The sequence below is a fragment of the Melospiza melodia genome, chromosome W (genome assembly GCF_035770615.1).
Source record: "Melospiza melodia melodia isolate bMelMel2 chromosome W, bMelMel2.pri, whole genome shotgun sequence".
In the NCBI taxonomy this organism is placed as follows: Eukaryota; Metazoa; Chordata; class Aves; order Passeriformes; family Passerellidae; genus Melospiza; species Melospiza melodia.
The window spans coordinates 3,930,885-4,002,820 of record NC_086225.1 but is presented as its reverse complement, the minus strand read 5'-3'; the positions used below and the strand labels follow the sequence as shown (position 1 = coordinate 4,002,820).

Sequence of the window (71,936 nt, the reverse complement as noted above, 5' to 3'; positions counted from 1 at the left end):
ATAGTCCTTCAATAATTGTTGTAATTGTTTTTTCCATACTCCCTCCCACAAGATGAATTCAGTGGGGAAGAGTAGGATGTGCATAAAATGCTTCAAGCCATGGGGCACCATGACATGAGCCACAAACACAGGATTTAATAGGTTGTTAAAATAGGGCGAGTTCCTCCCATGATCTTTTTCCACCTTGCAAAGGTCCTTCATTTCCCCGTGGGAGATGGATTCCCAACGTGGGTCAGCTCCCCTGCAATACTGCACTGGCGCCACTTGGACTTTTGTACTAGTTCCCAATCCCCCTTCTTGACCGCTGCTTTCCGCATCTTCTGCCATGAGTCTTCAGGCTCATCCTCAAACTCAGATGAGGCCTCACTTTCCTCCTCAGAAGAAGAAGCTTGTCTCTTGGCAGGAGAGAGGGTTTTTCAGTTGACCAGCATGGCCCATTGTTTTGGGCCTTCGGTAGCCAAGACGGCTACCTTCCGGTCAATGTCACGCGCAGTTCTGGTTCCAGTGGCATGAAAACTGGAAGGGGTGGAATCAAAGGAGATGGGGGACACCCCAGAAGGGCCTTGTATCAAAATGGCAGACTACCGGCATGGGGTTCCATATTTGTGGCCCAGGATGGAAGCGAACTCCCTGATGGAATGGGAGGGTCCTGACACGGGGGTGTTTAACATGGGGGTGGATCCCAACACAGGGAGAGGACCCAATGAGAGAATGGGGAGCAGGAGCAAACTCAACATGATGGTCCTCCTCATGGGGTGGATGCCATTTTCTGAGCAGTACGAAGGGGGAGGGGGTGTAAGGATTGAGGGACAATGGAACATGGGTCAGGGTAGGATCCAGAGTGGTATGGACAATGCAGGGATGGAAAGGGAATAGAAAAGGAGGGAACATAGCAGACAGCAAGTGGCTTGCCTCTGCCTCGTAGCAAGTTCCATCTCCCGTCCTGTTCTCAGGATCATTTGGGTTAGGGACGCAAGGGGTGGAGCACAAGAACTGGGGAGAAACATCAGAACTTTTAACATTGGAAACAGCCTCCTAAATCAAATGAAAGGTAGGATAAAACTTGTCAACTTTTAACATCCCTTGGGTTTGCAAAAAATAAAGTCTTTCCCCAACTGCATCCCAAAATGTCAAGTGGCAAACAGAATCGACAGAAACGCACGGAAATTTTTTAAACAGCCAATGAACAAAAGACTTTAAACTTCCCTTAAAAAAATTTTTTCCCTCTAAAACCAGAACTTCATAACTCAAACATATACCTCCCTCTCAGCCTTGGAGAACACACTCCCCATGGCTGCCCCTGATGAAAAGGGACCGCCCACCCACAGGACTAAATCACCACCAACCAGCCTGAACCCTGGGCGGGTGCCCACCAACTCACTCTCCTGCAGGTCCGGGTGCAGGTCTCGTAACATGTCCTGCCCGTGTCATTAGTTCAGACGGTCCTCAAGCTGCTCAGAGGGTGCTGGCTCTCCCTTCAGCAAGTCCTGATAAAACTCAGGCCTTGCTTTCAGGGCTGTGGCTGACCTGAAGGTGTCTTCTTTTCTGATGACGATGGACCAGCCGATTCATTGCCGGAGTTACTCTTCAGAAACTCTGAAAAGGGGTCCCTGTTCGGGCACCACTTGAAGTGGGAATTATATATGGGGAGAAAGGGGTGGATCTGAGGGTCAAGGGCCAATGGGAACAGGGAAAAGTGGTGCGGGGGAGGGGCAGCAAACCTGGGGAACCAATGAGATAACAGGGACGCAGCATTGGGGCAAACTGGGGCCAATGGGGATCAGGGGAGGAAAGAACATTATAGGGGGAATACAAATATGGAGAAAGGGGACGGAACAGTGGTGACATCACCTAGGTGAACCAATAAAAGTTGAAACATTAGCATATGCCTGCAGAGGTTTATGGGAGGGAAGCTCTTCTCACCCTAACCTTAGAGGGGCATTTCTTTCTGCCCTTCCAGGGCTTAAGTATTATAGTCCCAGTGGTAGGCCTCCAAGCCTCCACATCAACATAGTCCCACCCCTGGTGGGCTCACTCACCTGCTGTGACAAAAAGTTGTCCTCCATACACTCTAAAAACTTCCTGGACTGCCACTTTTCTGCTTTATTAAGTTCCCAGCAGATGTCCAGCAGGTTAAAGTCACCTACAAGAACAAGGACTGGTGATCCTCAAACATTCTCCAGCTGCTTGTAGAATAAGTTGTTCACCTCTTCTTCCTGGTTCAATGGATGATAAAAGACTCCCAGTAGGATGTCAGCCTTGTTGGCCTTCCCCTTAATTCTTACCCATAATCCTTCAACTTCATCATCAGAAGTTTCAATACCCATGGCCTCTAAAGCTTCCCTAGTATAAAGGGCCACCCCTCCACCTCTTTTCCCTCTCCTGTCTCTTCTGAATAGCTAATGGCGACTACATCATAGCTTTGCTGTTGTACCATGCCTTCCAGCTCTTGTTTGTTTATTGAATTTGCAAGAAACTGCCCCAACGAAGGCAGGAATGATGAATCAGACTCCATGTTCTCAGAAGGCTAATTTATTACTTTATAATACTATATTATATTAAAGACCACTATACTAAACTAGACTAAAGAATACAGAAAGGATACTTACTAAATGCTAAAACTATAATGATGAAAACTCATGACTCTTTCCAGAGTCTAGACAAAACTTGGCCCTTGTCTCTCTCCCTCTGGGGAGCCTCTCAGTAGCCCTCGGCCAGTCTCGAGTCGGCAGACACCAGGGGGGGCAGCCTCGACACGGCCAGCTGCAGGGAGACACTGTCCTGTGCCCCGAGGGTACTGAGGGCACCTAGGCTAGTCGCCTTTGCAGCAGAGGACACACCAGAGACATTGGTAGAAGACAAAGGGCCGACTCTTAGCAAGGGTTAGTCCAAGGTTTTATTCCAGGAGTCCCAAAGGAGCTCCTCACCCTCAGGGGGCATCCTGCCGAGAGCTCCGGGAGATGAGCCAAGGTTACATTTAAAGGGAGGTGGAAACCAAAAGTAGATAACATTTTACCAACCAATAAGTGACCTTAAGAGAAATATACTGGGGGATAGACATATAGGACAGCGTATGGGGCAAGGCTTGGGGGGCTGACCCCTAGCCTCTGTCTAATCACTGGATGACCTGGACCAAAACTTCTAGATGGAGGGATGGGATGCTGAGTGATTGACAGAGAGCCAGGGTGGGGATTTGGGGATGATCTCATCCCAGGAGAGGGATAACACAGATAAAGGAAGTGGGGTACAGTTTGGGATAAACCATTTGGGAAAAATATGGGGATACGAAACAAAACTACTTCAAAGTATTACAACGTATAAAAACGCACTTCAACAGGCCCTGATTGGCTAATGAGTCAAAACAACTCACACCAGAATCCAATGAAACAATCACCTGTGGGTAAACAATCTCCAAACACATTCCACAGGAGAAGCAAATGAGATACGAATTGTTTTCCTTTTCTCTGAGGCTTCTCAACTTCCCAGGAGAAAAATCCTGGGTGAAGGAATTTTTTCAGACAATGTGAATGCCACAGTTTGTTACCCATGTTGCGTGCATTAGTATACATGCACATCAACTGGGCTACTGATTTCACCCCTAACTCAGGCTGACCACCCTTGGGCCTGCTTCCAGAGAGCCCAGCTTCATCCCCTTCCCCCTTCAAACCTAGTTTAAAGCCCTCTCAATGAGTTCCACCAGTTCATGAGCTAAAAGCCTTCTGCCCTTTACAGAGAGATGGAGCCCATCCAGTCCCAGCAGGTCAGGTGCCGTAAAAGTTGCCCCATGATCAAAAAATCCAAAATTCTGCTGATGATGTGAACCCTTGAGCCACTTGTTGATAACGTGGGCTCTTCTATCCCTTTCATTGTTTTTCTCTGACATCAAAGGGACTGAGCAGAACACTACCTGTGCTCCTGCCCTATCAACCACTTGACTCAGTGCCCTAAAGTCCCTTTTAATTGCCCTGATGCTCCTCTTTTCAATCTCATCACTGTCAGCTTGGAGTATCAGCAGTGGGTAATAATCAGAGGGCTGAATCAGCCCAGGGAATCTCTCGGTAATATCCCATACCCAGGCCCCAGGGAGGCAGCAGACCTCCCTGTGGGATGGGTCTGGTCAACATATGGGGCCCTCTGTTCCCTTCGGAAGGGAGTCACCTACTACGATTATCCTTCTTTACTTTTGAACATTAGAGGTGGCTATCTGTCCGAGAGATGAAGCATAATTGGAAGGCTCACTGGGCAGATAATTTTCTTCTACGTCATCTGGCTGACCCTCTGGATCCAGGGCCTCATACCTATTCTGAAGTGGCACCTGGGTAGGTGATGGGGGTCAGGAGGAATTTTTATTACCTCCTTGAGTAGGGAAGAGAGTGAAGAGGACAGAGTAGCAGGCACATGTGCTGAAATGACTGCATCCTCCATTCCCTGTCCTCCTGCTCGAGGGGGAGAGAGTAGAAGAGTCTGAATTAAAGTTGAGCCCAGGTAGGAGATAAGGTTGGGAAAAATATGTTTAAAAACTATATTTTTATTTCTTGTTATCCTAATTCTCTTTTTGATTGGCAATAAATTCAATTAATTTCCCCAAGTCCAGTCTGTTTTCCCTGTGACAGTAATTGGTGAGTGATGTCTCCCTGCCCTTATCTCCACCCATGGGCCTTCTGTTATATTTTCTCTTCCTTGCCCAGTTGGGGAGGGGGAGTGATAGAGCAGCCTAGTGGGCACCTAGCATCCAGCCAAGGTCAACCCACTATAGACTTCCTGCTGAAGCCCACTGCAACCCGGGCTAGCTCTGTACACTCCAGTAGCCACTACAGGAGTGGGGAACAACTGGAGACTGGAGTTTGCCCACAGCTGAGCCTGAAGAGCTGCAAGCTCTACAGTGCACGCTGTTACAGCCATGGCAGGGACCAGGCGAAGGGGGAGGCTCTTTGTCTTGAGGTTCCACAGGGAAATTTTATTCCAGGTGAAGGGGGTAAGGCAGAAGAGAGCCCAAGGCACCTCAGTGCAAGGGGTTAAATATAGCTACAAACCAGGGAGTGAATACAGAAAATCCACCAATAGGGGAATTTCAAGGGTGGAGCAAGGGGATTACATCAACACTGTGGGACCAATCAGGATAGGGGGAAGAGAGGGGAAAGGTCACATGGGCTAATGGGGTGTCATGGATTAGGGGATTTCCAAATAGGTGTTTCAATCAAGGGTGGGCCCAGGGGGTGAGTGGAAGGGAACATTCAGGGAAAAGGGACAGGGTCGCCTTGACAGGCAGGGAAAGAGGGGCAGGGTTGCCTTGATAGGCAGGGAAGGGACTAGAACAAAGGGAGGGGAATAGCTTAAGGGACAGCTCTAAGGGAAGATAAAACAGGAAAAAAACAACTTGAGGAAAGCATGGGGGGATAATAGAATAAACCATTTAACAATAACTTAATGAAATAAACACAAACTGCAACAACTTCCCTTCTAAACTCCATACTTTCTGTGATAAACACAGTTTTTTACAGATCTAATCAGGTAACATCTGGTATCTGAATGTACAATGTTTAAAATCTCTTAATGCAACTTTTGCTCAGAAGGAATATATTCAGTTATCCTATTTTGAAAAACACTCTTCTGAAGCACCTAATAGCAATGAAAGCAAAAATTATTTACTTTAGTTCCTTAAAATGTATCAGTAATTACAGAATCACAAAATATATTGAGTTGGAAGAGACCCACAAGGATCATCGAGTCCAGCTCCCTGCCCTGCACAGCACTAGCCCCAGGAGTCACACCATATGCTATGCCCAAGAGTATTGTCCAAATGCTTCTTGAACTCTGTCAGGCTTGGTGCTGCGACCACTTCCCTGCAGAGCCTGTTCCAATGCCCAACCATCCTCTGGGTGAAAAACCTTTTCCCAATATCTAACCTAAACCTCCTCTGGCACCTTTCCTAGAAAGATTTCTAAAGTACTTACTGACAACTTACAACTGAGTATAGATGTTGCATAGTTAAAGCTGTGGACTACTTTGTGGAAAGTTGTACTGTAAATCTTCACATACCTCTACAGAAGAGTAATTACTAAAAGCTTTTATTGCCTTATTGTAGATACTTTACAGGAATTTCATTACTCCAATTTCTATTAAATCATTTAAGGAAATTAAATATTTAAACAAAGATTTCTTCAGACTACCAGTGAGTGTCTTAGTCATTGCCTCCCCTGTAACAACAAAAAGGTTCTAACAAAAGATACAGAAGAGACATGAAAGGATTACCTTTATCCAAAAAATATGAAAACAGGGCAAGGACACAAGAAGAAATTGAAGGCACATGTAGTGACTATCTGACTTCAGCAGTACTTACTAGGAATTTGTTTTAAATTTTTAAGTGGAAGATCTATTGATAATTTCTGGAAGTAATTCTGGAAGTAAATCCATGGATATTATTGTATGCGGCTGCCCTTTAATGATTTGGTTGAGTGTGAGAAATATTTTTAAAATGTGAAAACAAAACATTATCTTACAACAAGTATGAACTTTAATGTTGTGAGCACTGAATGAAAAATAACTACACAGTTAGGGTAGTCCTTCAGCTTATGCTTTGTAATCATAAAGCTTGAGGAAACCTAGGAAATACAGGTGGGAGGAAGAAAACAGATAATTGTCATTTCAGACCAGCTCATATTTCTGATGTCTCAGAGACAACAGACTGTAACTAAACTCAGCAATTGGAAAAGACATAAAACCAAACCAAACAAAACAAAAAAGCGCTCTTGCAAGGAGGCCATATTTCACATGCACACCTTGGGCGCAACAAGTAACAGCAAATAGACAAAATGTGGGCACTTTTAAAGGTGAATACTAATATGGATTTCAGATAGTTAAACTATACTGAAGTAAGAACATTTATTTTACTGAGACTGCAAAGGCCAGTTTAGACATTCAGAAAAATGAATGTTTATTCAATGATTTCCCAGAAATGACACATGCAAATTTTACTCAGGTGTATTGGTTTTGCATGACCTGGTTTTTGGTAGCAGGAGGCCACAGAGGTGGCTTATGTGAGAAGCTGCTAGAAGCTTCCAGCATGTCCCTGATGGCTCTGAAGATGGACATGTGGCTGGCAAAGGCTGGGCCAATTAGAAATGATGGCAACACCTCTGTGATAACATATTTAAGAAGAAAATCAAAACAAAGTGTTGTAGTGCACTAGATAGTTTATTTGGTTGGTGTTTTGGCCCTGGGTGGTGGGAAAAGTTTTACTGGGTGTGTAAAGGTCATGTGGACTGTTGGTTCCCCCTTTCTTAATCACATGGTTTGTCCCCATACCCCCCTTTTTCTTGGTGGTCTGTCCCACAGGTGGCCCCTCCCCTTGCCCTTGCCCAAGGCCATCCCATTGGCCATGGTCTTCTTTCCCCGTCCCCTTTCCCTGGAGTATAAAACTGCACTGCAAGGGGGCCACGCCCTCTTTGCTTCCTGGGTGGTCTTGGCCACAGAAGTGTCCTGTCTCAAACTGGATACTCATTTCCACGTGGCAAAGAGCGCTCTCGGTCTTTTATCCTACGTCTAGGCAGTTCCATGTGGGCTTGAGTCCTGAGCAAGCCGGATTTGGACTTATATAAAGCCCAGAGACCCACGGTTCTGCAACAAAGGTTGTGATGCAATTGTAATTTTGCAGCCAGAAAAGAGCGGTGTGAGAATATGTGAGAGAACAACATGCAGACACTAAGGTCAGTGAAGAAGGAGGGGGAAGAGGTGCTCCAGATGCCAGAGCTGAGATTCTTCACCATGGTGAAGCAAGCTGTCCCCCTGCAGCCCATGGAGGACCACAGGGGATGCAGAGATCCACCCGCAGCCCGTGGAGGAGGAGCCCACACTGGAACAAGTGGATGCCTGGAGGTGGCTGTGATCCTGTGGGGGACCCATGGAGAGAGGGGCCCTGCTCCCAGGCTGGAGCAGCCTTTCCTTGAAGGACTTCACCCTGTAGAAGACTGACCCACTCTGCAGCAGTCTGAGGAGGACTTGTGACTATAGGACTCACGTTGCAGCAGGTCACAGGGAGCTGCTGCTCATGAGATGGACTCAGGCTGGAGAAGTTCACAGAGAACTGTCTCCAGTGGGAGGGACCCCATGGTCTCACAGCAGAGGGACAACTCTCCCTGAGCAGTGGAAGAAAACCCCTATTCCCTGCCTCCATTTGCCACTGGGGTAGGCAGTAGGGCTGGGAAGGAGGGAGGGATGAGGGGAAGGTGTTTTTAAGGGCTTATTTTACTTCTCATTATCCTGCTCTGATTTTGTTAGTAATAAATTCACCTTATATCTCCAAGTGGAGACTGTTTTACCCTTGATGGTATTTAATGAGTGATCTCTCTCCCAATCCTTACCTCAACCCATGAACTGTTTGTTAAAATTTTCTATCTTGTGTCCAGCTGCAGAGGGGTGAGTGAGAGGCTTTCGTGGGTGCCTGGCGTCCAGCCAGCGTCAAACCATCACATCAGGCTAATAAGACAGAACGGTACATGTATATTACAATACATACTTTGGCTGCAATACATGTTTTCAAATAAGTTATATCTCTTAACAGTTAAAAGGACAAAAAATGTGCACAGATTCACACTGATGTATAATTAGCTTAAAGGTAAAGTACTGTGCTGACTTGGGCTGGACTAGAGTTGATTTTCTTCATAGTAGTTGGTATGGGGATATGTTTTGGATTTGTGATGGAAACAGTCTTGATAACACAAGGATGTTTTAGTTATTAGTGAGCAGTGCTTTCTACAGCATCAAGGCCTTTCCTGTTTCTCACACTACACTTTGAAATTGCCCAATCCTGAACTCTTTAAAGATGGCTCTTAAAAATTGGCCAACACTGATGAACCCCAATACCTTCAAAAGCAGATTCCCAGGAGACCTTACTAACTGGCTCCTTTAGCAGCCTGAAATCTGAAATCTGCTCTCCCCACATCCAGGGTCAAAGTTTCACTGGCAGTTTTTCTTCTGTCATTGTCAACAATTTGAAACTCAACTACTTTGTGGTCATTGTGACCAAGACAGCCATCAATCACCACTTTGCCCGAGTCCCTCTCTGTTTACAAACAGATCTAGGAGGGCATCTGTCACGATCCATCCTTACGGACGAGTTTCGTGATGGTTCATGGATTGATCTCAGGGTGCAAAAAAGAACCGACACAGTACAAGGGGGTTTGCAGTAATAATCAAAAAAAATGCACCTTTATTGAGTGACCACAGCAAAATGTGATAGAGGGATTAAGGGAGAGAAAAAGATAGGGAGAGAAAAGAGAGAGGGGGGGGATATAGCTACCAAACATAGAGACGAAGTCCTTTGGTCCAGTCCAGCCGAGGATCCGCCTGTTATGTCGGGGAGATCTCAAAATCTCTAGCTAACTCAGAGATTTTTATTATGATAACTCCATTGGAAATTGTGAGGGGGGGAAACAGATACAATAAAGAATAGATGTAACAGGTAGTCCATGTTCTCAGCAGTAAGCAAGAGTCATTGTCTTCTTGGTCTAGTGGTCACAGCTGCAGGCAAACATCTCGATTTGGTCAGCTTGCCTTCCCCACATACCGCCCCCAGGTTAGGGGTTTCAGTCCCAGTACTTGGAAAGAGGAGAGGGGCCTTTTCACATGGGGGTTTCATGTCTTGGTCTTTGATGGAGAGGCTTCTTACATTTCAGTCTCTCTGTCACGGCGGTTGTAAAACAGGTGAGGGTCTTCTGTGGGAGACCACCCGAAACTCAGGAGAAGTCCAGCCAGGCCGAGAGGTGGGACAGCTTCCAAGGCTATTGTTGCAAAAAGGGCACAGTGCCCCCTTCTTCTCATTGGGCTCAGTGTACCATACAGCAAACAACACCTGTGAACAATAGCTTAGCACTGTGCTCAGGTCTTGAGGCCCGTGGCATGTGTAACTTTCTCCTACAGAGAAGATGGGGGGGGGGGGGGTCTTCTCTTCAGTGGTCCTCAAATGACGATCATGAGGCAGATGAGGGAAAATTCAGACAGACTCTCACAGCATCTTAGTCAGTTCCCTTAGTATCTGCACCAAGAAGCTATCTTCAACGTGCTTCAGAAATTTCCTGGACCTGTTTGTGTCTGCTGTATGATGTTCCCAGTTGATGTCTGGGAAGTTAAAATCATCTATTCTTTGAATTTTATTTTTACTGCTCCTTGTTTATGTAGTTGCTTGCTTTCCCTTAAAGGTGGATTGTCACAATAATGTCCTAGTAGAGTTTTTGCAACTGTAAGGTACTTATCCTAAAAGTCTTATACACCTAAATGTATCAGCCCAAAATGGGTAGGAGTTTTCCTCCCTGGTTCAGAAAGCCAGGTCTCAAATGAAAAAATGTCACTGACCTAGGTCTGCATCTGTAGGCACAAATAATGATACAGACAAGGGGAGCTGAGCTGCTCCCCAACCTTGTGCAAGGAGTGTATTTTGCACTGGACAATGATGAGGCCTGCCGTCCATCTGAACCCTTCATCCTGGTACTTGTTTATTGACATGATGGGATGTAATTTGCAAAACCTTCTTCTCCTGTTAGGCTAGTTTTGGCTTTAGCTCTAGTTTGTCTTGAAGGCAGACAGTAATAGAGTCAGGATCAAGGAATTAGGCTCTCTTATTTGGCACAGCAAAACCAAGAGGCAAAAAAGGGACTCTTCACTCTTTTTGTACTCATGCTGCCTTCATTTTGAAAGCTGTGAAATAAATGTGGTTCCAGAAATTAACTGAATCCTAGCATAAGCCACCACTGCACGTGTAGCATCCCCTGTAGCATCTTCTGTGTTTATGGGAGACCTAGTAATTTCACAGGTATCTAGATGTAAGACCCCTTCAAGATTTCAATTTCAAAATGTTCCATAGAAGTACTTCTTGATAAGCATTCTTGCCTACTCTCCATTTATAGGCTTAAAAATTTGCTTTCTGTTTTCTATCTGCCTATTCAAACCAGAGAACAGATCATCACCTCCAAAACCCATCTGCCTTATTGAGTGAATTGTTTTTGCATTATATGAGGCTTTTACCTTCTGAAGGAATGCAAACTGCCTTTCTGGAGTGAATTTATTCCTGTCCAGCTTTATTAAATGATTCTGCAAGACAAGCCAGAAAAAATAGTACAGCCCTAAAGACTTGAAAAAACACTGAACACTGAGCAACTTGATTCTCAACCTGTTTCTCTGCTTTAGTTCAACAGGTTATGAAGTCTCTTTTTTTAGGGCTATTTCAAAATATCAAGGATTAATGTTTGGCTCTTCTGCAGATATCAACTCTTGGCTTGAAGATTTGGACTGCTTTTTAGCCTTGTAACCAGTGAAAGGGGTTGCTTGTAACTTCACCTCAGTTCAACTATTTGCTGATTTTAGTTAAGCTTTTTAATATGCTTCCTCTTCTTTCATTCTTGCTCATAGAAGTATGTGTTCTCCTTTTAAACATATTTTATGCAATTTTAGAAGTCATGCATGAAAAACTTTGTGAATAAAACCAGTTTTGACCATCTAAACGTTCACAGTGAGTGATGCTGTGCCAAGTGTCCTACTTGATCACATAACTGAAGAATTTGTTTAGATATTGAGGTATATCACCATGGAAGATAGATGCTTTTACAATTAATAGGACCAAAATGTGCACTGTGTGTGATTGCTTTCAAGATCTTCAATTAATATTACCATGTCAGCTTTTGGCTTTGTCTGATTTTAAAAGTTAATAATAAATTAAGACTGTGATGATAGTTTAATTCTCATCAGATTTCTTTCCACATGCTTCTGCCTTCCTGTTGTAGTCCTGAAACAATTTGGCTCAGCGTGTCCTAAGTAGACATTTCTCTGGTATAAGGAGTCAAAGTACAGAATACCCAGCTGCTAAATATCTTCCTGCAGTGGCTGAAAAGCAGACATCAGCAGTGTGGGAAGAGAAGCCAGAGCCTACTGCATTCCAGCCTTCTAAGTGTGGTCCTTTGGATGTCCTAGTGCAGCTGTTATAACACCAATTACAGATTTGAAATAGTTTAAAAATTGGGCAATGTTAAGTGACTTCCTGGCACTCCTGCACTTAATCAAAACTACAATGAGAGATGGGACAAGTGATAAGATCTTCCCGACAGTACATATGGATGCCTCATGAGGAGTTCACATGTGTTTCCCTAAGCATTTAGCCACTGTGTCCACTAGAGATGACACAGGTGTCTTAGTTTGGAAAGACATGTGTCTGCTAAGGAAGGCAGGAGCCTCCCCTGAAATGGAAAAATGTAAACCCCCTCCCTCCAAATTGTTATAAATTTGAAATTAAGGGGCTCTCAAGCAAAAATATAGGAGCAGGAATAACAGTTCTTTATTAGGGAAGAAAATATAAAGATAAAATAAACAGTGCAGTAGACCAAAGCAACACTGACAGAGTCAGAACACAACATGACACCCTGTTGGTCAGGATGTTGGTGGCAGTCCAATTGGAAATGTGGCTGCAGTCCTGGAGTGTCAGGTGTGATTCTGTTGGAGCAGTGTTCTTGTAGAAGGGGGTAGTTTTCTTCTGAAGATTTAGTGGAAGAGGCAGATGTTCCTCTGGGAAATCCAGTGGAGAAGCTGTGCTGGTGTTCCAGAATCTCAAGATTATATCTGGGTAGGAATGCTTGGCTCTTCCCTCTGGGCGGAGCATCTCACAATGGGATGCTATAGTTCTTATCAGTCATGTAGTGACATTCAATAGCCTGTTATCAGCAGATGTCTCCCTGGAGGGAAGAGTGGTTGTGGAAGAGATAAGGAAAACTGCCCACTTAACAGAAGACAACTGCCATACAGATGGCAAATAGAATAAAATTTGCTTGGCAATCTAGGACAACAGGTAAGTTACTAGATGTCTTCCTAGTATTGTGTCTCTACCATATTTAGTTTTTCTATTTGAAAAGCATTCCATACACAAATGAAATTAATACTGCATGAAGTATGTGGTCTGTGATCCTGACCAAAGGTACTGGAAGGCTGGTAACAATCCAGATGACTTCTTTGGTTCAGAGTCAGAGAAATAATGAATTCAAAATGCTAACTATGTTATTTCAAAGTCACTGAATATACAATAGGGGAAAAAAATCTAAACCTACATGGATTAGACCTCTGTGGCCAAATTTCTCTCTGACTTTGTACTGAAACATCTGTGGTGTATAAAAGGTGTAAATCAGGTAAGAATTAACCTGTGAAAGGTGGTTTATGTGAGGGCCAGGCAGCAGATACATTTCCTTCTGGAATATGAAGTCTTAAATGGAAATAATCTTAAGGAAGTATGAGAAATTATGCTCACTTTTTAAATTTCAAAGGTTTATTAAACCTTAACAAAATACAACAAAGGACTGAATAAGGAAAAATTGCAGTGCTGGGAGCATGGAACTAAACCACCATGTGCTCAGCTCCAAAATGGCTGCTCCATCTTTTTATATACCTGGTGTTGCATCAGGTAACCTTAACCCCTCCTAAAGTCCATCAGTCAACTCTTCTTTGCCATCCATTGGTGGAGGCTACTTCTTTGCAATTTGATTGGAGGTCAGGTGTTGCCATGTCACACCTTCTAGTAACAAGCCTGCCCTCCCCCCAAATGCCCTGACTACCAAGGCCGTCCAGTGACAACAATACAACGGGGAGAGGAAAGGGGATTATGGGGAGAACAAATCACAATAACATAACTATACATTAATAAAACTTCTCTTAACATACACCTAATAATAATCTCTCAATTGCAAGAGCCAACCATTGCATTACCTATCTATAACAGAAGGCATGTTAAAGGGGGAAAAAAAAGTAACTGATCTTGCAGTTGTTGGTGAAATCCACACTACATTTAAGCGCCTTTTATTTGTCTCTTAGGCTTTGATACTCTACTCATTTTGTATTAATTGATTTTTGGTGAGCAGGGAAGAAACCAGTCACGAAAGTTATTTTTCTAAGAGAAGCTGCTAGCAGTTTGCTCCGTGCCTGACAAAACCAATCAGTGACTAGTTTTGAATACTGACACCTTGTTAAACCACTAGAAAGCTGAACCCGCCTCTATGAACACACATGTTAGAAATGAATGAACCCCGGTGTGGTGGTTTGACCAGGAAGAAGTGGGAATTCTGAAATGCTGTAGTCAAACCAATGGGTGCTCAGATTTTGATATTGGCACCTGGTGTGGCCAGTGGGGTTTGGACACACCTCGGAGAACACACAGGAGTTAAAAACCAGAGCTTCAGCCCTGAGAAGCTCTCTTGAGACTTCAAAAGAAAGAGGTCAGATCTCCCTTCCCCCCCGTCCAGCTGCTGCTGCTGGGCGGGGGAGGGGCAGCCATGTGGTAGGCCTGGGCCTAGACAGAGATGGGGGGTGAGGAGGCCCTTAAAGATAGAAGGGTGGAGGAGCCCCAGGAGGCATCGGGCAGCCATCTCCTCCCCCCCCCAGGAGAGAGAGAGAGGGAGAGCCGGCGACGACAGAATGTGATAGCAGCCGGCCAAGAAGAGAAGGGGGGGAATGCAAGAATGCAGCGAAGAGGTGAATGCAGCGAAGAGGTGCCCGGCCGGAGCAGCAGCGAATGTGGGAGTGCCAGAGCTCTGAGACAGACAGAGACTGAAATGTTTAACCCTTTTTCTTACATGATTGAGACCTTGCAAAAATACTGATCCTCCTCAGAGCTGAATAAGAAGAAAAATAAGAAATGAGATAACCAAGAACTAAGCCTGAAAGACGTAAAGAAGACTGGCTGAGTAAAGAGAGAGATGATTAGAGTGGCTTTTTAGCTAGACTTTTCTTGTGTAGCCATAAACTCACCCAGTTTTATTCCTGTAACACAAAGACTGCATTTAAGGGGAGGCAGTGCCTCAGAACCAAGAGGGTTCATTGTGGGGACCCCTCGGCCCCAGGGGGTGGAAAAAAAATGGGAGAGACAGATGTCCCAAAGCAGAGACTGTACCTTTTTAGAGTGAGACAAAGCATCCTTAAAAAACAACCCTAAAAGCAGCTCTAGTCCATGCACAGTAGTGAGAGCACTGAGCATAGAAAGATGTCACAAATAGCAAAAAGACTTTCCAAGCGGTGCTGAGTGACATTGAAGCACACGAAGTTTCAGCGTGTTTCCAAAAAAAGCCTATAGTGCAAAAAAGACTCCTCTCCTCTTCATAGACTAAAGTTTGAGTATTCTAAAGAGTAGTGCCAGACTGAGCAGTTAGTGATTTGGGGGAATGTATCGGATTAAAAAATTTTAGTGGTGGGGAGGAGGAAAATGCTTTTTTTAAAGTTTTTAATTTTTTCCCTTATAGTTTTTTCCTTCTTCTCTTGTAGTTTAAGTAATAAAGTTTTCTTTATTTCTAAGCTAAAGCCTGCTTTACTTATTCCTAGTCACATCTCACAGCAGACACCAGAGAAAGAGTATTCTCATAGAAGCACTGGCTCTGTGCCAAGCCCAAACCATGACACCCAGGAAACGCTCTCTTACTTCTGGTGTCTGAAAAGAGAAGTTCTTCCTCCCCCCTGGCCCAGTGGCTGGGTGGAGGAGGGGAAGCTGCTGGGCCCTCAGCCAAGGTAGGGCCGGGCCACAGCTGATAATATCTTACAACATTAAGTGCTGCCCTGCTGCCAGCCTGGGCCAAGCCAGGGTCCGCCGGGCTCCAGGAGTGGCTACGGGCTGGGCCAGGCCCCCTCGGCCTCAGCCTGGTGGGGAGGGCCAGGCTGGGCCCCAGCGGCTTCCAAGCAGGAGGAGGGGAAGCTATCAACTCGCAGCTGAAATTTAACAAAGCAGGGGCCAGAGCCCAGCCATGCAGCCAGAGCGGCCACTGCTGTCCCGGCCAGGCCCCTGAAATCCTGACACAGCCCCCCCCCCCGCCATGCATCCTGAAGATCCATCATCACGACTGCTTTGGTCACAGTCCAGCTGGGGTCACGTGACCATCTGCAGGCCCTGGGCGAGATCATAACTCTTTCAGTGCACAGATGAAACTTACAAACATCAATTCTCTCTCTCGAGTGAAAGAAAAGAGTGAAGATACAGAGAGAACAACATGAGACATGAAGGTCAGTAAAAAGAAGTCAAGTCCCAGATGGGAGGTATTGAGGAGATGCATTAGTCCTAGGCTGAAATCCTCTTGTAAGGCTGTGGGGAAGACATAATTGATACATCAGACTCTTTTCCCCTGTAACTCATTGAAAAGTATGAGGGATGGAGTGTTCAAATTGTAGATACAAGCAATGGCATCTATGTTAAAGCAAGCAAATTTTGAAGTAGCTGTGATCCCATAAGAAGTTTGAACAGAGAGAGAGAAGAGTGATGATGATCCTTTGCCCCAGGGAAAGAAGAAGACCTCTGTTCCCAGAGATGAAGATGATCGCAAAGATAGACAAAGAGAACCTTTGCTCTTGAGCAGCTCATACTTAAAATAGTACCCCATAAATTGACATGGCCCACGAATGCAATGTGGGAAGGCTGCAAGAGATGGGAGGAACTTGACAATTGCAGATTCCTGGGCATCTGCTATCTGTAAAAATTAAAAGCCATGAGAGAACTGTTTTCTTGTGGAGAAGTCTCCATAGCATGACAAGAGAGACTCCTCTCCCTAAGTGAACTGAAGAAAGACTATTCTAGAGGTGATAAACTGACTGAATTTTTCTGTATGTTGTTAGTGGGAAAGAAAAGGTTGTAGGGGGAGAAGTGTTCTGAAGGTTTTATTTGGATTCTTATTATTCTTTCATTTAGTTTCTATTAATAAAGTTTTCTTTATACCCTTTTAAAGTTTTGAGCCTGCTTTGCCTTCCTCCTAATCCTATCTCACAGCAGTAAATGAGTAAATAATTCTAGAGGGTACATGGACATTTGGCCGGCACTGAACCCACCACATTAATTGGTGCATTGGCCAGGAAATCTCAAATTGGCAAAACAAAACCACTACAGTCACTTCCTGGTTTTATGTCAAGTTTACTCCAGTTTTATTGCCTCATATTTCTAGGTATGATTGAATCAGATGAAAGAAACAGTAAGTGTGACATGTCTTGAAATCAGAGAGGGAAATTGTTTAATAATCAAAATCAAGGGAAGAAAACCAGCTGTCTTAGTGTAAGTAATTTTAAAATAAAATAATATAAAATGGTAATTCCTAAAAAGTTGCCTATTGGAAATAATGAAATATATAGGTCTTAGGAAAAATAAATATTCAACTTACAGGTTTGTTACAAATATAAAATGCAAACTGTGTTTTCTTGAAAATATACAACCTGAGGAATTTCTGATTAATTTTTAAAACATCCTATGAAAAACCATGCTATATTAGCATGAACAAGGAAAAAAATTTCCTTCTTCTGTATTAGTTGTCACAGGAAAGTACTTATCCTAAAAGATGAACATTCACTATTTGCTTGATATTGTCTAGAACTTCAGTCACTGTTGAGTTTCATAGATAAGAAACAGTCCATTAGTTTCCTATATATAACCTGAAAAATGCATTTTCAGATTATATGGAAAAATGGAAAAAGAAAAGGACATAGATTAAGACAGCAAGATGTACGGTTTCTTCTGTTGTTATCCTATAGAATATTAAGCAATTGTCAGATAGTCACCACCATGCATGGTTGTATTGCACTAAATAGGAATTTAGTTACACTGGGTGTTGGGGAAAACGTTATTGGGTCACGTGAATGGCATGTTCCCCCTTTCACATGGGTTCCCCTCACATAACCCCCTGGTTCTGTATGCCTTGTGGTCTGTCCCATGGATGGTCCCTCCCCTCACCCCTCCTGGATGGGGTCCTCTTTCCCCGCCCCCACCACCTGGGGCATAAAACCCCACCGCAGGTGAGGCACGCCCTCTTTGCTGCCTGGGTGGTCGCCAACACCAGAGGTGATCTGTCCCACACGAATAAACTGGACACTTTGACCCACGTGGCAGGGAGCGCTTCTCGTCTCTTATCTCGTTCATGCGGTTCTGTGTGGGCTTGGGTCCTGAGTGAGCCGGGTTTGGACTCATATAAGCTCAGAGATCCACAGATACTGCAGGTGGCGCCCACGTGTTCGCCGCCCACGACGGCCACGAAGTAGCTGGTAATTTCATGCGTGGATTACAGTAGCTTTTTGACCTCCACCTTCCCCTGTCTTCTTCGTTGCGTTTTTGCGGGCAAAGAACGTGTGGGGGCAGAGTCGGGACCCCGCTGCACCCACAGCGGGCCGATACCAGGACGGGGACTTAGTTTCAGCTGTTCCAGCCAGTCACGTCCCCGCGCGGGGTGAGTATTACCCACGCGGCTTAGTGGGACTCCCGGTGCAGGGAAAAAATCCGGCCCTGCGTTTTTCCGCGCGGCAGCCTGGGCGGGGCGGCTCTGGCCCTCCGCCGGTCCCTGTGCGCTGTTTGGGGAGTTGTGTGTTTCCGGCGGCGTGCTCCCATGCCGCGGGGCTCGCGGGAGCCGCGGTACCATTGCGGGCGGCGCGATTTAGCAGCGCGGGCGGTTTTCGCGGTGAACCCGGGGCTGCGCGCGGTTTCCGACGCTGCGGCAGCGCGAGCGGCGGCAGAGTGTCTGCGGCTGGCTTTTTTGCCGGGAGCGGACACGCCGGGGCAGCCGCGGACCCCGCCGATCGGCGCGGACCCGCTCCAGCCCCCCACGCGGCGGCCACGTGGTGGTGGGGGTGCCGGCAGCTGTTGTTCGCCATTTTAAAACCCACGCGGTCTCTTACGCAAGCAGTTTCGTCTCTCCCCGGAGAGGGGGGGAGAGGAGGCTGCCCGGTTTTTCCCGGATTAGCTGTGGACTCAGTGCTTTCAGTTTTGTTTGTACTGGCTGTAAAGGAAGGTAGATTTGAGTGCTGCAGAGAGCAAACATGGGTGCTAAGTTTTCTGCGGCACAGAGAAGCATTTATAGCCTAATTTTAGAAACCCTAAGTAGTGGAAACGTTACGGTCTCCAAAGCAGTCTTAAAACGGTTTGTTCACTGGATATCTTCTCACTTCCCTCAGTTTACCCAGCACAATGTTTACTCTGTCTCTGCCTGGAATAAAATAGGGGCCTTACTAACAGCTAAAGCTGAGCAGGGAGATGGGACAGTTTCTCAGTTTTTCCCTGTGTTCCTGGTAATTCAGAAAGAAGTCCCGAAGACGGATTTGAAAGGACAGCCAGATGAATTCTCCTCTCCTGTAGCTTCCCCTACCTCTCCTCCCAAACCCTCTGCCCCTGAACCGAGAGAGTCGAGCAAGATCTCTTGGCAGTCCCAGGGTACCTGGAACTGCCAATGCTCTCCTGAGCCTCCGCCTCTCTCCCAGTATCCTGGCCCCGGCAGCTGTGCACCGGCTTACAGAGCATCTTCCCTGCACCCCTCTAACCTAATCCCTGCTACCCCTTTTCCGAGTTCTAACCCCCCCATGCCCAAAATGGCGGCAGCCACGTGTTCCAGCCTTCCACTTACCCTTCTTCTCCCCACAATCCTTTTCGCACACATCCCCTCCCCCAACCCTTTCCGGTCCCACAATCCCTTCCTTCCCTTGGACGCTCCTCCCCCTCCCTTCGTGTCCCCGCCCCCATTGTGTCATCCTGTGACCCCGCCCCTGTTTCCCACGGTTGCCCTGCCCCCCTGCCTTCTCTCCACGCCCCCTTGCCTGGGACCCATGAGGGTGGGGCCAAGGCCTGGGGGGGGTGGGGCCAAGGCCTGGGGGGGTGGGCCCCTGCCCGATTATGGGGGTGGGGCAGGAGGAGGGCACATCCCTCCTCCCAGGTTCCAAGCCACCGGGGTGGGAGGGGCAGAGGGAGGGGGTGGTCCCCTTCCCAGTTCTCAAGGCAGTGCGGCTGGGGGAGGGGGTGGTCCTCCTGCCGGGTCCCACGGGGGTGGAGCTGAAGGGAGAAAGTCTAGGATCAAAATCAGGGAGGAAGAAGTCATCCCCATGGTGGCCCCTGTTCAGTACACGGGTGGTAGTACTGGTCCTAGAACTTACCAGCCCTTCTCATATCACTCAAAGCATGGGTTATATAAAAGTCAGTTGGAATTTGGGAGAAATAGTGAAATTTTTAGAAGCATGATGAAAGCTACATTAACATCCCTTGAATTTGTTCCTGCTGATATCGTAGATCTTTTCCAGTGCCTGCTTACCCAGTCAGAGTTTGAGCTATGGGAAAGCTCCTGGAAGAGATCTCTCAGGGATCTTGTGGAAGAACTTAAACAAACCCCTCAAGGTGCCAAAGATTTAGAAAATAATAACATTACTTACGAACATCTGTGCGGCGAAGGGGAGTGGGCTAAGCCTGAGGACCAAGCTCGGGTGTTATCAAAATTCATGCTAGATAAGATTTCAAATGCTGCAGATAAAGCTTTTAACCAGCTACCAGCTGCTGAAGCTAGTGGTAGTTTCCTTGACATTAAACAGTCTCCTTCAGAAAGTTTCTTGCAGTTTGTCGACTGGCTCCGTGCACAGGTTGAGAGACAAGTATGGGACCCCAAGACACAGATGGAGATAGTGAAAGAGATGGCGCAGAGGAATGCCAATGAAGTCTGCAGAAGGGTGCTCCTGGGACTGCCTCTCAACCCCCCGCCTACACTGGCATAGATGATGGAAGCCTGTGCTAGGAAGGCGGAACTGTTTGCTGCACAGGAGGCGTGGTCAAGGCCGACAGACCCAGAGACAGTGGCAGCTGCCAGGAGTGAGGAGGCCACAGATGTCACCAGAACAACTTCAATATGTCATTTGCTTCATATGCAAAAAAACAGGACACTTTGCACAGGACTGCCCCCAAAACCCACAACTAAAGACACCCTTCACACTAAAAAACCCCGATGCCAGCGCCCACCTGCCCAGCACCACGACATAAATGCAGCAGGCTTCCCTGAAGGGGAAACCTCCCTCAAAACAGAAAAGGCGGAGGAAGGGAAGCAGGGTGCGGGAACACAAAATAACCATTTACAGGATAAAATCTGGTGGTCTCACAAGCGTTTCAAGCTTGTGACCGCCAAAGCTTTTGCTTTCAGGTCTACCCAGTGGACAGTCATTGGAGTGGACCTGTCAGAGGACTTGCAGAACTTGACAAAAGATTGCACAAGATTGGACAGTGAGTACTTTGTTATTGGGGACGCTACACACACACCCATGGAGATTGAGGTGGCTCCCATGACCATCAAAGGGGACATACCTAACCTCATTCTCCTGGTGCGCTGTCCACAGCCACCCTTCTATTTGGCCAAAGGGCAAATCATCGCCCAAGCCATTCCTGTTCCAGCGGAAATTTCAGTAGATGACAAGGCACCAGGTGTATACTGAGCAGAAGTGGTTGGCGAGGACAAACCCATTATGGGATGCAACCTAATGCGTGGAACAGAACACCTCCACATGGAAGGGTTGCTTGACACAGGGGCAGATGTGACAATCATACCTGAAAGGTTGTGGCCATCACATTGGGATTTGCAACCCGTGGCTGGTCAAATCCAAGGTGTAGGAGGATTCACATTGGCAAAGATATCAAAGAGCATTGTGCAAATTGAGGGACCAGATGGAAAATTGGCCAGTGTCTGTCCATTTGTTACTAATTACAAAGCTCCCTTGTGGGGTAGAGACACCATGTCCCAGTGGGGGGTCAAATTGGTCATCCCTAAAACACCCCAGGCTTTTTAATAGTGGCCACTGTAGAGCACCCCGCCCACAAGTTAACATGGCTGAAAGATGACTCAGTCTGGGTAAAACAGTGGCCCCTCAGTAATGAAAAGATAGCGGCGCTGGAGGAGTTTGTAGCAGAACAATTGGCTTAAGGACACATTGAAGAGACATCTAGCTGCTGGAATTCCCCGGTCTTTGTAATAAAAAAGCCAGGAAAGGATAAGTGGCGGCTCCTTCATGATTTAAGAGAAATAAACAAGATAATTGTGGACATGGGGTCTCTCCAACCAGGGATGCCCTCCCCAACAATGCTCCCCCAAAATTGGCAATTGGCTGTCCTAAACATCAAGGACTGTTTCTTCCATATCCCCCTACACCCAGAGGATGCACCACGGTTTGCCTTCTCGGTTCCCACCATCAATCGAAAAGCCCCAATGAAGCGCTACCACTGGAAAGTATTGCCTCAAGGGTGAAATGCAGTCCATCCATCTGCCAGGGGTACGTGGCTTCATTGCTGTCCCCAGTGCACGCGCAGAAAAAGGAGGCAATCATCCTACACTACATGGATGATGTGCTTGTGTGTGCCCCCGATGACATAATACTCCAAGACACACTTGACCTAGCGGTTAAAGTTTTAACCTCTGCTGGATTCCAACTGCAGGCAGACAAGGTTCAGAGAATGCCACCTTGGAATTACCTGGGCTTGCAAATCACTGCGCAGACCATTGTTCCGCAAAAATTGGAAATTAAGACTGATCCCAAAACCCTGGCAGATCTCCATTCCTTGTGTGGGTCTTTGAACTGGGTCAGGCCTTGGCTAGGTCTCACTAACAGGGACCTAGCTCCCCTTCTCAATTTACTGAAGGGAGAGAGAGAGCTAGCCTCTCCCAGGGAGCTGACCCCAGAGGCAAAAACCGCCCTCCAAAAAGTGCAGGAGGCTTTGGCTGAGAGGTAGGCTCATCGTTATAAGCCCCAGCTGTCTTTTGAGTACATTGTTTTGGGCAAGCTACCACACATACACGGGCTGATATTCCAGTGGTTTGAAATACAAAAAGATCCACTTCTAATCATAAGAGTGGGTTTTCCTCTCCTATCAGCGATCCAAAACCATCACATAGCCACAGGAGCTATAGGCTCAGCTTGTCTGGAAGGCCAGGCTGAGATTGTGTGAGCTGGCCGGTTGTGACTTTGAGTGTATTCACCTTCCAGTACACCTTTCTAAGGAGGGAAAGAGGTCTCCAAAGAGGTTAATCATAAAGAGGTTCGAGGACCTGCTCCAGAGCAATGCCAGTCTCCAGCTATCCCTGGACAGCTACACTGGACGGGTATCAGTCCAAGCCCCGTCACACAAGCTGTTCAACGAGGAATTCCACCTCATTGCTCCTGAGAAAAGAAGTTGTAGGTCAATCAAGGCGCTTACAGTGTACACTGATGCGTCTGGAGCATCCCACAAGTTGGTGATGACTTGGAGAAATCCCCAGACCCAGCATTGGGAAGCTGATGTTGAGTTTGTGGAGGGGTCGCCCCAGATTGCCGAGCTAGCTGCAGTCGTAAGGGCCTTTGAGAAGTTTGCGGAGCCAATAAATTTGGTTACCGATTCAGCCTATGTGGCAGGGGTGGTGTCCAGGGCGGAGCAGGCAGTCCTCAAAGAGATCGAGGATGGGCATCTCCACAGGTTGCTCTCAAGACTAATTCATTTGGTTTCACAGCAGGAGCACCCTTTCTATGTGATGCACGTGAGGTCACACACCGATTTGCCAGGCGAGATCGCAGAAAGTAATCGCAAAGCAGATTCTCTTGCCGCTCCAGCAGAAATGGCGCGCCTTCCAGACATCTTTCAACAGGCAAAGCTAAGTCACCAGCAATACCATCAAAATATTCCAGGTCTAATCCATCAGTTTCAGTTAACACGCAGTCAGGCTCGAGCCATTATGGCCACCTGTCCCAATTGCAAGCTTCAGGCAGTGCCGTCCCTGGGTGTCGGGGTTAACCCCCGAGGCCTTGGGAGCTGTGAAGTGTGGCAGAGAGACATCATACACGTTTCCAGTTTTGGTCGCATGAAATACGTACACGTCAGCGTAGACACGTACTCAGGTGCGGTTTATGCCTCTGCCCATGCAGGGGAAAGGGCTGCGCATGCCAAACAACACTTGCTGCAAGCCTTTTCAGTATTGGGGGTCCCTAGGGAAATTAAAACTGACAATGGCCCAGCGTATGCCTCCAAGGAGTTCCTAGAGTTTGTCCAGCAGTGGAGCATAAGACAGGCATTCCCCACTCCCCCACAGGTCAAGCTGTGATTGAGCGTGCCCACCACACACTTAAAAGAGGTCCTGGGTAGGCAGAGCAATTCTGCAGCGTGGATGACTCCACAACCAAAGGTCTGCAAAGCCCTATTTATCATTAATTTTCTGAATTGTTCATTTGAAAACATGAGTCCTCCAGTAATACGTCATTTCAATAACAACAACTGGTTTAATTTGTCACAGTGTCCACAAGTTCTCATTAAGGACCCAGAAACTTGGGAAACCAAGGGTCCTTATGAGCTTGTCACCTGGGGGCGTGGTTACGCGTGTGTATCCACCCCCTCAGGCCCTCAATGGATACCCCAAAAGTGGGTAAAACCTTTCGTCCCCAAAAATCCAGCTCCAGCAGACGGGGATAAGAAACAAGAAGCTGTCACTTCCAAGAGAAGATGCCGCCGGAAAAAGAAGAATCTTCCGAAGAGAGTTAGCTACATTCCGGCAGACCCATGAACTTGTATGTGTTTGGGTTTTTTTTAGAAAAATGTTTGTTTTCCTTTGTAGAACAGAAAATCTACCTCCTACCTAACCTCACGATGAGCCCTGTCCGAGTTGTCATCCTGTTCACGCTGAGCAGTCTCACAGCTGCATGGATCGTTCCTCAGCCACGCCAGAACGTCTGGGTGACCCTGGCACAGACGCTCCAACAGGAAAATATATGCCTGTCCACAGCAGCAGCAAAAGACCCCATGTCTACCTGCCTGGTAGGGATTCCATTGCAAGCTAGAGAGTTCACAGACAATGTAAATACACCTATACCTCACCCAAGTCCCAGACCAAATCACACACAACCACACAAAATCCATCACTAACGAGCTGTAACAATGAAAAATCCCATAGAGGAGTGGCTGCCAAAGCTACCCAGAGCAGCTCAGGAGCCTCAAAAGTTAGAGCTGTTGGGCTCCTCCCCTGCACCATACTGCATACACTTCTTCTTTATCCCACGTTCCAACACCAAACCTTTTAACAACATTAAACAGTACCGAAAGGAATTCACTGCCAATAGGTGGTGTAAGGTTTTAAGCCATGGGTCAGCAGACAATCCAGACCATTCACACCGCAAGAGCCTTCCCAAAGGTTTGTTTTTAATCCGTGGAGATCGGGCATGGGCAGGAATCCCTTCTCGGCTTTTAGGAGGGCCATGTACCATTGGGTGGTTGTCCCTGTTGGCACCCAACCAAACCATGATTGGCGAGTGGACTCATAAGAACAATTTGGTCAGCAAAATTCATAAGAGAAGCATAGACAATTTGGACCCAAATTGTGATGCAGAAATCTTCCATTGGGCCAAGTCAAAAAGAGTTGCTGTATCCCTGTTCCTTCCATGGGTTGCAGCAGCCAAGGCACTAGGTGAATTGCGCCACCTAGAGTGCTGGGTAGTCAAACAGGCAAACTTGACATCCACGGCCCTCAGCTCCCTCCTACAAGACGAGGAAATTACCAGGCAGGCCACACTCCCAAAATCGTGCACCCATAGATTTCCTCCTGCTGCTGCATGGACACAAGTGCCAGGAATTTGAAGGACTATGCTGCCTGAACCTAGCATCAAAAGCACCTAATGTCCACGCAGCTCTCTGAGAAGTTAAAAGCCTGATCGGACGAGTCAAGCAGGAATCCGAAGACTGGTTCAGCGGATTGTTCAAGGACTGGGGACTCTCGGGGTGGTGGACCTCTATAATGAGGACAATTTTGTTGTTTTTTGTTGTTCTTTTCCTAATCATGTTAGCATTCGGAATTCTACGTCGCATGCTCTTTAAGGCTATCAATGGTTTGGTCTCCAACACAGCAGAGGTTAACTGCTCAGAGTTTTGGAGCTAAAGCAAATTGAAAAGCCTGCAAACCATGAGTGGTGGAGAAATTCATAATCAGCAGCAGAAATAGTCCGACACATTTCCTTTAATTTCAGTTAACAGAAAAGGTGGCTTGGTACCTGGGAGGAGGGATGTGCCCTCCTCCTGCCCCACCCCCATAATCGGGCAGGGGCCCACCCCCCCAGGCCTCGGCCCCACCCTCATGGGTCCAAGGCAAGGGGGCGTGGAGAGAAGGCAGGGGGGCAGGGCAACCGTGGGAAACAGGGGCGGGGTCACAGGATGACACAATGGGGGCGGGGACACGAAGGGAGGGGGAGGAGCGTCCAAGAGAAGGAAGGGGTTGTGGGATCGGAAAGGGTTGGGGGAGGGGATGTGTGCGAAAAGGATTGTGGGGAGAAGAAGGGTAAGTGGAAGGCTGGAACACGTGGCTGCCGCTATTTTGGGCATGGGGGGGTTAGAACTCGGAAAAGGGGTAGCAGGGATTAGGTTAGAGGGGTGCAGGGAAGATGCTCTGTAAGCCGGTGCACAGCTGCCGGGGCCAGGATACTGGGAGAGAGGCGGAGGCTCAGGAGAGCATTGGCAGTTCCAGGTACCCTGGGACTGCCAAGAGATCTTGCTCGACTCTCTCGGTTCAGGGGCAGAGGGTTTGGGAGGAGAGGTAGGGGAAGCTACAGGAGAGGAGAATTCATCTGGCTGTCCTTTCAAATCCGTCTTCGGGACTTCTTTCTGAATTACCAGGAACACAGGGAAAAACTGAGAAACTGTCCCATCTCCCTGCTCAGCTTTAGCTGTTAGTAAGGCCCCTATTTTATTCCAGGCAGAGACAGAGTAAACATTGTGCTGGGTAAACTGAGGGAAGTGAGAAGATATCCAGTGAACAAACCGTTTTAAGACTGCTTTGGAGACCGTAACGTTTCCACTACTTAGGGTTTCTAAAATTAGGCTATAAATGCTTCTCTGTGCCGCAGAAAACTTAGCACCCATGTTTGCTCTCTGCAGCACTCAAATCTACCTTCCTTTACAGCCAGTACAAACAAAACTGAAAGCACTGAGTCCACAGCTAATCCGGGAAAAACCGGGCAGCCTCCTCTCCCCCCCTCTCCGGGGAGAGACGAAACTGCTTGCGTAAGAGACCGCGTGGGTTTTAAAATGGCGAACAACAGCTGCCGGCACCCCCACCACCACGTGGCCGCCGCGTGGGGGGCTGGAGCGGGTCCGCGCCGATCGGCGGGGTCCGCGGCTGCCCCGGCGTGTCCGCTCCCGGCAAAAAAGCCAGCCGCAGACACTCTGCCGCCGCTCGCGCTGCCGCAGCGTCGGAAACCGCGCGCAGCCCCGGGTTCACCGCGAAAACCGCCCGCGCTGCTAAATCGCGCCGCCCGCAATGGTACCGCGGCTCCCGCGAGCCCCGCGGCATGGGAGCACGCCGCCGGAAACACACAACTCCCCAAACAGCGCACAGGGACCGGCGGAGGGCCAGAGCCGCCCCGCCCAGGCTGCCGCGCGGAAAAACGCAGGGCCGGATTTTTTCCCTGCACCGGGAGTCCCACTAAGCCGCGTGGGTAATACTCACCCCGCGCGGGGACGTGACTGGCTGGAACAGCTGAAACTAAGTCCCCGTCCTGGTATCGGCCCGCTGTGGGTGCAGCGGGGTCCCGACTCTGCCCCCACACGTTCTTTGCCCGCAAAAACGCAACGAAGAAGACAGGGGAAGGTGGAGGTCAAAAAGCTACTGTAATCCACGCATGAAATTACCAGCTACTTCGTGGCCGTCGTGGGCGGCGAACACGTGGGCGCCACCTGCAGTATCTGTGGATCTCTGAGCTTATATGAGTCCAAACCCGGCTCACTCAGGACCCAAGCCCACACAGAACCGCATGAACGAGATAAGAGACGAGAAGCGCTCCCTGCCACGTGGGTCAAAGTGTCCAGTTTATTCGTGTGGGACAGATCACCTCTGGTGTTGGCGACCACCCAGGCAGCAAAGAGGGCGTGCCTCACCTGCGGTGGGGTTTTATGCCCCAGGTGGTGGGGGCGGGGAAAGAGGACCCCATCCAGGAGGGGTGAGGGGAGGGACCATCCATGGGACAGACCACAAGGCATACAGAACCAGGGGGTTATGTGAGGGGAACCCATGTGAAAGGGGGAACATGCCATTCACGTGACCCAATAACGTTTTTCCCCAACACCCAATGTAACTAAATTCCTATTTAGTGCAATACAACAGGATGTGGTCCTCCATGGGCTGCAGATGCATCTCTGTTGCCCCATGGACCTCAGTGGACTGCAGGGGGGTGAGCCTGCCTTACCCTGGGCTGCAGGGGAATCTCTGCTCCTGTGCCTGGAGCACCTTCTACTCCTCCTTCTTCCCTGACCTTGCTGTCTGCAGTTGTTTCTCTCACATATTCTCACTCTTCGCTCCTGGCTGGTGTTACCCAGCTTCTTCCCCCCTACTAAAATTTGTTGTCCCAGAGGTGCTACCACCATCACTGATTGGCTCAGCCTTGGCCAGCACCAGGTCTGTTTTGGAGCTGGCTGGCACTGACTCTGTCAGACATAAGGGAAGCTTCTGGTGTCTTCTCACAGAAGCCACTCCTTCAGCCCCCTTAACCTTGCCACGTAAACCCCATACAATCATAAAGTAGTTGTAGAATACAGGTCTCTTTCTTAAATTCAGTACATTACAAAGTGTCTTAGGAACACAGTGCATGTGCTCTGACCCACAAACACTAGGAATTCACCAATGAAGTCTTAAATGCTCCATTATGCACTATAATTTTTTTTTAGAAGCCAGTTTTCTAATAGAGCAGAATGGAAGATGCTCTGAAAAAAAAAAGCAAGACTTTTATGATTGCTTAATAATTATGGTCAATTTATTTTTCTTGCTTTTCTGACAAAAAGCCACACCAGAAAGTTCATTTTATATTCTTTATTGTATGGCAAAGTTCATTAAAGATGGGGTAGCTTGTATACAAGATGCTCAAAACTTGTGTCTAGGTAGAGATTGATTAGCAATCTGACTTATTTCAAAGCATAGGCTTGTTAAACTAGGCCACAAAAACAATACTGTGTACAAGCAACAACTGAATAAGAACTGCAGGTTCAGGAGTTTCCAGATATTACACATCTTGAGATCTCATCAGGAAATAAAAATAAAATCAAATAAAAGCAGTCACAATATAAAATAACAGCTCCATGTAGCTTTTTCAAGTTTTAATTTTATTCACAAAGTGTCACTTAGTTCAGTTTGCCTCATTCTTTGAAGCTTCATCAAAGTTTTCAACAAGATCTAGAAAAAGAAAAATGTTGAAATTCAAGTCTGAGCTACTTCAGCTTTGCCAATTCCTTCGCATTCCCCCCCCCCCAAAAAAAAAAAAAAAAAAAGTTCCAGGTCATATTAAGTGGTTACAAGGTAAACAAAATAAAATCAGCTTATAAAGTACAAACTAAACAACATTTATGGGTTTCATGGTTCATTCTTCTTGTTCAAACAACTAAGTTTGAAATACTTTATTATAAAGCACAATTTTAGGAGCATTTAACTTCACCATATCCACAACAAAGCAGTGATATTGAAAAGGCAGTTTCTTAGCAGTCTTCTTATTGACTGTTAAATAATTATCTTAGCCATAGCTATTATTCCTATGTGGGAAAAAATACTAGCTCAAACCAATGATCCATCTAAGTCTCATATGGTATCTGAAAACAATGCTCACAGAAATTCTATAAAAGAATCACAGAATGGCCTGAGTTGAGAGGGACCTTAAAGATCATCTCATTCCAACCCAGACATGGGCAGGGACACCTTTTACTAGACCAAGCCCCTTCCAACCTGGATTTGAACACTTCCAGGGATGGGGCAGCTACAGCTCCTCTGGGTAAGCTGTGCCAGTGCCTCACCACCCTCACAGTAAAGAATTTCTTCCTAATCACAGAATTACAGAATCATTCAAGTTGATAAAGACTTCCAAGATCATTGGGTCCAGCCTTTGACTGAACACTACCTTGTCAACTAGACCAGAGCACTAAGTGCCACATGCAGTCATTTCTTGAACACTTCTAGGGATGGGGACTCCACCAGTTCCCTGGGCAGTCTGTTTCAATGCTTAACCACTCTTTCTGTGAAGAAATTCTTCCTGATGTTCAACCTGAACCTCCCTTGGCACAGCTCAATGCCGTTTCCTCTCATCCTGTCACTCGCTACCTGGGAGAAAATGCCAACTCCCACCTTGCTAGAACCTCCTTTCAGATAGTTGTAGAGTGATAAGGTCTCCCCTGAGCCTCCTTTTCACCAGGCTGAACCCCCTCAGCTCCCTCCTCATAGGACTTGTGTTTTAGACCCTCCCCCAGCTCTATTGCCTTTCTCTGGATACACTCCAGCACCTTAAAGTCTTTCTTGGAGGGGTTGAAAACCAGACACAGTATTCAAGGTGCAGCCTCACCAATACCAAGTACGGAGGGACAATATCTAAATAGTATCTAATTAATATCTAATGCATATCTACCCTCTTTCAGTTTAAAGCTGTTCCCCCTTATCCTGTCACTCCATGCCCTTGTAAAAAGTCCCTCTCCAGCTCTCTTGCAGCCCCTCTTCAGGTACTGAAAGGAATGACCAGTCAATACTCTTACTGTCCTTGGCCCAATCTTATACTACATATATTATGTCTCAGCAAAATTCACTTCATTTCCTCCACTGCATGCATGTTCTTACCTGGAACTTCATCATCATCATCATCATCACCACCAGTAGCAAGTGGTGCTTTTCCATCGATAGCTGCAAGAGCAAGCAGTTCAAAAGCATCAGTCAAGCTCACCATAAGCATCTTGATTACAAAGGTGTGTTGCTTTTTGAAAATATTATCAAAGAGTCTGAACTAAATTTCAATTCTCTATCCAGTTCCCCTGCTAAATAAAAATCTACAACTAATTGTATGTTACTAATAATGCTCAAACAAACCAGCTGAAAAATGAGAAGATTCATGTCAAACAAGTTTACTACTCACCATCTTGGTTCTAGATATATAGAGTGCTTTGTGTGGTAATAATTTTCAGCTAAAAGCAAAGAGACTGATTTTACCAATTTCTCTTAAAAGCAGCTTGGTTTATTGATTACTCAGTGGTTCTTGAGGCTTATATATTTTACAGCATTAGCAAGTTATAAGGAAATCTTAGGATCTTATGATCCTAGGCCTTCAAGAAAACTAAGATGCAATTGTGAAGCTGCAAGTAGACACATGACTAGAGACAATTAAAGATATTGTTCCCTGGCAAAGCCAGAGGAATATGGAACTAGATACACAATTTTATACTTCAGTGATTAAGGTAACCACATGTCCTGGTCCACATCTCTACTGACTCAGTAATTTCTTAACTATTCCCATTACATTTGCCAGTGCTAGTGAGACTTAACCCTGTCCATTGTAGTAGACCAATGAGCATCTGTGAAACTGAAGCAGTATAAGGCTAAAAATAGATATCTCAAGTCCTGAGGTGTTTGTGCCACTACTTTTACTGCTATTCTTAACTGTACTACCTTAAGAATATGAGACAGCTTAGCCCATGACCGCTATTAAATCCTAATTAATCCTTCTCCATTTTCAAGAAAAGCATGAGCAAAGAGATAGGCTTATACTAGACTTCTGAAATTGCTGCATCCCGATATCTAGAAAACGAAAATAGATGAACGCATAAACTTTGTTCTGAAAGGGTTTAAGGGCAAGGTCACCACTGTCAGTGACCCATGGAGGTCCATGGTGGAACACAGATACACCTGCACCCTGTGGAGGGCCCCACACCAAAGCAGGTAAATGCCCGAAGGAGGCTGTGACCTCGTGGGAAGCCCGCACTGGAGCAGGCTCCTGGCAGGATCTGCAAAGAGAGGATCCCATGCTGGAGCAGGTTTGCTGGCAGGACCTGTGACCCCATGGGGGAACCATGCTGGAAAAGCCTGTTCCTGAAGGACTATACCCCATGGCAGGGGAAGAGTGAGGAGAAAGGAGCGGTAGAGACACAGCATTAGGAACTTAGCACAACCCCCATTCCCCCTTCCCCTATGTCACTCAGGGGTAGAAGAGTTGGAAGTGAAGTTAAGCCCAGGAAGAAGGGAAGGGGGGGGGAGGGGTTTTAAGATTTGTTCCTATTTCTTATTATCCTACTCAATTTGATTGGTAATACATTCAATTAATTTACCCAAGCTGAGTCTGTTTTGCCCATAATGGCAATTGGTGAGTGATCTTCCCCTGTCCTTATCTCAGCCCACCAGTCTTTTATTGTATCTTCTCCCCATCTTGCTGATGGATGGGATTGAGAGTACATCTTGGTGGGTACCTGGCAGCCAGTCAGCCAAAGTCAACCCACCACAGCAATCTGCAGGCAAGCTTAATGTGGCAGCATTTAGCCAGGCTTTTAGCACAGTTGAAAAATGTGCAAGCTATGGCTAAACCCTATAAATTCCTGCAACTGCATTTGTTGCCATTAAGATACACCTAGCTTATCTTAAGCATTATAACCTAAAGAGCTCTGTCCTAGGGTGATGTTATGATGCTTGTGTGGAGAAATAGCTACGTGACAAGAACCCAGCTAATCTGAGTTTCTGCACCTGCAAAAAACAGTGTCCTTGAGCATGGCTGTAGTATGATAACAAGTAGTGAGAGAGACATGAGAAAAAGAAATGTAAGTTTTAAAGAATGAAGAAGAGCTGATATTGTAGTATAACCAATAGACTGCTTAGCTTACAGAATATGCATGAGCTTATTACTTGTTGTAAATAAACGTAAGGTGCTCTCAACAATAAACGGAGCTTGCTGATTTTCATATTGAGGGTCCCGAGCCTCCCTGCGCTGCGACATGCTTGTGTCCCAAATCATCTGTTCTGTTTATGCTGGATATTATATTCTGTGCCTTCAAGATTGGCTCTGACAGTGAAGGTGGGAAGAGGAAGAAGCACGGAGTTTCGTTATCAGCTGCACTCTCCCCCACAGTCTGCTGGAACACAGAACTCCACTGTTGTTGTCTGGGCATGGACGGGGCAGAACACAGTGCTCCTTTTGCTTTTTAGTTAGCTTAGCTAGATGAGGCAGTCCGAATTTTCCCTGGACTGTTTTTCTTTCCCTTTTCTTGGAACCGTTCAAACCTGCTCTGGACTGGGATCCGGGGAAACAGTGAGAGCTCGCACTTTGTAGCCCACCAGGGCCTACTCTGGGCAGCAGCCTTTCCCAGTGCCGGAGGGACTGATAACAGAGCGACCACCCCCAGGAGAGACTTTCTGAATCTGTTATCTCTTCAGAGAGGTGAATGAGTTTTGTCATCTGGTATTGTTCATTTTTTGTGCTGGGGAGTGCTTTGCCTGCTAAATAAACAGGTTTTCTTCCACTTCTACCCGAGGAAATTCTTCCTGAACTGGTTGAGGGGAGGGGCCATGTGGGCTTGCTTTCTGGGGAGCCTTTTGGAGGTTTTCTTCCAAATTTGCCCTAAACCAGGACAGGCTCAAAGAACAGTTGCTTCCAAAAATGTACCACAAAAGCAGCATGCCGAGCTAGTCTGCATATGTGGTATGATGTCTATCGTTAACAGGCATCATAACATTCCCACTGTATCCAAAAAGGCTTTTGTTTAAAAGGGTTATGTTTCTTTGCTTACATAAAATGACAAGGTTTCAGGTAGATGTGCATCCTCCTAGAAAATATACTAGTGCATTTTTGTGCATTAATACATATATTTTGAAGCCACAAGTCCCCCTTGGAATTTAACTTACAGTCTGCTAACATAGTTTATCAAATATACTCTATTTCTTAATGAGAATGGAAAGCTACAGAAGTGAGACATAACTGAAAAAGAAAAGGTAAAAGCCATTCCATATTTTGAAACAAATCAATTAACAAGGTACAAATAATTTCAATGCTTTATATGTGGAGCAAATATAATGGGAGTAGAGGATCTGTCTATTCTACAAATGTGAGCAGGCTGACACACTAAAGCAGAATGATAATCCATCTAGTCTACAGTTCCTGACAGAGGTCTGCCTAGACACCAGTGTAGATGTGCACAAGGTCACATCTAAGGAAGTCTGAATTTTGTATGCTGGTGGAAGAAGAGAACCCAGTGAATCCTGGAACCTGTAGGCTACTCCAGTGTAGTAAACCCCTCAGGTTTAGCCAGGGCCCCTTGGAGAATCTGAATGCTGACAGAGCAGCAAAGAAGTTTCCTGACTCCAGGGACATCCGCCTTATACCCTATCCCTATAGCCATGTAAGGCAATATTTTGTTAACCCTACTATTGGTCACTTATGGTCACTCTAACACCTTTGCCATTGGTCAGGATTGGATCCGGGCCAAGGGTATAAAAGTAGCATACTGTACCCCTACTAACTCGGAAGAAGAAGAGCTGAGACCCTTCACAGAACCCCTACAATAAAGCCATACACGTGGAACAGCCGGTGTCTTCTTCTTCTCCTCTCTCGACCGTCGGCTGGAGCCTTAAGCCAAGGGAAAAAGCTACCTAGCAAGCAAAGCTGAAATCACAAGAGCTGCCTAATCACTAAGAGCTGAATATTCCCTGCTTGCTAGGGGGCTGACCCACAGCCTTGGTCTGAGAGCGAGCTGGCTTCTGGCACCCAGTCCCCTTGGGGGCTGAGCTCTGGAGCTGTGATAGCTTGCCCCAGGATAAGACCAAGTAAGGCTCATTTACTCCAGCTTCTACCAACAGTAAAAACCCACATAAAACATCTTTAAGGCTATCACTCTTGGGTAGGAATTACTGGAGCATGAAATGCTGCAGATGTGCATGGGGATTGTTTATCCGAATGCCACCCCCAACATATACTAATGGCAAACCCTGACTGCATGAGCTAGCTATAATGGTTTTACTCTACTCAGAAACTTCCCTAAACCAGAAAGAACTGTACCATCTCCTGATGCTTAACATTAAAAGGTGTAAGTCAGCCAGAAGGGGAATAAATTAATTTTCATGGGGCTCAAGTAACCAAGCAGGGCAAGAGTGTCCTGAGTAATAAGCCAGCTGGACTTATAAACAGAGCTTTAAACTAGATTTACTGGAGGAAGGACATGGTTTTCTAGGCACTTGAGAAGAGCCAGGGCTGCCAAGACATGAGGAATAAACAGAAAACACCTGTGAATTGCCTCAAGGGAATTAGGGTGAGCTTCTCTAAAAAGGGGATGTGGCTGACAGCCCAGCTGAAGTGCTTCTATACCTGTGTATGCAGCATGGGAAACAAACAGGAGGAGCTGGAAACAGCTGCCCAGATGGAAAACCATGACCTGATTGCTATCACAGAAATTTGGTGGGATGAATTGCATGATTAGAGTGCTATGATTGATGGCTACAAACTATTCAGAAGGGACAGACAAGGAAGGAGAGGTGAGGGAGTTGCTGTCTATGCCACAACCAGGATTGATTGCATGAAGTGATCTTTGAAGAACAGCAATATGCAGGTCGAAAGCTTATGGGTGAAAATTAGAGACTAAGTCAAGAAAATAAACTTAGTGGTTCAGCTGCAGCCTTCAAATAAAGATCTCCTTTTATATTACCTCCTTACTAAAAATATCTCGAGTTTCATTTCCAGGTTGAGAAAAAGGCAACAGCAGGAAGCATCATGCTCGCATGCCCTGATCCTGATAGGGATCTTTAACCACCCAGATATCTGCTGGAAAAATGTCACAGTGAATTGCAAGCAGTCCAAGAAATTAGTGGAGTGCTGAAGTGAGTTGACTGTGGCCAGACACCAAGTGCCCACCAAGCTGCTCTATCACTCCCCTCTTCAGCAGGACCTGAGAGAGGAAAAAATAAGATGGAACAAAACTCATGGGTCAAGATAAAGGCAGGTTAATAAAGCAAAAGCAAAGGTCACATGCAAAAGCAAAGGAAGATAAAGATTTATTCTCTACTTCCCATCAACATACGTCTGACCACTTCCTGGGACAAGGGATTCAGTATGTGTAGTAGTTGCTCCAGGAGACAAATATCTTAATGAATGCCCCCTCCTTCCTCCTCCTTTCTCTTAACTTTTATTGCTGAGCAGATGTTAATATCCTTTTGGTCAGTTGGGATCAGCTATCCTGGCTATGTCCCTTCCAAAGATATTTGCCCACCACCAGCCTACTGTTCTTGGAGGGTGAAGAGGGGGTATTGTTGGAGAGACAGCCTCAATGACAAAGCACTGGTATGTGATCAACACCTTTCTAGCTACCAATACACAGAACTGTGAGAGCTGCTACAGGGAAAGTTAACTCCTTGTCAGCCAGACCCAATACAAGTGCTTTGAGGACAACTTTCTAGTACAGGTGATGAAGAGCCCAACCAGAGGAGAGGCACTGCTGGACCTGTTGCTCACTAATGCGGAAGAACTTGTGGCCTTAACCTGAGACATGAGATTCAGATCAGATATTACAAAAAAAAAAAATAAATTACTGTTAGGGTGGTCAGGCATTGGAATAGGTTGCCCAGCAAGGTGGTAGAGTCACCATCCCTGGAGGTGTTTAAGAGGCATCTGGATATGGTGCTGGGTGATACGGTTTAGGGGTTACAGTAGTAGTGTTGGGTTAACAGTTGGACTTGATCTTAAAAGGTCTCTTCCAACCTTGATGATTCTATGATTCTAAAGTTTCTCTAACTTATTGGAGAGGTCAAGATTGGAGGCAGCCTGGGCTGCAGCCATAATGCCTGGATAGAATTCTCAATTTTGAGGGGTACTGGATGGGTAAAACAGTAGTCAGGACCCTAAACCTCATAGGGGCAAACTTTCAGCCATTTAGAGCACTATTGCGTGGGATTCCTTGGGAAACTGCCCTCAGAGATAAAAGAGCTGGGAGCTATTTATGTCATGTTTATATCAGATTTCTGCCTTAATTCAAACCACAGGAGTTGTATGACTTGAACAAGTTTCTCCATTCTTTCCCAGCAGCAATGACTTACACCATGACAAACATGCTTGTCAAGTCAAACACAGCCCCACCCTTTCCCAGACAAAAGTACAACTTTATCATAACTATAGCAAAGTTATTATTGGGAACAGTATTATTCCACATATAAAAATGTGATGAAGTGAAAAAAAAAAAAACAATTGTAGCATAAGAGTGGCAGGCACATTGATTTGAGGCATCTGTTACAAGCATTTGTCCCTGGGACAGGTGGCATCCAAAACAACAGGGAGGAATTAACATGAATCATAGAAACACAGAATAGTTTAGGTTGGAATGGATCTTAAAGACCACCATGTTCCACCCCCCCTGACATGAACAGGGATACCTTCCACTAGACCAGGTTGCTCCAAGCCCTGTCCAACCTCACCTTGAACACTTCCAGGGACAGGGCAGCCACAGCTTCTCTGGGCAACCCATGCCAGTGCATCACCTCCATCTGAATAAAGAATTTCTTCCTAATATCTAATCTCAACTTGCCCTCTGTTAGTTTAAAACTGTTACCCCTTGTCCTATTATACATTCCCTGATAAATAGCCCCTCCCTTAAATAAATAGTTGTCTCACCTTTTTATAAGAAGAGAGATCTTAACAGGTTCATTTTAAATCCTTCAAGTTTTCTTTCTTTCAAGCCCCACTTCTACCAGAAGGAAACCACACAGCTGACACTAGGAAGGAGGGACCTGAGTTTCATTGGGAAAGCAGTTTACCTCACCTCCTGAACATTACTTCTAGCAGAATTTTTTTCGGTGGGAAGTTGAGAGAAGAGAAGCATCATCAGCTTTTTGGCAGCAAAGCACAGAAAGAAAAACCATAACAATCAAGTTCATAACTGCCACAAAAAGCAGAAAGTAAGTAGGAAAACCCTACATGCAGGAAATGAAACATGGTCCTGATGCCTTGCAGTGGCTACCTAGAACAGAGGCTAGACAGAGTTAAAAGAATAAAGTGGGTATTTACTAAAGGCCTTCAATAGATACACCTTGGGCAGTGCAAAAGCCTTGCAGAGACTACCCCCCAGATGGGTGACAGTCATGAGTTTTTCAGACAGATATAAGTTTGGTCTATTTGCATATCAGAGGTTAATTCTCCAATTACAGCTTTAGGTAATGAAATCATATTGCTCCGGTTTGCTTCCCCCCCCCCCCCTCCCCCATTCACTTTATTTTATACTTTTCGGGGCCTGAGGCAGAGGGTGTCCTTTGTTCTCAGGCCTGGAAGGATTGTTTTGTCTGACCAAAATGTGAAGAGAGCTTACTAACACTCTATATGGAGTTCAGAGTTATACACTATTGCAGTACAGGATCTGAAAAATATAAATGCTAAAAACTTAAGGCATCACTCCCAATATCAACAAGCCTGTCTTCTGCTCCCAAATCTTACCCTGTAGCAGCAGCAGCAGCACCTTTTCCAAACACCAGATACTTAGGTCCCTCCTCTACTTTTCAAACATAGTTTTAGGGAGAAAAAGCGTTCAGGTTCTTTTACTAATCTAAGGATAGAATATGAAATTGGTGTATCTAGCTTACTGATCATGCCAGTCCTGTTTGCTACACTGTTCTACACACACAGAAATTATAATATATTTCCTTACAAATGCTGTATAAATGCCTCTTAGCTATCAAAAAGCCCATGCAAGAAATAATACCTTCACCACACCTGTGAGGGAACAAAGCAGTAGCAAGATGTCTGTCCTCAAGTCCCTCTCCCTATTGTTTATGTTTCCATTAAAAGTGTCAAAACAGACATACCTTCTTTTAAAACCTAACTTTCTCAGAGTAACTCTATCTAGCTTTAATGAACTAGGTATGCCAAAGTATGGTAGCCACAGAAAGTAGTAAACTACCAAGAAATCAAGTCTGGCTACAACTTTCTAGTCCTGGACCAGCTGCAAGATATGCTGAGAAACAGGGGCCTCTGCTTTATTCTGTTATATTAATTGTTGAATTTGAGCTATAAATAAGATTTAAATGTCTCATTTCTTCAGCATTTTATAATATGCTTGCAGACAGTAAGAGTGCACTGAATTTCACTGCAGCTATACAAATAAGCCCCATAGCTGCCAGCAGGAAATGCATTCAAGTTTTAACTTACATTGCTTGGGTAGGGCTTCTGCCAATCTTCTCAGGCTAGTCAAACTGTCAGCTCCAAGCTGATTTAAGATGCTAGGAAGCATTTCTGTCAGCTGCTTTGTCTCAGCATGGCCAGTGATAGTGAAAGTGTTAGCAGCCAGGGATGCCTGAACTTTAGGGTTATTGAAATGAATGACTGTTCCTTGGTTGGTGAACATATTAACCTGCAAGGGGAGAAAACAAAACAACACCAGTATTTCAAGCAGTTTAGCAAGATTTTTCAATTTAACAGGAAACTAGTTGAAGTTCCTAAAGCTCATTTAAGCACCTATAGATAATTTACAGGCAAGTTTAACATGTTACTTTCAAGGAAATTATGTTTTATACATTTTATACTTCTATAGAGAAAAGCATTTTCCCCTTTTAAACAATTACCTCTTCAATTCCAGAAATATTGTTGACACCCAGTTTCTTCAAAGAAAACTGAAGTTTCTTGTCATCTGCTGTAGCTGTTCTATGAACAACCTTCTTCTTTCTGCGGGCAGTACCCTTTGTAAAAAAAAAAAAAAAAGGTTATGAATTAGTATTTAATTAGCTGCTTGCAAACTCTAATTCTTGTGGCCATATAACTACTCTTCAGCCATCTACAAATCAACTTTATATGCAAGGTTCTATTTCTGTGTTACAGCACACACAATCCCACTCCAACTGTACTGCAACAGTCTTTTCCTTGCTAAAGCAAGCTGTGCTGGTTTTGCATTAATTGATTTGTAGTGTTATAGATACATATTATAATACTGAATTTTCACAAATATTAAAATGGATTTATATGTGTAGTGTTAAAGTAACTTTGATATAGTTTTTATTTCTGTTATTAATTAAGCTTAGACATAGTAGTGAAATAGCTATGCTTGTGTTAAAATGCCTGCTTGGATGGGATAACATCCAATGAACATAGGATAAGGACACCTGCTACAGATATGCCAACTATCAGCACTCACTGTCTGAAGTAAGTATGAAACAAGGCCCAAACTGGAAGTGATAAAGAGGAGGCAAAACCACAGCCAAAACCCATGCATGTTCTAAAAAGGCAGATCCAAGGAGGGGCCATGTAAAATAGTTCCTGGAAAATGTAAACTAGTTTGGGGAAAAAAGTTTACTATGCATAAGGGTCTATGAATATGTAACAGGCTGATGCAATGGAAAAGGTATTTAAGGGGTAGCCTGAAGATGTGTGGCCTTGGCTGAATGCCAAGATGCACCCAGCCATAATAACCTTTGCTCTATGGTCCTTGTCTCCTATTGTCCTTTATTAAACTTTAAAATTTTCACAGGAGAGTGAACGTGTTTTTCACAGTAGTAAAGAGGGAAAAACGTCAGCTACAGAAGTTATTCTCTATGAGGAGCTACTAAGAACTTCCTCTGCGCCTGACAAAACTAGTGACTAGTTTTGAATATTAGCAACCTGTTAAACCACCTAAAAGAGCTGAATCTGCCTCTGTGATATACACATTTAAAGACGAACAAAGCCCGGGAATCGCTCTCTTGCTTCCGGCCTTGAAGAGGTAACTGGGTGCCAGTAAGACCGGCCCCGCTCTGCCGCGGCCCACGCAGGCTGGCTGGGCCAGGCCGGGCCCCAGCGGTGGCCGGGCGGGGGGAGGGGAGGCTGTGGGGCCTCGGGTGAGGCTGGGCCGGGCCGCGGCTGCTAACATCTTGACGACGCTAAAGCCTGCCGCCAGCCCGGGCCAAGTGGGGGCCCACCAGGTCCCGGGAGCAGCTCCGGGTCCCCGTCCCTCCCCCCGCCGCCCCTCCCCAGCGCGGCCAGGCCAACCCACAGCTCAACTGAAATTCTGCCACTACTGAGTTACACCAGAAACTACCAGGCAAAGGGAGGGGAAGCCGTCAGCCCTCAGCGTGCTATTGCTGAGTCCTAGCCTGGCTGCTGAGATCCTAGCTTCCTTCCAGCGCGGCCCCATAGAATCTTCCACCGTAAACAGCTCTAACCACTGCCCGGCAGAGATCACATAGCCCTCTGCAGGCCCTAGGCGAGATATTAAGTCTTTTAGTGCATAGATGAAACCTACAAATATCAATCCTCTCTCGAGTAAGAAAAAAAAAATGAAGACACATAGAGAACAACATAAGACATGAAAATCAGTAAAGAAAGAGCCAAATCCCAGATAAAAAGAAAATTAAGAGATGCCTTAGTCTTAAGCTAAAATTCTTTTGATAAAGCCATGGTAATGAACTGTAATACACTAAAATATCCCTTTAATTAATGAAAAAGCATGAAGAGAGTGTTCGAACTATAGACATGAGCAAAGGCATCTATGCTAAAGCAAAGCAAGTGTTAAAGTAACTGATTTAAATGAGAAGCTTGAACAGAGATGAGTGATGAAGACCCCTTGCCCTTGTGAAAAATGCGTATTTTATGATTGGCTTTTTGCAAATATTAAAATTAATATTATATGTGTTGTGTTAGAAAGTTATGCTGTATTAATTCTCTTAAGTAGTGTTTTAAATATAGTTTTAGGTTATAACAAAATGTTATAATAGAAACTATGCTATGTAGGATACTTTTTTCCTAAAGAAAGGGCTCACACCGAGATAGCAGCCACAGGACACCTAAATCTTTCAGAGAAAAAGAATTTATTGCCCCATTATCAGGTGAAACTAACTTCTTCCTGCCTTGCTCAGTCAGAACAACGCCGTTAGGATTAAGAGGAAGAAGTTGATGATGACCAGACAGAATCCTGTGTTTGAATGGAATTTATGCATCATGTATGAGATGTATGAATATGCAACAGGTTATTGTTTTTAAGGGTTAATCCTCTGTTAACGTGTGTCCTTTCTCGGGCTTATGCTGCCCAGAAAAAGGTACCCGGATGTCCGTAACTCTTTGTTTCTATTGTCTCATATTGTCCTAATCCAAGCTGTCCAAAATATTATTACTCTAATTATATTGCTATTTTTATAACAATTTTATTATCATTAAACTTTTTAAAATTTTAAAAAATAAGTTATTGGTGTGTTTCACACCCCCAAAGAAAGAAGTAAAAAACCTCTGTTCCCAGAGATGAAGATGATCTAAAAGACAGATAAAAAAACTTTTGCTTTTAAACAGCTCATCCTTAAAATAATACCCCATAAGTTTAATATAACCCATAAAGGCAACTGTGAGAAAGCTGCAAAAGATAAGAAAGACTTCACAATTGCAGATTTCTGGCCAGCTGCTATCTGTAAAAATTAAAAGCCATGAGATAACTGTTTCTTGTGGAAAAGTCTCCACAGCACAGTGAGAAAGACTCCTCTCCCCAAGTAAACTAAAGAAAAATTACTTGAACAATAGTAAACGGACTAAAAATACCAAATTTATCTCTTTACACTGCCAGTAAGAAAGAAAAGAGAGTGAGAAAGAAATGTTCTGAAGATTTTTTGATTCTTATTATTCTTTCTTTTAGTTCTGTCATTAAAGTTTTCTTTATACCCTTTAAAGTTTGAGCCTGCTTTGCTCTTCTCCTAATCCTTATCTCACAGCAGATAATAAATAATTCTAGTAAGTGCCTAGCAATTTAGTCAACATAAAACCCACCACATAAGCTTTGCACGTTTGTGAGAAGTGTGAGATTTTAGGATGCAATGCACCACAGAAGCTTTATTTCCCAAGTCTCATGGGGATTCTGCAACATCCTACTTAGGAAAGAAAAACTTCAAGTGTATCCTTGTCTGTTACCATAGGCATAAACCTGAAAACTGATCATCTCCTGAAGACTGACATACTCTACAGTCCTGCATGCCTAAAAAGTTGCAAGCTTAATTTGGTGACAAATCAACCTCTACAGAAAGATCTATTCAGACATCATTCCTAGGACTAACCCCTAACAATATCTTTGATCTTTAAACTTCCGAGTAACTGAATTCTTAATTCAACTGGTTATACATTCATTTCCAGACAAAGCAGTGTAATTCCTGAAAGTATATGTACTGCACAGCAGGAGGTGTGTGCAAGCATAACTGCTACAGCAATACTAATGATGATCAGAGTAGTGACAGGCCATGTCTGCACTCCAGTAATTTATACCATTGTGGTAAAGGGGGGGAGGGGGAAATCAGGTCCACAATGGTCAGGAAAACCTTTGCTGGAATTCCCCTAACCATCAGCTTCCTATTGAAGAATGTACAACAGATTTTAGTCTACCATCCCAGTAAATACAAATGATCTCTCTTTTTTTCTATCCCTTATTCTTTACAGTGTAACACAATATGGAGTTGCATCTGGTTTATGTTAGGAATTACCTAGAGCTCTGAATGCCAACTGTTTAGGTGGAACAAGTTACCTAAAATTAGGATGAACTTCCATTGTTATTGGAATTAAATACCAATACAGACGGATGGAACGTGCCTGGGCTCATCTGGCCCTTGCTGCTTGACCAAAGGCGGCAGCTGTGGTGGTTTCACCTCAGAGACACCTTTGGCTGGCTGGATGCTGCAGCTGGGCGCTTGGGACAAGTCCAGGCATGCAGGAGCTCAGGTTTACCTCTGGCGGAGAAGCTTCAAGGCGAGGTGAAAGAAAGGAGTCGGGTTCTGCTGGAGGGTTTAGATCCAGAGCTTTATTCCTGGCCCACAGGCCTCTGAATCGAGTAACAGCTGTAACAGAACTTCCCGAACCGCGTGGTTGCTGTGTCTTTTAACCCCGGGGAGAGGGGGAGGGAAGGGGTAGGGATCCCACCAACCAGGTAAGGGGGGGGAGTCTCAGGGGACAAATGACACCTGGATGGCCCAATGTCCCCCAGGGCTGAAAGGCATCTTTTGAACTCTGCCAATCACTCGATGCCCTTCTGGAATTTCTGGATTGACAGACAGCACTCAGCAGGGGGCAAGGGAGGGGGGAAAGTAGTGATTGGCACCTGGGGAAGGATCAGGAAACTGAGGCAAACCATGACATCACACCACAACAGCCCTCCACCTAAATAGAATATTTATCTTTTTTTTTAAGATCTACAGTCCTGCAATGTTATCAAAATCTTCCATCAGAGGCAATGTTCAAACTTTTCTCACAAGAAAGAAGAAAAAACCCCAAAACAGTTGTGATCAAGGTTAAAGCCCTCTGTAGCCAATACACACATGCTAGTAACATGCACACAATCATCAATATAATACAGCAGTCCTCTGTTTAACTAGTAATCCATATAAAGAATACACAAAATCACCAAGCCAGTTAATTACTGGATTAATCCTGATTTAAAGCTGCTTAAATGTGAGAAATCATACTCAATTCCAAAATTTCAAGGTTTATTAAAACCTTTTCAAAAATACAATAGAAGACTGAAAAGAGAAGATATGGTGCCAGGATCAAAGGATCTTTCCCACCATGTGCTAATCTACACAATGGATGTTCCACCTTTTAACCCTTTAGCCCCTTATAAAGTTCTGTCGATCAACTGATCAACTCTTTCTTCACTGTTCAGTGGTGGAATTTACTTCCTTAAATTTTGATTAAAGATCAGATGTTGCCATAGTAACAAGCTGACCCTCCCAAATGTCCCAAACCCAGGCCACCCTCTGATAACAACGCAAGCAGGGTAAAACATAACTATAACTCTATAAAACTTCTCTTAACATATATACATAATATCTGCCTTTTAATTGTGAGAGTCAACCATCACATTACTCATATATCACAATCTCCCCTTTTCCACAAGTTATTTGGCTCGAACAATTGAATTCAATGACTCACACTAGCATCTGTTGATGTGGGCAAGGACAGAGGAAACCAAATAGAAAAAAAATCCCCAGTTCACTCTAAACACCCTTATCCGGAATGAACAAAAGGACATTACAGCGGTCGGGCATGGCTTTTTTACCCCCATCTACCGTGCCTAAGGGGTTGCTACCCATAGTAGGCGTACCTTAGGTGTGGGTACAGAGGCAAACTCGGTCTTGCCCTTCAGTCTCTCTTGTTGAGGAAGACAGTTGAGGAATTATAGAAGTCCGGCATGGTCTTTTTGCCCTTACCTTACCATGCCTACGGGGTCATTACCCGCAGCAGGGTTATGGAGTCTTCCTGGTAGTGAACAAAGGGGCCAACCTGGTCTTGCCCTCCTTCGTCTTATTTTCTTAAGGAAGCTGTCCCATTACCTTTTACAGCCCACTTGTGTCCCTCCCCTCAACAGATGCTGGTAATTCTCACCTATTAAAACAGTTCTCGAGGTGGCTGGTGGAAGCTTGACTCTACTTTTTGAGCATCTTGTTGGTTTCTGGTCATCTCTTGGTCTCTGCTTGAAAATCAATCTTGTTTCACCTGGCCTGATGTTATAGTCCATTCTTTGTGTTCTTCTACTGGGCCTTTGACTCTGTTGGCGTGAGTCCATCCTGCTCTGCAGTTCGCACAGCCAATTCAGTGGTAAGCAGTACATGAAAGGGACCTTCCCACTGAAGAGTTAGGGGCTGATCTCTCCATGAGTTAGGGGCTGATCATCACCCAACCTCTGGGGTTAATATTATGGATTCTGATATCCAGGGTGGTGGTTTGAGGAATTGCCCCTTTATGTCTCAGCCCTTCTAAGGTTTCTGCTATAGACATATTTCTTGGCATTGGTTTCTCCTTCCTCATAGGTGGCAACCTTCTGAGGTGAGGTCAAGAAGGGTAACCCAAACATCATTTCATAGGGTGACACTCCCAGATATGACCGGGGCTGGATTCTAATTCTTAATAAGGCTAAAGGGAGATATTTTATCCATGACATTTGGGTTTCAATCATTAGCTTAACTAGAGTTCTTTTAAGAGTTGATTAATTCTCTCAACCCCATCAGAACTCTGTGGATGCCATGGAGTGTGTAATTCCCATTTTACTCCCAGAGCTTGAAGAATTTTCTGCAATATCTTAGATGTGAAATGAGTTCCTTGGTCTGAATCAATCCTGTTTACCATCCCATATCAGGGAATGATTGATTCTAGGAGTGTTTTACTCACAACATCGGCATTGCCTTTCACAGTGAGTACCCCGCCTCTACCCAATGAGTCAAGTGATCTACTATCACTAGCAAAAACTTGCAATGTTGTTCCTGGGGAAACTCAGTAAAATCTACCTGGATGTTTTGAAAGGGCCATAAGGCTAGTTCTTGCCCTCCCTGGGTTTTTTCCTCATGACCTTATTTACTTGTTGACATATCCCACACTGTTCAGTCACCTGCTTAGCTATCCCATTTGCCTCCCATCTGCTAATCTCCACCTCCCTTCATTATCTTTCTTGGCTCCTGTTTTAAGGAGTTCTTCCTCTTCTGCTGCACTAAATACCGTGACTTCTTGCATTTCTCCCATAAGGGTTTACCACCATCATTAGTTTTTCTGTCCCTGATTCAACTGCATTCTTAGCTTCTAAATCAGCTAAATTGTTCCCTCATGCCTCTTGAGTCTCCCCTTTTTGATGTCCTTCAACATGTACCACTGCTACTTCTTCTGATAATTGTAAGGTTTCTAACACTTCTAAAACAAGTTTTTTGTGAATCAGTCCCTTTCCCTTTGAATTTAATAGGCCCCTCTCTTCCCAAATTTTTCCAAAGGTATGCACTACACCAAAAGCGTATTTTGAGTCTGTATATGTTATTCCCCTTTTCTGTGCTAATATTTCCAGAGCTCGTTTTAGGGCATATAACTCACATGCTTGGGCTGACCAGTTGGAAGGTAACTATCCCTTTTCTATGGCTACTAACCCTTCATTCACTATAGCATATCCCAATACCTGGTGCCTCTGGATTACTCTTAATGATCCATTATTGTACAATTGTTTCCCTCCTTAGAGAGGTTGATCCGTTAGGTCCTCTCTTACTCTAGTTTGATAGTTTATAACTTCTAGGCAATTATGTATTAATTCCTCACCTGGTTCTCCATACAAAAACTCTGCAGGGTTGAGTTTGTTACTCACGTTTAGCTTTAAATCATTACCTATTAGGATGGCTTCATACTTTAGCACTTGGGAATCAGTGAGCTATTTCTCAGCCTTTTGGCTTAGGATACTTTTCACTCAGTGCAGGGAACATATTCTCAGTTTTCCCCCAAAGGTAAATTTTTTGGTTTCCTCTAGGAGTACGGTGGTCACGGCCACTGCCTGAATGCAGGTTGGCTGCCCCCGGCTAACAGGGTCCAGCAGTTTTGATAAATAGGGCACTGGTTTCCTGGATCCTCCCCAGTCCTGGGCTAGTACTCCATGAGCTACCCCTCTTTCTTTATCTACAAACAGATAGAAGGGTTTGTCTAAGGCGGGAAGACTCAGTGCTGGCGCACTGACTAATTTTTGCCTTAAAGCTTCAAGTTTTGCTCATCGTCTTCATCCCACCTAATCTCTTCTTCTACTAACTTTTCATACAAGAACTTGATGGCCTGAGTGTATCCTTCATTCCACAGCCTACAATATCCCAACAAGCCAAGAAACCTTCTAACTTCCCTCTTAGTATTTGGCCATGGGAGTGAGACTAACCCCGCAATTCTCACAGGGTTCAGTCATCAGCGGCCTTGGCAAATGACGTCCTAGGTATTTTACTTCTCTCTCTACAAATTGCATTTTCCCTTTTGATACTCAAAGTCCTTGGTCTCCCAGAAAATTTAACAATGCTTTGGTGGATTCCCGAACTTTTTTTTGTTCCCATCCTGAAAGAAGCAAATAATCTACTTATTGAATGAGTTTTATCACAGGTTTGATGGAGAAGAGTTGTAGTACTTCTCCCAGGGCTTGATCAAATAGGTTTGGGGATTCAGAAAACCCTTGGGGTAACCTAGTCCACCGAAGCTGTTGCTTCCTCCCGGAATCAGGGTCCTGTCATTCAAAGGCAAATATATCCCTACTTTTTCTCTGCCAGTGGGCATGTCCCAAAACCCATCTTTTAGGTCTATCACGCTAAACCACTGGTGTAATGGGGGCATATTACTCAAAAGTGTACAGGGGTTAGGCACTACAGGGTATCGATTCACTGTTAATTTGTTTACTTCTCTTAAATATTGGACAAGCCTGAAAGTCCCATCTGACTTCTTTACTGGTAATATGGGTATATTATGGGGGGACATACATGGTTCTAAGGTCCCTTCTTCAAGCAGGTCCTGGATGACCAGTTGCAGTCCTCATCTCCCTTCCAGGTGAGAGTGGGTATTGTCATACCTGAACTGGATGGTTCTCATTAACTATTTTTATTACTATTGTTTTCATGTTCAATTTGCCTCAATTTTTTGGTTTTGCCCACACAATTTCATGAATTTTCTCCTCATTTTCTTCTCTTAATTGGAGAAGCTTAACTACCATTTATTTTCCCTTCCTCTGGGAGTACTCCAATGTCTAACTGCACCTGTAAATCCCATCTTAATAACTTGCACCCTGCTTCTGGAATTAATAGAACATCCCCAATTCCTATTTTATTTGCCTCTTCAAACGTTACTTCCTTTACAACTAAGACTTTGAACCCTTCACCTTTTGCACCTACTACTTGCATGGTATCTTGACCCTTTTTGCACCCCTTTGGGATTCTACAAATACAAGTTCTTTCAGCCCCCATGTCTACTAGGAATTCAAATTCTTCAACATGGGGACCTATTTTTAAAGTTATCAAGGGCTCCTAATGGTATTCTGTCCCCAGGAGGTAAAGCCCCTGACACCTCTAGTCTTCTGCTTCTCCTTTTTGCTCAGTCTCATAGACCCTCAGGTCCTTTATCCTCTGGGGGCAATTCTTTCTGATATGCCCATTCTTTTTACAGTAAAAGCAAACTGGTCCTAGGTTCCCTTGTCCCCCAAACATTCGTCTTTGTGTCCAGTCCCAGGGGGCTTCATCCCCCCTCCATCTATCTTCCTGCATTCGGGCCCCCCCCCCCCCTTACCTGAGTAATTCTTTATGTGCAGGTTTCCTTCCCTAATGGTAGTTACCATTACCTTGGCTTTCACCTTGGCCTTCTCTTCATCTCTCTTTACATACACCTTCTGGGCTTCCCTTAAAAGATCCTTTTAACCCCTTTTCTTGCCAACCATCTAATTTTTCTAACTTTCTCCATAGATCTGGCCAGGTGTGAGTGATGAAATTTATCTTTAGTAAGATCTGTCTGGCCACTGTGTCAGGGTCAACCTCTGAATATTGCCTCATATTTTTCCTCAATCTTTCTAACCACTCTGTTGGGGTTTCTTCCCACTTTTGCTGCTCATCGAAAGCCTTACAGGAATTTTGATTACATGGTGATGCCTCTTTGATACATCTTATAATCAATGTTCTATATTCCTCCATGTCTTGCCTCCCCCCAGTGCTGTTGTGGTCCCAATTGGGGCACACTATGGGCATTTTCAGATCCCCAGAAGGTCCTTGCACATGCTCCCTTTCCCAAATCCATACCCCAGCTGCCCAGATCATCTGTCTTTCCTCTGGTGTGAACAACATGGTCATTATTGACTGCATTTCTTCCCATGTATAAATATTGGGCCCCAGAAACTGGTCTAACTGCTCCCCTAATCCAATGGGGTCCTCTAATAGTCCTTTTAATTCCTTTTTAAACATTCTCATGTCAGAGGAACTGAGAGGTATGGTTACAAATCCGATTCCTCCCAGCACCCCAGCCAGTGGCATTTCCCTCAGGGGGTATAATTATAATCCTGATTCTTGGCTCCCATCCTCTGATCTGCTTTCCTCCCGGGGTGCTACCCTGTTTCTGGTGTTTTAGCTAGACCCAACAAGGGGTAGGGGAGGTGTAATTAGAGCTACTGGAGGTGGGGGGGGGGGGTGTAAGTGGTCTAATGGGTCCCATTCTTTATGTTCTGCTACCTTAAACATGCTCACCTTTGAGGGAGCGGTTTCCCCTTCCCAGCAAACAGCATAGTCACTCTCTTCCTGATTTGTAGCAGCCACAGGGCCTGCAAGGCCTCCCTGGCAGTCAGTTGCCTAAGATGAGTAATGCCTAGTCATGATGACTGGATCTAAGAAGCCCCTCTTTCGCCTTCGGACCCTCATTATCTGTCTGTAAGACGATAGGTCATATTCGCCTTGACCCTTACTATTGGACTGTTTCCCAAAACCCCTATACCCTATATAAACTCCGATTTCTGTGCTGTTCAGCAGAAGAGCTGTCACTGTCACCCTTCGCAGAAACTGCCAATAAAGACACCTCTGTGGAACCTCATACAGCCTTCTCCTCTTTCCCCCTCTGTCTGCCAAGGCACTTAGCAAGCAAAGAGCTGAAATCACTAAAGAGTTGAATTCACCAAAGAGCTGATCTCACTTAAGAGCTGAGCTGCTTGCTAAGATTGCCTGCGGCTGGGAGCCTGCCTGAGGGACCTGGACAGGTTGTGCTTAGCAAGACTTCACTATCCAGACACCTACGGCAGTCGGGGTCGGACAGACCCTGAAAACCCCCTGCCGTAATACTGATTTAATTGTTTCTTAGCTCTTACATACATGTTTAATGCCTGACATATCTATCCTTTGTCTGACCCATATCTGAGCCAGTATACATGGTCGCTCCTAATTTCCTTTCTGGTCCGTTCTACTGCGCAGTACTGAATCATTTTGCTCTTGTCCTTATCTCTGGTGTTGGGATCATATTTCCACCGGGCTAGTTTCTTTCCCAGTGGACTATCTGGGGGTATGCCCATTGGTTCCTCCTCAATTTCTGCTTCTACCCTTGGGGATTCGCTACTCATCCATGACCCCATCCTGACCAGCAGATCACAGGTCTTCCCTTGACAGAGCCCACCTTTCCAACCACAGTCTCCCAGTAAGGTCCGCCTCCCTAAGAAGGGAAGGAAAGGAGGAGAAGAAAGGAACGAGGAGAGGAGAGGAGAGGAGAGGAGAGGAGAGGAGAGGAGAGGAGAGGAGAGGAGAGGAGAGGAGAGGAAAGGAAAGGAAAGGAAAGGAAAGGAAAGGAAAGGAAAGGAAAGGAAAGAAAGGAAAGGAAAGGAAAGGAAAGGAAAGGAAAGGAAAGGAAAGGAAAGGAAAGGAAAGGAAAGGAAAGGAAAGGAAAGGAAAGGAAAGGAAAGGAAAGGAAAGGAAAGGAAAGGAAAGGAAAGGGAAAAAAGGAAAAAAACTTTACTTCTTCTGAAAAACACCGACGATCCTGGGGCTTTTATCCCAGGGTCACACTCTGCTCCCCGCCCCATCTGGCTCAGCAGCTCTTCCCCCGCTGTGATTTGGTCCTGCAGCTGGCTCCGCCCTGTCACGATTCAAGGGTGTGCAAACTACCGCTTTACGCTGACCGTTACACCCACTCCTGGGCAAACCACCCCCTCCCCCTCGCTGCAAACCTAGGCAGTCGCCCCTCTCCCAGTCTAGTCCCGGCTGGCTCCAGAAATCACAGCGCTGTCTGCGTACTAGTCAGGTGCTGCCACATGTGGGCTCACTGACTCCCTTTGCGTGTGCTGGCTGGGAACCCTGCCATGGGTCCCCGTCCTAGCACAAGCCTGCTGCTCGGGCCAGCGCCGGCACCGTTACCACTCCCCCCCCCAGCACAAGCCTGCCAGCCAGGCTAGCGCCACTGCCGCTCGGTCCCCCCTGGCGCCTCCCCCGATGCCACCACCGGCTACCACCGCTCAGCTGGCCCGGGAAACCACAGCGCCGGCCGCGCACCAGAGTCAGGCAGTGCCCCATGTGGGCTCACTGACTCCCCCCGTGTGCGCTGGCTCAGTGCTGCAAACCCCTCACAAACCCTTCAATCTCATGCATCCCACCAGCCACGGGGGAAATCCCCGCTTTCTGCTTCACCACGTGTCCCACCGTTCCCTCCTACTCTCCAATATCCTAAAACTTCAACAGACCAGGACAGGTCTAGTATAGTAATGGCATGAAGTTCCTATACCAGAATTATGGAATAATTATCTGGCCAAAGATAGTTATGAGGATGTTACTCACCCCTCTTCTTCTCTTTTCTTTATCCAGCCTCCTGTTGTCTCTGGGATTCCAACCTCTGACCACTGGTGGCCATGGGAGAGTCTGATAAATTCCGCCAAATTTGTGGTGAGGGGGCTCCCCTTTTGAGAACTTCTAGTGCCACCGGGGTAAGGTGTAAATCCCAGGGAGAGCCCCCATTGTGAGAAATGATATTCACTTCCAAAAATTTAAAAAGTTTATTAAACCTTCTCAAAAATACAACAGAAGACTGAATAGAGAAAATATTACGCTGCAGGGAGCAGAGGATCTTTCCCCCATGTGCTCATCCACACAATGGATGTTCCACCTTTTAATCCTTTTGCCCCTCTCAAAGTTCTATCCATCGACTCCTTCTTCACTGTTCAGTGGTGGAATTTACTTCCTTAAATTTTGATTGGAGGTCAGACATTGCCATAGTAACAAGCCGACCCTCCCAAATGTCCCAAACCTTGGCCACCCTCTGATAACAACACAAGCAGGGTAAAACATAAGTCTATAAAACTTCTCTTAACATATATACATAATATTTGCCTTTTAATTGTGAGAGTCAACCATCGCATTACTCATCTATCACACTAAATATCCATTTAAAGGCAAAAAGTTTCAACGCATGAATAAACGCTACTGGAAACTGTCAACAAGAGTTCTGTTGAATAGAATCACAGAGTAGTTTGGGTTGGAAGAGATCTCAAATATCATTTAGTTCCAACCCCTTGCTATGGGCCGGGACACCTTCCACTAGACCAGGTTTCTCCAAGCCCTATCCAACCTGACCTTGAACACTTCCAGGGATGGGAAAAAGACAACTTCTTGGGGCAACCTGTGCCAATGCCTCATCATGCTCTGTCCGGGACCTAAATTATTCAGGCCTTAAACATTTTTATGAAGGAGTTTTGCCCATTATAGCAAAAAGTGTATAAAGAAGCTACAACCACAGAAACCTTCCTGAAGAACTTTGGACTGTTAGTTAAGCCACCTAGATAAGATAAAGGGGACACTATAGTTCAATCATCTCAGGTCTAAGGAGAAACAAACAAGGCTGAGGGAAAGGAATGCATTCACAAGAAAGCCAAACCCAGCAGGTGCGCTGAGAATTATCTGTCTGGGTTTGGGGTGGGGGAAGACCACAGCCCACAGAAGTCAGGTTTACACAGACTCCCCCTGAAATGAGGGCAGAGAGAAGGAGGTTTCAGGTGCAAGGTGTAACCTCTGGTAAGAGACACTGAACACCCATTCTCCTTTACACAAACTGGCTCAGCTGTAAAACCCCCAACCCCACAGGCCACATTCATGGGACATTCACATGAGAGGCAGCTGAGAGGGTGTCATAATCCATCATAGGCCTCCCAAAGCACTCCCCAGAGGCCTCACACCACAGGACTGCATGTGATGCAAAATGATGCAACAGATCCAGAGTCTGCTGCAAGAGATTCCCCCTCCCCCACCCCCCCAGGGGGAGATACCTGGATATTCCCACCTGGCCTAAGTGTATATTAACCCAGCAGATTCTATGCTTTTGGGGGAACCTTCACCACCAAGAAGACCAGATGGAGAGGATCAATGGAACATCATTGGGATCCACAGATGGTGATATTTTCCTTATTCTGTCTCTGTCACTCTCTTTCTGTCCCTCCACCTAGTTTCTATTTCTTTCTCTTCTTTTGTCTCTCTTTCTCTCTCTCTCTCTCATATTTACTATTAAATAAAACTCATACTATTGACTTTGGCATATGGTCTCATTTGCACCTTAATTTGGGCAGAGGAATTTCTAAATAACTTTAAAACCCGACCATAACACCCTCATAGTGAAAAGTTTCTTATGTCCAATCTAAATCTACTTTTTTCAGTTAAAAACTGTTGCCCCTTGTCTCATCACTCCATGCCTCTCTGTCCTAGATTGCAAGGTAATGTGTGTATTCTATTTGCCATCTGTTAGAGGTGTGGCAGTTATCTTCTGTTAATTGGGCAGTTTTCTTTATGTCTTCCACAAACCAATCCTCCCTCGGGGATACATCTGCTGTTAATGGGCCATTGAGTGTCACTGCATGACTGATAAAATTACATCATCTCATCGAGAGATGCTCTGCCCAGGGAGAGGAGCCAAGCATTCCATCCTGAATATAATCTGAGATTTTGGGACACTAGGACAGCCTTTTTCCCACTGGACTCCCAGAGGAGTAGCTGTCTTCTCCACTGGATTCCCAGAGGAAGACCAGGCCCATCTACACCACTACCAGACCTTCAGAGGAAAACTCCGCCTTTCTACAGGATCACTGCTCCAACAGAACCACACCTGTCACTGCAGGAGGACTGCATCCACAATCCAATCGGACTGCTACCAACACTCTGACCCACGGGGTGTCAGGTCGTATTCTGACTCTGTCCATTATTTTTTGTTGATGTTTGTACTATTACATTTGTATTTTTAGTTTTCCTAATAAATAACTGTTATTTGTATTCCCGTATCTTTGCCTGAGAGCCTTTTAATTTCAAAATTATAATAATTTGGAGGGAGGGGGTTTACATTTTTCCAGTTCAGGGGAGGCTTCTGCCTTCCTTAGCAGACACCTGTCTTTTCAAACCAAGACACTCTCTAAAAAGTCCCTCTACAACTCTCCTGGAGCCCCTTTAGGCACTGGAAGGGGCTCTCAGGTCTCCCTGAAGCCTTCTCTTCTCCAGGTTTAACAGCTCCAACTCTCTCAGCCTGTCACCACAGCAGAGGTGCTCCAGCCCTCAGAGCATCTTCATGGCTTCCTCTGGACTCACTCCAACAGGTCCATGTCCTTCTTATGTTGGGGATGCCAGAGCTGGATGCAGTACTCCAGGTGGGATCTCACAAGAGTGGAGCAGAATCGCCTCCCTTGACCTGCCTGTCACACTTCTTTTGATGCAGCCCAGGATAATGTTGGCTTTCTGGGCACCAATCACACATTGCCAAGTCATGTTGACCTTCTCATCAACCATCACCACCAAGTCTTCCTCCCCAGGGCTGCTCTCCATCCATTCTCTACCCAGCCTGTACTCATGCTTGGGATTGTCCTGGCTCAGATGTAGGACCTCACACTTGGCCTTGCTGAACTTCATGAGCTTCTCAGGGCCCCATTTTTCAAGTTTGTCCAGGTCCCTCTGGATGGGCTCCCTTCCCTCCAGTGTGTTGACTGCACCACACAGCTTGGTGTTGTCAACAAACTTGCTGAGGGTGCACTCAATCCCACTGATCGTGTGGCCAACAAAGATGTTAAACAGTGCCGGTCCAAATACTGACCCCTGAGGATACCACTAGTCACTGCTGTCCCCTTGGACATTGAGCTGTTGACCACAACTCTGAGTATGACCATCCAACTGATTCCTTATCCACTGAGTGGTCCATCTGTCAAATCCATGTCTCTCCAGCTGAGACAAGGATGTCACGTGGGACAGTGTCAAATGCTTTGCACAAATCCAAGTAGATTATATCAACCACTCTTCCCTCATCCACCAACACCATAAACCTATCATAGAAGGCCACCAAATTTGTCAGGCACAATTTGCCTTTAGTGAAGCCATGTTGCCTGTCACAAATTATCCCTATTTTCCATGTGCCTTAGCATAGTTACCAGGAGGATCTCTTCCATTATATTGCTGGGCACCAGATAGGTGACTGATGGGCCTGTAATTTGGTCTTCCTCATTTTCCTTTCTAAAAACATGGGTTATATTTCTCCTTTTACAGTCAGTGGGAACTCCATTGAACTGCCACAACTTCTCAAATATTATGGATACTGGCTTAGCTGCTTCCTCTGCCAGGTCCCTCAGGACCTGTGGATGCATCTCATCAGGTCACCGGGACTTTTGCACCCTCAGGTTCCTTAAATGGTCTCAAACCTGCTTTTCTCCTAGAGTGGGTGATTCTTCGTTCTCCCAATCCCTGCATTCACCTTCTACAACTCAGGTGGTGTGCTGGTGAAAACCGAGGCAAAAAAGTCATTGAGTACTTCAGCCTTCTCCATGTCTTGGGTAACCAGGTCTCCCATATCCTTCCAGAAAGGGCACACATTTTCCCTAGTCCTCCTTTTATCACTGACGTACCTATAGAAGATTTTCTTGTTACCCTTGACATCCCTGGCCATATTTAATTTTATCAGTGCTTTAGCTTTCCCAACCTGATCTCTAGCTGGTCAGATAATCTCTCTATATTCCTCATAGGCTACCTGTGCTTGCTTACACCCTCTGTGGGCTTCCTTTTTCTGTTTGAGCTTGTCCAGGACCTCTTTGTTCATCCACACAGGCCTCCTGGCATTTTTGCCTTATTTCCTCTTTGTTGGAATGCATTGCTCCTGAGTTTGGAGGAGGTGATCCTTGAATATCAACCAACTTTCTTGGGCCCCTCTTCCCTCCAGGGCCCTATACCATGGCACTCTACTTGTCAGAACCCAGGAAATTCCTCTGGCTTCCCTGGAGGACTTGAGCCCCTGCCCAGGGGGCTCAGAGACCTTGGCACAGAGCCCAAGACCCCTGTGCCTTTGATTTAACCCTTGGAAAAAACAATTACCAAACTTTATATGAAGAATTACAAGCCACGGAAGTTTAAGTAGAATGATAGTGAATTTATCATGGGGTGAAAAATAGATTTTTGAGGTTTTTAGAATGGGGGTTCATGGAGCAAGATGGAGGAATCTGGGCATGTCCAGCCTTTCTCCTTCTTCTTCTTGGCCTCCATCTTCTGCTGTGATGTTGGCACTTTTAGATTGGTTTAGAATAGAAGCTCACTCTCTAACATAGGTGATAGGTATTGGAAAGTAATTGTAAATATTGTACATGCAGTTTTTAGTATAAAAAGATAACACCACCCCGGGGGCAGGCAGAGTGCCTCTGACTGACCTGCTGAGCAGACCTCAGCAGGACAGGAGAAAGAATTTTATAGATAAGATACAATAAACAATCTTGAGACCCAGAAATTAAGAGTTCTGACTCCTTCTTTGACCGCCGGGCTGGCAAAAGACACTTTCTAACCTATCTCGGGGTCACTCTGACCAACTAGAGACCCCGAGATCTACCAAGCAGATCCTTGAACTGGCCCAAGTCTGCTCTCCTGAAGCCCAGGGCAGTGAGATTGCTGTGTGCACTCCTTGCTGCCCCAAGGATCTCAAACTCCACCATTTCATGGTCAGGGCAGCCCAGGCTGCCCTTGAGCTTCACACTCCCCACAAGCCCCTCCTTGTTGGTGAGAATAACGTCCAGCATAGCCCCTCGCCTCATTGGCTTCTCTGTCACTAGGAGAAGGAAGTCATCAATCCATTCCAGGAACCTCCTGGATTGCTTGTGCTCTGTTGTGTTGTCCCTCCAACAGGTATCAGGGTGGTTGAAGTCCCCCACAAGGACCAGGGCTTCTGAATGTGAGACTGTTTCTATCTGTCTGTAGAGAGCCTCACCCACTCTGTCTTCCTGATCAGGTGGCCTGTAGTAGACTCCCACTATAATGTCACCTGTCCCTGCCCTCCTTATAATCCTGACCCATAAACTGTCAGCTTCTCATCCATCCCCAGGTGGAGCTCCATGCACTCCATTGACATAAAGGGCAACACCACCTTCTTGTCTCCCCTGCCTGTCCTTCCTAAAGGGCCTGTGTCCTTCTATTCAAACACTCGTCACAGGAGCCTCCCACCATGTCTCTGTGTTGCCAGTAAGATCATAGCCCTGGAGGCATGTGCACATCCTGTTTATTCCCCATGCTGCATGTGTTTGCATAGAGGAATTTAAGTTGGGTCCCTGATGAAGCTGATTTACTGGCTGGAATTCTTTGGTGCTGCTCTTCAGATGCTCTCCTACTGACCTGTGATCCCTCTCCAGGCTTTGGGCATCTCTCCCCAGCCCTGGCATCTAACCAGGAGGAGTGGGATGGACTGAGTTTCCCCTCTCTCGGCAATTTTGGTTTAGAACCCTCTTCACCAGCTTGGCAAGCCTATGACTGAAAAAGATCCCCTTCTCTGATAGATGGACCCATCATCCCCTAACAGACCAGGTTTCTCAAACCAAGTCCTATAGTCTAGGTAGCCAAACCCCCAACTGCGGCACCAGTACTGTAACCATTTGTTGATTTGCCAAATTTGACTAACACTTTCAAACTCCTTCTTTTTGATCAGGAAGACTGATGAAAAAACTACCTGCACTCCAGAGTCCTTTACCACTGCTCCCATTGTCTTATTTTAGAATAGCTTGTGTTCTAAATACAAGCCTGTATTGTGTGCACATTTCTCAGGTATAGAAACAAAAAAATTGCTAACAAATTCTTGCCTTAAAACTGAAACTGTAATTAACATGTTTACTAGCATACAACTATACTCAAGATACTTTTTTATTTTCAGATTATAAGTAATCACAAAGCTACATAAATTCAGATGTTAAAATAAAAAGGTCTTCTACGCATGTTATTCTACAATGATAAGAGTATGAGAAATACAGAAACCCCAACTTTGTTCTAAAAATCAAGAAAACAGCCACGGGCATCTTAAAGATTTGTCATGAGAATTTGGAGTATAGCTCTCTAGTCTATTATGAAAACTATACCCAAGATCATTTACTGTGAAAGGTCTACTTACTTCAAATCTTAATCATAGAATATCCTGAGCTGGAAGTAACCCACAAGGATCAGAGTCCAACTCCTGACTCTGCACAGGACAGCCCCAGGATTTACACCATGTGCTTGAGAGCATTGTCCAAATGCTTCTTGAACTCAGACGGGCTTGGGGTTGTGACCACTGCCCTGGGGAGCCTGTTCCAGGGCCCAACCACCCTCTGGGTGAAAAACCTTTTCCTACTATCCAAACTAAACCTCCCCTGACATAGCTTCATGCCATTCCCTCGGGTCCTATCACTGGTCACCAGAGAGAAGAGATCAGTGCCTGCCCTTCACTTCCCCTTGTGAGGAAGTTGTAGACTGAAACTACAGTTGTAGCCTGAGGTCTCCCCTCAGTCTCCTCTTCTCCAGTCTGAACAAGCCAAGTGACCTCAGCTACTCCTCATATGGCTTCCCCTCTAGACCCTTTACCATCTTTGTAGCCCTCCTTTGGATGCTCTCTAGTAGCTTTATATCTTTCTGTGGTGGTGCATACCCCCCTTTTTCCAGGCCACACTGTGATCTCAGAAATGCTTGTTAGGCCTCAGCCTTGACAAACAGCACATGGGCTCAGCTCTTCTTGAGCTTACCAGAAACACTGTCTGCTCCCAGGAACTGCTGCTAATGAGCTCCTGTTTTCTTTATGAACAGACTTGGAAACTGTTTTCCTTGTCTGAATGGCATAATATCCCTGTTCTCACAGTTTCAAAGAAAGTGTTGACCCAAACTGTGTCCAGGATGAAACACTGTTATGACTAAAGCCCGCTCTCTTGCGACCCTATAAACAATGGTCTAAAATGAGACCCTTTGAGCTCTTCTAGACTGCAGCAGGCTGTGAACAGCAACCTCCCTCTGAGTGGGGCCTCTTAGACCCAGCAAACTCTCATGTTTGCTGTACTCAGAGGATTGCTGAATTACGTCGAGTCCTGGGACAACACCCCCACTCCTCAAGGCCTGACCCTTCACCCACTGGGGAGGTGCAAAGCCATCTGAAATTAATATTTCACTTACACTTGAGGGGAATTTTTCACAGGTAACTTGCACTGATTCTTTATGTCTGTGTGCATACACATGCACATGTGCTATAGGAAACCTGGGAGAAATGCTGCTTTCTTAGGTGTTTAAGTACCTTAGATATCTAAGTAGGTTAGGCCTGTAAGTAAGGTTAAGTCATAAGCTAAGTTAAATGCTGCGAGTGCTATTCCTCAGTTGTTATGGTTAAGGTATAAGTGTTGTTCCTTTGTTAAATTCTTAGGTTTCAAGTATAAGTTAACTTAAAGTACTGTTAAGTTTGAGTGCTGTTAAGCTTTTAGGCTATATTCCTTTTTATCCTTGCCCTCACTATCCATTTGCCATATGCCCACACACATGCATACCCCCGCATCCCCCCCAGATAGTTCCCAGTTCATTTCTGTTTTGATTGCCTGGATTTTGTTTGGTTTTGTTGTTGCTTGTTTTCCTTGGTGTGCCTTAACTGTCTAGTAAGTAATAGAGTGAATTTTGCCAACAAACTTTGTCATGCTGTCACTTAATATTAAATCTGGACTTTACCGATACCCTTGCAGCTGATTTTTTAAGTGATCTCAAACAGTTGTTTGTAACACTTTCTTATATTGTGGTGCTCAAAACTGCACACAGTAGTAGAGTTAAGGCTGCACCAGTGCAGAGCAGAGCGGGACAATCACCTTCCTTGACTGGCTGGCAATACTGTGCCTGATGCACCCCAGGACACGGCTGGCCCTCCTGGCTGCCAGGGCACTGCTGACTCATATCCAACTTACCATTGACCAGGACCCCGAGGTCTCCCTTTCTGTAGTGCTGCTCTATTTTTCATTCCTTAGTTCGTACATACATCCAGGGTTGCCCCATCCCAGATGCCTTTTAATATAGCCTATCTAAGAATATAGGCTACAAGTCAGCTATAAGATAAATCCAAACAGAAAAGGCTGGAGGTTCAACTCCTACATTCTGCTTCTACTGAATTGACTAGAGATCACTGCAGCAGTGCAGTTTCCCCCAAGGACAGTCCAGCCAAGGCAGGAGTCTTTAAGGCTGCTCCCCACTCAAGTTTTCAGGATCCCACATCAGAGGCCCAGTGTATGGACCGTGACACACAATCCTGAAGGCAGGGATGAGAGACAGTTCCTACCTTGCCACCAATGCGCACTTGGGCCTGGAGCTTAGCAAGCTTTTCTTGGTTCATGATCGTTTCTTTCATCTGTGGAAGCAACAAGAGCACCCATGTAAAACAGGTCATGAAGCACTCGGCGGCCCAGGCCACAACCTGGGCCCGGCAGTAAGGTAGGTGAGCTCAAGGGGCTCCACAGCTACCCCTCACTACACTCGCACACCCGACGGGAAGCCGTCCAAGCCCTAATGGAGAACGGAGCGGTCGGTCTGCCACACACAGTGCCATACACAGCTCTCCTGAGGCCCTGCCCGTAAATGCCATGCCTTGCCTTGCTCCAACCACAGCCGCCCACTAACCCGCAGCCCTTGGTCGCGCAACAAATTTCACGCTAGTCCCTCCCCCACCGTCTCCTTTGTACCTTCTTAGAGCGGAAGCAGCGGTGCCAGAGCGGGGAGAAATGAGAGTTGTGGGAGTGGGATGAGGATAGAGCACAACACGCGAGATGGCGGCCGGAAGGGAGACCAGGCACGCCGCTCTGCCACTGCCTAAGCCAGGAGAGTGCGCCCTATGCGGCAGTGAAATCTGGAGAGGAGGAGCCGCCACCGCGGGAGGAGTTAAAAGCATGAGATAGTGAGTGGAGGTGACGCTACTTGCAGAGCCATGGAGTCTAGTAAGCTTGCTGTGCTGCTAAAAGTTAATTTATTTGTGTGGCTGAGCTGGGATGCAAGGTAAAGTCCGCGCCTCTTCCCCGCTGCCCCCCCTTCTCTTCCCCCTCTTCCCCCCTCCCTTCGGGCGTGTTCGTTTCTGTTTGCGATCTGGTTTGGGGTGTGTGGCCTATCTCCCTTCCCTCCCTGCTTCCCCCACCTTCTCTTGCTTGCAGCCTCACCTGGCAGGGTTTTTTTTTCGATTAATGGATATGTCCTTATTTTTTTTTCCCCTAGAAGATATTTAAATGCTGTATTTTCTCTCTTGGTGATGCAATTCAAACCTTGTCCCCGTATCCATGATTTTTCTTTTAGATCCAGTTCTTCATGAGCTGCTCTGGTGTGGGTCCCCCATAGGGTCACAAGTCTGACCAGCAAACCTGCTCCAGTGTGGGGGTCCTCCTCTCCACAGGTCCACAGATCCTGCCAGGAGCTCGCTCCAGCATGGGCTTCCCATGGGGTCAAAACCTTCTTTGGGTGCATCCACCTACTTAAGCCTGGGGTCTTCCACAGGCTGCAGGTAGATCTCTTTCCTCAGGGACCTCCTGGGCTGCAGGGGGACAGCTGCTTCACCACGGTCTTCACCGTGCACTGCAGGGGACACTCAGCTCTGGTGCCTGGAGCACCTCCTCCCCCTCCTCTACTAACTTTGGTGCCTACAGGGTTGTTGCTCCCACATATTCTCAGTCCTCTCTTCTCTGGCTGCAATTGCTTTTGCACACTAACTTCTTTCCTTTCTTAAATGTGTTGTCGCAGAGGTGCTACTACCATCTCTGATTGGCTTGGCCTTGGCCAGTGGTGAGTCTGTCTTGGAGCCAGCTGGCATTGGCTCTGCCATACATGGGGGAAGATTCTAGCAGCTTCTCACAGAAGCCACCCCTGTAGCCCTCCTGCTACCAAAACCTGGCCTCGCAAACTCCATACAATTCTTCAGATTCACAGCCTGACATCAATATAAAAAAAAGATTTCAAAATTACAAGGCAAATTGATGATTGCAAACATACAAAATGTTTTAATAAGTTGAAATACTGAAGTGAAAATGAATCACAGAAAGATTATTCCAAGATAGAAGTTGTAGAAAGTGCAGTCCCAGCTGTCAGGCTAGGATTCACTGGCTTGGAGGTATAATATCATATTCTCTCGTGTGAGGTTTTGAAGACAAATTATGCTGAAAACCACATCACTGAGTTGAATCAACTGAAGCAATTGAAGAACTACAGTTTAAGGGAGTCTGTAAAATTTGGTTACATTTCCTGGAATGAACAGCTGACCTTCCAAAAGCAAACTTTGCATCAGAGAAAAAGCATTTTAGAATGTTACAATACTATTGGCTTCTTTTCTCCAGTCCATTTTGTGTAATTGCATCATAGAAAACAAACCTAAAACTGTTTTTACTTGTATCTGAAGAACTTCTGGTGAGAAATGAAACAGAGCCAAAGCCTGTAGTACTGAAACTGTGAGCTCGGGAAGCATCCTTTCAGTTCTGAAAAAGGATGAAACTTAGGATCTTAATCCTCAAAGAATATACATTATTGAAGCAAAGTTTATTAGCTGCACAGAAGCATCATAGAAACGGAAAAAGACCATTCAAATGGTTAGTCATTGAGAGGAATGGCAGATTTGTCTTTATAAACAAGCTGTGGGTCTGCTGTTAGAGAAAATTAGCACTGAGAGATAAAAGAAACAATGGGAAGGATTCCACTGATTGATGAATGGAAAAAGATATTTGCTTTTACAAATAAACTTTAGGTTTGCTGATAAATGAAATTGGACATTGAAAGAAACAATGGGAGAAAACCCTAAATTCCATAAGAATGAAAAATTAAAAGGGAGGGTAATACATTAGAGGGAAATCTTCGGTATCAGGCATATGGGGTAGTCTGTACCTCTCAAGTACAGACTGCCAATGGGGAAAGAGAGAAGGGAAATGCGGCCAGGAAATTATGATAAAAAGGAGGCTGCGTCCTCCAAAACTTTGAGACCCCAGGGAATGCCCCATGGCCTCTCCCTTTATTCGAATAAAGTAAAAGGACTCTTCTGTCTCCTTTTTGGACAGAAACCTCTGATGCTTGTGGATTAATTTTCCTGACATCATGAAAATTGTCTCCTAAATTATGTGAAAGGCAGAATAATGACAAAAGTTGCTATTAAAGTGCCAGTGGAAAAGCTCTCCTGAAAGGCATGTCCAGTACTGTCTAAGTAATAATATGGTATGTTGAGGTGTTAAGTTAGTATCATATTCAGGAAAGATCACATATTCAATGTATTTTCAGGCAGTGAAGGAAATCTGCCTAACATTCAGTCTCTTTAGGGAATGTTTGTTCAAAAGAGTGCTGTATTCAACAGTCAAGAAAGCAGAAGTATATGGCACATCAACAAAGCACCATAGGAAATAATAATGTTCTCATTCCTAATGTAGATGCTCCAGGACATTATGGGGGAAATGATAATTTTTTTTTTAAATATGAACATATGTTATTAATCTAGTGAAGGAAAATAGCAGCATTAGGGGGTCCAGGAACAAAGGTGTTATGAGAGATACGAACAGAAAAGAAACCATCTCTCAAAGTTGAGACCTAAGATTCACTAAAGAATCCTTAACTTTTGAAGAGATACTAAATATATAAACATTGAATGGGAGCCCAGGAAGAAGAAATTTAGGTACAGTGCTATTTTCATCTCATATATTAGTGTTGTACTATGTATTGGTGGGTTCTATGGAGTAATAGACTTCAGTGTCTAGGAAGAGATCAAGTTCCTCAGTAAATAGTTTCTTTTTTTCACCATGCCTGTAACACTTAAACTCAGCAACCCAAAATACCTGGGCTTCAAGCCACATCACAAGCCTTTCATGAGCTATGAGATGTCTCTATAACAACCCACAGAGGACAATTAGAGAATAGTTAGAGAAATGCTGCATGAAGAATCCCCTGACTTCTTTACCAAATACTTCAGAGTAGATGTTAATCAGATTGGTAAAGGCTTGCCTAGAAAAGCTTTCATGTTAGTCTCTCATGGTAGAAAGCAACAATTAAGATCTTGCTAGAGAATAGATAAAAGTCAAAAGTCACAGCATTCCTCACCGTCTATGTATGAAAAAGATGGCACCTTATATTAATGCACAGATGACAGGATCAAGCAAATAGATTATTCCTGTAGATGTCCTATACCCAGAATTCAAGAAAACTTGATTGCTTAAGCCATGATCACAGAAATGTTTTGACCACTGCTGAGTTGCACGTCAAAAAAGTTGTTAAGATGTGACCCCAAACCAGAACACTCCTACCCAAGGATGGCACATTTATAGCCCGGGATGAACCAGGACTAAATTTGCCACGCTTTCAGATGTGTACCTTTCAACATGCACCCTTAGACTAATGTCTTGGCAGCTGCAAGTGTGAAATTGATTCTGGATTTTGCCTTTGACTTTCTAGGCCTCCTGATCCAGTTTGATGTTCAGTGGGAGGTAAATGATGAGTGCAGGTGGCCAGGGGTGGGGAGGCTGGATGGGGGTGAAGGTCTTTGTCTTGGTTTATAAGACAGGTGTCTGCTGGGGAAGGCAGAAAGCCTCCCTTGGAATGGAGAATGTAAACCCCCTCCCTCTGAATTATTATAATTTTGAAATTAAGGGGCTCTCAGGCAAAGATATGGGAATAGGAATAACAATTCTTTACTAGTATGTATAACAAGGCAAACAAAGCAACAGCAACTACATCATTAATAATAACAGAACCAGGAACCCAATAACAGCCTTTTCAGCTGCAGGCACTTTTCCCCTTTGGTGTAGTTACGGTCACAGCCAGCAGGGGTGCTGCCCAGTGGGTAGGGCAGGTGCGATGATCCCCACAAGGCTGCAGGGGGCGCTCCGGCACGGGCCTGGGGAGCAGGTGGCAATGGCGGCTCGGCCGAGATGGGAAGGGGTGGAAGAGAGAATTTGCTTCACCAACCCTTGGGGCAGCCAATCCCGGTGCCCTTAGCAGGACTCTCGGAAGCAGCAGGCTGGAACAGCAGGGATGAGCAGAAAATCCCGGGGCAGTGGACGAGATGTATCAGAAACTCCATGGCAATAGCTGGAACCTGCGGGATGTCCTGGCAGGGCAGGGGGATGCAGGGCCCAGCAGCAGAAGAAAGGTTCTCCACTGGGTTATGGTAGTGGCAGTGAATTCCTTTCCCCAAGCAGCAGGTCCGACCATACTCCTCCAACACTCAGCAGAGTGAGAGACAGCGTTCCCAACTCTCCAGCCCTCGTCTTTTTAGCTGCCTCTATTCTCTCGATATCTGTGATGTCCATCCCCATCCCCCCCCCCCCTCCAGAGAAACTCTCAAAAAACCAAAGGAGTTCCCCCTCCCCACCTTCTCAAGCACACAGCCATCAGTGCTTCTTAGCAACTCAATGGGAAAAAAAATTCCACAAGTAACAAGGAAAGAAAAGAAAAAACCCAACCCCCAACATTATCCTCCTTCTGTAGTATTATCAATTAATTCTGCTCAAGCCCTGGCAGGAACCTGCCACCCCCTTAGTTTTAGATGAAAAATCAATCTCCTCTTTTATCACAGTATAGATTATCCCCAAAGATTTATAAGTGAACTATTGGAATAGGAATCCCAATATTACCAGGTAGATTGTGCCTGGGCCAGTCTGACCCTTGCTGCTAGGCCAAAGGCAGCAACTGTGGTCTATCACCCCAGAGATACCTTTAGCTTGCTGGAGATTGCAGCTGGGCACTGAAACAAGTCCAGGCTTGGTAGGAACTCCGTTTACCTTAGGAGGGAAGGCTTCAGGTGATGGTGAGGAGGAAAAGGAGATGGATTCTGCCGGAGGGTTTATATCCAGAGCTTTATTCCATGGTTACAGAGGTCTGAATGTAGGCAACAGCTCCAACAGAATAGCGAGCACATGGTCTGATTACCTTTTTAAGCTCCCGGGGGAGGGAAGGGGCAGGTGAGCTACCAACCAGGTGGGAGGGGCAGGGTGTCAGGGGAGGATGACACCTAGACAGGCCAATGACCTCTGGGCATAGGGGCATCCTTTGAACTTGACCAACCATACAACGACCTTCCTGGAATGTTAAGCCTGATTGACAGGACTCACTCAGCAAGGGGGCGAAGGGGAAGGGAGAGAGGTATAGGCACACCTGGGAAGGGACCCGTAAGTTTAAAACAGGCTATTACAACACACCGCAACAGTGAACAAAAAGCCTACCTGCCAATCTTCACTGCATTTATGAATGGGATCATACTCCTTCAGGGCTTATTTGCCTTGCTACAGAATTAAATTAAAAATATCTGAAATATCTGAGACATTAGTTATGGAATATTCCTCCTAATTTGCCAGAGCTTGTCTACAACAAAAAATTTGGGTCTGGAGAATGTTGGAAAGGTTTTCAATAGCTAGTGGAGACATGAAATCAAATGTAACTGAAACAAACATATGTTCATATGATGAAGACCCTGCTGCATTAGCTACAAGGTCCAGTGCTTCATTTTGAAAATCAATGATCCCTCCACTAGTGTGAAAAGTGCATGCTATATGGCTCTACACAGATATTTACTATATGTATTATGCTGTCTTGATTAGTAGTGCTGTATTAACATTTTAATAGTATTGTAAATGTAGTTTTGTAGTCAAAAGGTAACTTTTGTAGTTCAAATAGGACCTATGTATGTGGGATATTTTTTTAAGAAAGGAATGAGGTACTCGCACCAGATAGCAGCCACAGGACACCTAAATCTTTCAGAGAAAGAGAATTTATTGCTCTCTTATCAGAAGAAACTAACTTCTTCCTGCCTTGCTTAGCCATGAAGACACCATCAGGATTAAGAGGAAGAAGTTGACACTGACCAGACAGAATCCTTTGTTTGAATATAATTTATGCATAATGTATGAGATCTATGAATATGCAACAGCCTATTGCTTTTAAGGGTTAATCCTTTGTTAACGGGTGTCCTTTTTCGGACTTATTTTGCCCAGAAAGAGGTATCCAGACTATCCATAACTCTTTGGTTTTTATTGTCTTGTATTGTCCTAATCTCAATTGTTCAAAATTTTATTACTCTAATTATATTACTATTTTTATAACCATTTTATTACGATTAAACTTTTAAATTTTAAAAACAAGTGATTGGCGTTTTTCACAACTAGCATTGTGAATAGACACTATCTTAAAAGAGTATAAATTATACGTTGAAATAAAAACTGGAAAAGCAAATGTAGGCATCTTGTGCTCTTCTGGAGGATCATTTGGATGTGGCTCTTGTTGCAATCACAGATGCCTGGGAACACCTACAGCCTGAGGTGAACAAGAAGTCAGAGAGAAGAATGGCAAAGATTGTCAACAATACAGAATTACTTCCATGCTAATCCAGGGATTCTCAAGCAGAATGCTTCATCCTGAAAAAGAGCTGACCTAGCAAAGTGTGATAAAATCTACAGAATCATGAATAGTAGAAAGAGGATGGTTAACAACAGTTGTTCATTGCCTCCACCCTTCCTCTTCTACAGCATCCTCCTTCTTCTCCCCCCTCCTCCTCACAGGACTAGGTGCTCTCCCTCCTATCCTGCATCCATTAATGTCTGGGGGTTGAAATTAGGAGAAAGAATGGGGAACAGATTTGCAGGCATGGTGGCACAGCCCTTCAACCCCCCAAAAAAGCTAAAGACAAAAAAAAAGGAGGGGAGAAGAGAGAAATTTTTCAAGGCAGCAAAAATATCCCAAAATAAAATCAAAAACAGCTGCTGCCTCTGAGCAGGTGGCAAGAGCACTTTTGCATCGCAGTACCAGCAACTGGCAGTTCTCTGCAGATCAGCACAGGTACCTGGTGGTAGCTAGGAACACATCTGCTCGCTTGCCGCACCGGACTCTGCCAATGCACTGTCCTGTCATCATGCCATGACCCTGAACTTGGAGATGTCTGAAGTGTCGATGCTGCCTGAGGAGACTGATGACTGATGATGAGGATGACAAGGAGCCACAGTCCCACCACCCCTGCCGCCACTCCTACACTGAGGATGAGGAGGAAGACAAAGAGGGTGTGGGTGACCTCCATGACAACACCCTGCTACTACAGTCACGCATGTGTGGTGGCAGTGGGGTGGGTGACAGTTTGCGGCCCCCTTTCAGGATGGTCCACAGAAGGCAGCAGTAGTGGGGTACACAGGGGTGGCAAGAACAATCTGGTGAAGCCACCTTACTCCCTACATTGCTCTTATCACCATGGCCATCCTGCAGAGCCTTGAGAAGTGGCTGACGCTGAGCAAGATCTGCAAATTCATCAGCAGGCACTTCTCCTACTACTGAGAGAAGTTCCCTGCATGTCAGAACAGCATCCACTGAAGCCTTCGGTTTTAGCTTTTATATTTTTCAGATTCTGTACTGTGTTAGCGTATAGTTCTGAGCTTCATATTAAGAGATGGTAAACTCTCTTCACAGAGTAGGTAGACAAAACAATTCCTTTCCTAGCTTGGGACCAAGGAGAACCGATTCAAATTTCAGGCCTAAGAGCATAAGCAACGTGGACTGCAGAGAGAAAAACAACAAGGATGGGTGTCGGTTTCTCGGCTGTTTAGGTGACCTGGAAAGGCCCGGGGTGGCCTTGGACAGCCCGCGCTTCAAAGGACGAGAAGAGGCTTCAGATCTTTTCTCGGTCTCGGTGTTTATTAATTGTTTATCTAAAAGATTTTCTCTTGGCCCGACAGAGGTCTGCACAGCAGCCAGCCATGAGCACACTGCGAGCCCCCGGGGCGGTCACCTATCTTTATACTCAAAATTACGTATACAATATTTATCATTTTTCCCCAATACCTTTTACCCTTAGTAACCAGTGCACTTTTAGTAATAACCAATCCCAAAGTGCCAACATCACCACAGAAGATGGAGGCCAAGAAGAAGAAGAAGAAGAACAGGACATGCCCCAATTCCTCCAACTTACTTCTTTAGACCCCCCTGTACAGAAATCCTAAACCCTGTGTCTTACACTCTAATTAACTTATCACTTCACCATTCACCCAGTGAAATCCTCCCAGTCCTCATACAGGTGTCGTCTCCTGTGTAGGATCAAAGTCCAGCCACCAGACACTTCTGGCAACATTCCAGGACTCCCGAGCCCCCCAAGGGTGGTCTCAGTCACTCTGCACTTCAGTCCTGAGGTGCTGAGATCCCACAGATGGGACTTCATAAGCTAAAGCTATAATTAGACAATTAACTCCAATATGCAAATGAACCAAAACTTATAAAAGTGAGAGACCTCATGACCGGTCATCCATTTTTGTGTCCATTTGGGGTTCATCTTGGGTGTAGCCCTGTCCGGGCTCTTGTACTGCCCAAGGTGTATCCATTGAGGCCTTTTAATAAATACCTACTTTATTCTTTAACTCTGTCTAGCCTCTGTTCTAGATCAGACTTCACAAGGCATCACTACCACAATCTCCCTCAGTGACTACTTTGTCAAGATTCCTCAGAATCCCAGCAACTCTGGCAAGGGCAACTACTGGATGCTGGACCCCATGTCTGTCAACATGTCTGACAACAGGAGCTTCCTGAGCTGCCGAAAGTACTTTAAGCAATAACAGCTCTTGGCGCCCAAGCTGCTGCTGCATACCATGAACCCTGCTGCTGCCTTCTTCCTTCAGCCCCTGCCCCCAGGATCTGCAGCAGCCACCCTGTGTCTACAGACCCTATGGCTGTGGCTGTGGCCTCCAGCTTCAGCCCTACCATCGCCAGTCCACTTTCTTTGCCTTCCATCACTCCTCCCTGCCAGCCTGCCAGCCCCTCACTACCTCCGGCAGTGTCCCTGGATCAGCACTGCCTGCTTTTGCTGCGCTGCTGGGCCCCTTGCTGCCAGCAGCGGAACTGTCATGGACGCCCTTCTGCAACATGCACCTGCTAGGCCTAGTGCTGGTGGCCTCACTGCATGCCTCCAAGCCCAGCAGCGGCATGGTGTTGGCCCACTTGCCTTTCTCCATCAGGAACATCATTGTGAGGAGGCCTGGCCCCGGCACACACAGGAGCTGTGCCTCAGTCGGACACACTGTGGAGCGCCAGCAGTGGCCTGCGCCTGACCACTGCCCTCCCTGCTACCCCTGGCTTCATGGCCCAGATCTCTAGCTGTTAAGAATTTCGGAGTTTTTCTGAATGTAGGAGCTGGGCTATCTTGTTTCTTTGCCTCCTGGATGCCTGGCAGATGCTGTGAGCAGTGGAGATGAGGGATTTGTGCAGTGGGGCTCAGGGGCCATCTTCCACAGCCAACAGGCTGCCCAGGACCTATAGTTATTCGAAGCCAGATCAAGGTGCTGCATAGACTGACGGTCATGCTGTTGGAAAGTTCCTTGTTACTCCTTTAAAAAACAAGCAAGAAGAAAAACCAACTAAAAAACACTTATATCTCTAAACTGTTAAAGTTCAGAGATTCTCAGGTCTAGGTGCTTAAAAACAGTGATGTACAGGAAAAAAATGCTTGATGGAGCACAGCAAATCGATTCATTTTAGTACATTTGTTTCATGTTTATTACATTACAGTCATAGTTGGAGACAGGCACATGACTGAACACACTAAGATCATGTGACAAACAGCACATGTTCATTATGGAAGCCCCCTTTTACAGAGGGTTCAAAATTCCCCAGCTTGAACAACTGATTGGTCAACATGTCAGTACTGCCCAGCTCCCTGGCCAATGATATGTCTGCATTCAGGTTTGAATGGGATTGGCTGGGGTCCCCTGTTTGCGTTGGAATCCTACCCATTGCCTCACCCGGGGACTTGTTTACTTCTAGTCTATGACAAACTAGTCTAGCTGAATTTGGTTTCTTATTATGGCCAAATTTGTACAGCCTCAGACCAGCTGTGGCTGTGACACATGAACTTTTGTCTTGGGGTGATTTTATGATGATGCTTTATGTATCTGCTTTATGGCCAGAAAATAATAAGTGCTGTAGCTTTAAGATGGTCCCGGGGAGGGGGGGGGGAAGGGGGCAGTGAACCTTGGGATCCTGCAGAGGCTCTATTCAAGCTCTTTTTCTCCAGGTTCTCCAGACAGCCTCGACTGGGATGCAACACTGTTCCTTTTGTTGGATTGGGGTTTTTTTGCTAGCATGAAGCAATAAGGTTTTTTCCCTTCCCCTAGCCTGGAGGCTGTACTGGGAATACTCTCGGCGATTTGTTTCTTTTTTCCTTGAACTGTTTTGGCTTGGCTTTGTTTTTTCTTTTTGGCTCATCCAGGGAGCTGATGGGACCGCCCGGAACCCAAGACCTTGGAGGGGCTTAACTGACACGAGAAAGGACGCTAAAACCCACCTGCTTCAGCTGCTGCAAGAAGACCCGTGCCAAAAATCCAACAGGTTCCCAGCTGCTGTGAGCTCTTTTCTCCTCCCGTCCCCATAACAAAGAAGGGCAGTCGCCATCTTTGCCTCTCGGGCATGTGAGAAGGTGGGGGTGGGGTGTAAGGTTCATATTTTTTTGTCTCTTTTTTCTTTTTTTTTTCTGTGCCTTGCGAGCCCCCTAAATTTTTTTCTTTTAAATAAACAGTTTAATTTTTTTCACTTTTACCCCCTGGAATCCATTTCTCTCATTGGCAGAAGAAAGGTGTGAAAAATGACCAGATAATATTGGCTTTTGCATTTATATATTAGCTTATGCACGTTGTTGTGCATTAACTGATGGCCCAGCTGATGTGCATGTTCACTAATGCACGCAGCATGGGTAACGAACAAGAAGATCTGGAAGCCATGGTACAACAGCAAAGCTATGATGTAGTTGCCATCATGGAAATGTGGTGGGATGACTCACACAGCTAGAGCCCTATGCTGGATGGCTACTAGCTCTTCGGAACAAACACGAAAGGGGGAAGAAGCGGAGGGAGGGGCCTTTATATTGGGGAGGCTTTTGTTGCCAGGGATGTTGAAACTTATGATGATGAAGTTGAATGACTATGGGTAAAAATTAAGGGGAAGGCCAAC

The 71,936-nt window shown here is 45.6% G+C and overlaps 1 protein-coding gene and 1 pseudogene across 1 annotated transcript; one reads left to right on the top strand and one right to left on the bottom strand.

Moving 5' to 3' along the window:
- Positions 1–28,574: 28,574 nt before the first annotated feature.
- LOC134431449 (transcription factor BTF3-like) lies at positions 28,575–60,813 on the bottom strand. The gene is made up of 6 exons (XM_063179460.1): positions 60,698–60,813; positions 60,298–60,366; positions 39,102–39,215; positions 38,689–38,890; positions 30,372–30,434; positions 28,575–28,949 (listed from the first exon to the last, which is right to left on the bottom strand). Exons 2-6 carry the CDS (start codon positions 60,364–60,366, stop codon positions 28,903–28,905), a joined length of 495 nt encoding a protein of 164 aa, XP_063035530.1. The 5' UTR covers positions 60,698–60,813; the 3' UTR covers positions 28,575–28,902.
- Positions 60,814–67,874: 7,061 nt separating this feature from the next.
- Positions 67,875–70,088, top strand: LOC134431423 (forkhead box protein D1-like; annotated as a pseudogene).
- Positions 70,089–71,936: the final 1,848 nt, after the last annotated feature.

Coding starts and splice junctions, on each gene's coding strand:
- LOC134431449 (XM_063179460.1), bottom strand. CDS start 60,366: ATGAAAGAAACGATCATGAACCAAGAAAAGCTTGCTAAGCTCCAGGCC. Junction 39,216..60,297: donor AAGTGCGCATTGGTGGCAAG/GTAGGAACTGTC, acceptor TTTTTTACAAAG/GGTACTGCCCGCAGAAAGAA. Junction 30,435..38,688: donor AGAAGCCCTACCCAAGCAAT/GTAAGTTAAAAC, acceptor TTGCTCTTGCAG/CTATCGATGGAAAAGCACCA.